Source organism: Triturus cristatus, chromosome 1_2 (assembly GCF_964204655.1).
Source record: "Triturus cristatus chromosome 1_2, aTriCri1.1, whole genome shotgun sequence".
NCBI lineage: Eukaryota > Metazoa > Chordata > Amphibia > Caudata > Salamandridae > Triturus > Triturus cristatus.
In genome coordinates this window covers 1,129,221,629-1,129,293,717 of record NC_140580.1, presented here as the reverse complement: position 1 = coordinate 1,129,293,717, position 72,089 = coordinate 1,129,221,629, and the positions used below count along the sequence as shown (strand labels likewise).

The 72,089-nt window shown below is 46.2% G+C and overlaps 1 protein-coding gene across 1 annotated transcript; it reads right to left on the bottom strand.

Moving 5' to 3' along the window:
* Positions 1 to 25,996: 25,996 nt before the first annotated feature.
* Positions 25,997 to 61,324, bottom strand: LOC146868812 (uncharacterized). Its single transcript, XM_085624266.1, has 3 exons — positions 61,215 to 61,324; positions 51,129 to 56,370; positions 25,997 to 26,107 (listed from the first exon to the last, which is right to left on the bottom strand). Exons 2-3 carry the CDS (start codon positions 56,325 to 56,327, stop codon positions 25,997 to 25,999), a joined length of 5,310 nt encoding a protein of 1,769 aa, XP_085480392.1. The 5' UTR covers positions 56,328 to 56,370; positions 61,215 to 61,324.
* Positions 61,325 to 72,089: the final 10,765 nt, after the last annotated feature.

Genomic DNA, 72,089 nt, shown 5'->3' with positions numbered 1-72,089 from the left:
TTTTTTTTTTTTTTTTTAGTCCTCATATGCCACTTCCCACCCTTTCTCTCTTTGTAGCGCCCTAGGGTGTTATTCGTCTCATATACGAAAGATTCTCACGTACTAGAAGGCGGAGGGGAGGGGGATGCCATATCGTAACCCAAGCCTTCCAAAGCAAGTATCCTCCAAGAGATTCGAAGCAACTTAATCATAGGACCATTATTTTTAAAGATGGAAAACAAACTTTATTGTGCTTTTGTCACAAAGCGGGACCAGTACGGTCATCATACATATGTAAGACATTTCCATAGAAAATTCCAGAACAATATAAATACAAGGACATGCACGTTGTCCACCCGACTGCCCGCCCACCCACCATGTATCATTAAGAGGCCCATATATAGAGTTAGCACGAATCTCCATTTCAGTATCATGAAACTCTTGACCGAATTGTCTTATTTCAGCATCCAGATGCAGTATTATAGTGAACAGGGTTTTAAACCAAACCCCTACAATCTGACCAACGTAGCCATATCTTCTGATATTTTTGTGGACAACCCAGAGCCTGGAAAACTGCCACCTCAGCTCCATACAGTGGTCCATCCCTCACTTCCATGTTCCTGTCAGAGGTGAAGTGGTCGCTTTCCATAGCCTAGCAATATCTCTCTTTGCCAATGTGAGACCTAGGAGCAGCAGATGACAATTATAGCGGTTTGCACCAATGCTATCTGGGCAGTGCAGTAGGAGTAGTTTGGGGTTCAGCTGAATATCCCAGGCAAAATCCTCCCCAAGAGTAAACTTCACTCCCTTCCAAAAACGTGTCAGTGATGTGCAGCTCCAGACCGTGTGGAGGAAGGTACCCTCCTCAGTCCCACAGCGAAGACACAGAGGAGAGTCAACGAGGCCCATACACCACAGCCGTCTCCTAGTATAGTACACTCTGTGCAAAGATGCCAACTGAATCAAACAGAGTAGAGAAGACACTGCTGCACCCCAAGGAGCCCCCCCAAGGCCTCAGTTCAATCATCCTCATCAATATTATCAATGTCTGTGCTCCGTGTCACCCCCAGGGCCGGTAGGGTAGTCAAACTATTCATGACCAGGGCTTGATAAATCTTGCTAATGTTATGGGTTTCAAGATCCACAGTCAATAGTTTACCTTCTAGGGGATTAAATGCCCGCAAACCATGGAGGTCCCTTAAGCAGGGGGATATATCATGATGCAACTGTAGGTATTTATAGAACTGGCTATGATGCACCTGATAATCAGTTTGCATTTCCTGAAATGATCTAAGCCAGAGGTCTTCAAACTTTTGTAGGTTGAGCCCCCCCCAACTGAATTTTTTGAAATGTCGGGCCCCCCCACCACCTGACAGAAATTTCTGGAATCTTGTACACTACATAATTGACTGCCACCCGCATATCCCGGGCCATATCCGGCAAATAATATTCAACCCAATGGGATTTTAGTGAACTGTAGATTTGTGAGTGGGTGAGGTTAATGACAGGCTTATTACACAGCTCAAAAACAAACAAAATGTTCCAAGATAAAATGTGTGCAAATTGTTTTTACTAGGATGCTTTGTTTTACACATGACAGATTGATAATAACACCACCAACATTAATGTGACGGGTGTGCCTGTTTTTCACCACAGAGACGGTCAATCTGTGGATGGATTTTTGCTACTGCCAACGATGAGTGTAAAAATTCAGGACAAAGGGTCAAAATTCAGGACACAAATTCAGGACAGAAGGTCAAAATTCAGGACAAAACTTCAGGACAATAGGTACGTTTTACAGACACATCAGAGGAGGTCACGCCATAGTATATAACTAAGCCCAGCCAAATCCAAACATATTCAACCATTTGCAAACCTTCACGTATCCTTCCAACTATCATTTCACTCAACCATTCCTTCATCCATCCTTTCACTCATCCATCATCCATCCATCCACCCTTTCACCCTATCCATCTGTACACTCATCCATTCACTCTTCTACCCATCCATTCACTCATCCATCCAGCCATTTACCCTTTCACCCATCCAGCCATCCTTTCACTTACTCATCCATCCACCCAGTCACTCATCCTTCCACCCATCCACGCTTTCAGTCATCCATCCATCCTCCCTTTCCCTCTCCATCGACCCTTTCACTTAGCCATCCTTCCTTCCATCCATCCACCCACCCATCCATCTACTCATCCACTCATTAATCCATCCATTGACCCTATCACTCATCCATCCTTTCTCTCATCCATCTATCCTTTCACTCCTTCACTCATCTATTCATCCTTTTGTCCATCTACCCTCCCTTTCACTTACTCATCCATCCTTACATCCACCCTTTCACTCATCCTTCCATCCATTCACCCTTGCACTTATCAATTCATCAATCCATCCAACATTTCACTCATCCATCCACCCACTCACTCATCATCCACCTTTTCACTCATCCATCCTTTCACTCATCCATCCTTTCACTCATCCATCCTTTCACTCATCCATCCTTTCACTCATCCATCCACCCTTTTACCCATCCATCCACCCTTTTACCCATTCAGCTACCCTTCCACCCATACATCCAGCTATTTACCTTTTCTCTCATCCATCCTTCCACTCACTCATCAATCCATCCATCCTCTCTCATTCTCCATCTATTCAATCTTTCATTCATCCATTCACCCTTTCACTAATTCATCCAGCCATCCACCCATCCCTTCACTTACTCACTCGCCCACCTTTTCATATTAATTTTGAGCTGAGCCTTTTTGAGAAGAGGCCCATCAAGAACTTCACCCTCGCTGCAGGAGCCATTCCAGGACTTGGACAGGATCCACCAGGGTGGGCACAGGGGTGGGCATGCAGTTTTCAAGTATTCCAGGGAGGGGTAGGGCTCTCTTTCCAAAATGTTAGTTTTGCCATCCCCCACTGTGATGTACAGTACTTAAAGGAGATACTCCAAGATAACTGATTTAACTGATTGTCCTCCATACTTTGTTTAATCAGTGTGGGTGCGATTGTGCCATTTCTTTATTTTATTCCAATTATAGACTGCATGTTTGCAGAACCGAGGTTTGCTTACAATTTAGTGACAGTAATTAAGCTCTGTGAAGAGAACCACGTGCTGCCTCGGGGTAATCAGGGCCGGTTCTAGGATGTTTGGGGCCCTGGGCAGAAAGGGAATGTGTGAGGCCCCTCTAAATTGCAGAGACGCATTCAGGGCTGTTTGCATCTGAATAGATGCCCCTGTGCCTGAAGCTCCAGCCCCTCCCTCTCAGTCACCTTCAAGCACCTCTTAACAGCTCATCAAGGGCTGAAGGTGTGAGGGTTGCCATCCCGCTGTTTTCAAAACCTCCGTTATGGCCGAATATCAGCCATCAGATTTTCGTGTGAAGTGCGCGCCCCCCCTGGAATGGAGGCGCGCCCCCCCTGGGGGGCGCGCCCCACAGATTGAAGAACACTGATCTAAGCACTGTGCCATGCATAGTATCGTCCAGCTTGGTAATACCAAGGGTGTCCCTTTTGTGAAACCCTCCGACTGCGCCACTGTCGAAGATAGATGCCGTGCCACAGTAACGTCTCCCGTGTAAGTCTTCCCACCATCCCAACCTGCGAACGGTCCATCGCCATATCATAATCACTACCTTGGCAGCCGGGGGAAGCGAGGTCTGCTTTCTTTCACTCGTGTATCCACAACTTGCCACTGTGGGCAGCTTTGATCCCTATCTCCTGAGTTGATTCAAACATCCATGACACAATCCCCTTCAATCCATACATGCATGAGAAGACAACAACAGGCCTTTGGGGTAACCAATGCAAAGAGAGCCCAGCTGTTGTTAAAACCTGTCTCTTAGGCCCATGCCAAATCCATGAGCAATCCTTTCCATGATGGTCCTCATGACTACCCTCCTCTTCCCACACACTCTACCTAACATCTGCATGCCTGAGGGCTGAATCAATGTACATCATTTACAAAAGAACTCGGAAACGTACACAAGACACTAAACGCTTCCTTGATGGGCCGAAAGCATCGAAACACACACACATCCCACCAGCCATGCAGTACCTTTGAGCTGTGTAACAAGAAACATCTGCTATTCAGCGCCAAGATACCCTTCAGGGTGAAGTGCATCTACAAATACACATGTTATACTATGCATGCTTTGGCCTGCAAACAATTCAAAACCTCGCACACTATGAAGTTATGTAAGTGGAAGGTGCTCAATGTACCAATGTCAGGTAACAATAACACATGTGTTCGTTTAATTGATTAAAATGAAGTAAACAAAGATTCTAACTCCGAATAATGCAGCGATTGGATGAATGAAAGGCCAGCACTAGAAACGTTAAGGTTGGACTCATGACATGCCTGGCTGTCAGAGGTGGACCCGGCTCTGGGTGATCCAACTTGATTCTACAGAAAGTCTCCAGTTGGCCTCCAGTAGGTGACAATCTCACTCTACTGACTTGCATTGCTACTTCAATAGAAAAATATATTCTGGCATTTTATTTGTGCAAAAAATAGAAATTAGTCGGGAAGCCAATGAAAGTGTGAGCACAGTTTAATAGCAGAACCTGCAGATAGCAAACGTGTTCGCTGTCCAGCTTTGACGGACGACAGCTCTGCCGGCAAAGGATAACTTGCACACTGCTTTTTACAAGTTTTCACTTCTTTAGAGTAAACTAAAACAAAACACGTGATGGAAACTAGTGCAGTTAGTTATACCTATGACACAGAGCAGCCTCTCTTGTGGAAAGCAGGTGCGTGTCCATGTAAGGCTTTAAAACAAGGGATGCTAGGCACTGGTTTCAGCGGGAGAGGGAGGTACTGCTCGGGCCAGCCACAGCGAGGCCTCCCCTGCAGCACAAAAACATGGAAGACGGACCAAAGTGCACACTTGAGATGTGTGTGATGTACAAGTTAGAGTGGGCTTTTACGGCACACTATTGGAAGTGAGAAAAACAAACGCATTACAAATTAGGGGGCATATTTACAAGGCGGCGATAAGAAATTATCGCCGCTTTAGCGTCAGAAAACTTCCGCTAAAACGGCAATAATGGGCTTGATAATATGCTCCATGGAATTCCAATTCAAGCCCATGTTAAACGTGAAGGACATCTTGTGAGACGGCCGGCCAAACCGACATGCGCACTGATAGCAGTGCCCATCCACTCCCTCTCCCGACTGCCCCTTCGAAGGCCCCACACCCAAACTAAAACTTGAAAAAAATTATAATAAACCTGCTTTATTATCATTTTATTTTTCACATTTTGAGGCTGGCGTATCGACACCCACGTTGAAGAGGCCACGTCTTGCCTGCATACATAACATGGAGTATTTACCAGTTCCTTAGCTGTGTCTGCAAAGAATATGCGATTAAAAAGGTCTCGCATTCTGAATATTATGATATTACACAGGTGGCTCTGTATGAATGCCATTAAATACTCAAAGATTAATGCAATGCTAAAGAAAGTTTACCTGGTTCATCACCATTCAGTCGATCTCATGTTCTGCCTCAAGTGCGTGGACCACATAACTTGAGCGCTGAGATCCTGGCAGTAGCTCTTAGTCAAATGAGGTACTGAATTCAAGACACTTTGTGCCAATCACAACATGTCAAATGAAGTGCTTCTGCTACAGCAGTGCATGCACATGACTATACATGCAGATGTCTGTACATCCAGATGACAATACGTGACGGTGACCATCCTTGCAGAAGTCTGTACATGCAGATGACTATACATGCAGATGAAAGGTCGGGTACTTACCTCCTCAGTTAAAAAGCAGAGGTAAATACTTTGTTAAATTGAAAGGTTTACTTCCCAGACATGCCTAACACTGTTCTGGGTATTTTCATGAGGAAGAGAAGGACTGAATCTAATGAAAATGGCATGTAAGTAATTCGATTATACCAGCACTACGCTTTTCACCACCAGCGTCCTAGGTGTGTGCCTTCATCCTTTGCATTCGGTTTTGCAAGTAATGTACGGCGCTCATTTCTAGAGGGAGCTACAGAAGGGCGGGATCAGTACAGAGCTCACATCTTTTGTTTCAACTCTGCGTACACCACAAAGCTGTGGACAATGCATGGGATCCCTGAGGTCTAGCAACCCCAGAGGTTTCTGCATTAGGTCACGCCGTCAGCACCTTATCACCGAAATGTCCATCTCTTACTGCACCTCCTAAGGTGAGTGACCTAAAGGGTCCATGGGACCTCCATGGCCCTCTGTCAGAAGACCCCTACAGGAGCACTTGTATATTGCTACTCGATGGTGGACTGAGTATTGCTTCTTGTGCATGTCCTGTGACAGGACAGCAGTGAGCCTTGCTTTCTCCTTTTAAGCCCTGATTATGAGAACTGCAGAATTCCACATATGATTTCGAGAGGCTGGAATTTTCTATACCTGCCAAAATGCCAACATGGAATTCCTGCAATTATGAGTTATGCCCAATGGAATTGGACAAACTGTGCAAACCCTGGGGCTTATTTACAAGCCCCTTGCGCAGCTGGTAAGTCACTTTTTCCCACTTTTTCCTGCCTAGACTCCACATGGACTTCTCAACTGTGAGGGCTTCACACGGACACTGACCACCTGCGTTGAGCAGATTGTAAATGTCTGTGACGTCTTCAGTGGGCAGTAAGGGGATGAAGGGAGGTGGAGGCATGGGGGATAGAAGGAGGGAAACTAGCAAAATTGATTGTGACGTCATATGAAAAAAGACAACTCATTAGAAATGGGGAAGAAAAAACTAGAGGAAATCTCTTTAGAACTTGATTCCTTCACTGATTATCTCGTAAAGAGAAAAACAGATAAGCTCAGGAAAGACATCCGCGCATTTACACAAGAACGCGCATTCCCCTACCTAACTTCGAACTTCTATAACTCTTCAGGAGGCCCTACCTCTGGTAATGATACTCCCAGATGGGGCAACAGAAGAGTTGTCACCTTCTCTGATACTACTGACTCAGAGGGTGAGAGCCCTAACAACTATGATCCTAATTACCAGCATAGACAAGACACATTTGATAGACCCACTATGCCCAATCGTTTTTTAGGCAGCCGCAGGGGAAATTTCCGCCCCCGGACGCGAAATTCACACCAAAGGAATTACCGTCAGGGTCAGACCCAGCCACAAATGTACATCCAGACACGTCAACAGCAGTACTGGAAAACATAAGAAGCATCCCGGTCTTTAATCTGTCCACAACTGATGTGGGCACTGAAGCGCTAACCTTACTATCAAGGGGTTTGTCCTTTGTCCCTACCAATAATTTTAGCAAATTTGAACTTTTGAAAGATCTTTATCTCTTCCTCCGTAAGATTAGGCTAAAGAAGTATTTTCTAAATAGAACTTCCTCAGAAATGGACGAAAATTTGTCTGGCCTTAGGCCTCCATCTAGCTTCACTCCCTCGTTGGAAACAGTTGGCCCGGAGGTCAATATCTTTGAGAAGGTTGTTACCAAAAAAATCTCGAAAATCATCAAATACGTACCCAAACCCCCTAGCAATCTCTCCATTGTGGAAAATAACACCTTGCTAGCCCTTAAATCCAATCAAAACCTGACCATCAAACCCTGTGACAAGGGTGGCGGCATTGTGATATTCGACACGCCTGCATACATCGACAAAATGAATACCTTGTTGGCTGCCGATAGACACTACAAACAAATCGGTAAAAACCCTGAACCCACCTTGAAAAGACGTATTCTCACCCTGGTGGAGGAAGCTGTTGATAAAGGGTTTATTTGTCCTAAGGAAGCGGAGTTTTTAACACCGAGCTTTACCCGCATGCCTATCATTTACGGGGTTCCTAAAACTCATAAGAACACTCTGGATCCCCCCCTGAGACCGATTGTTTCCACTATCGGATCAGCCACAGAACCTCTCTCCAAATATATTGACCGGTTCCTCCAACCCTTGGTCTATAAATTGGAGTCTTTCGTAAAAGATACCGGCCATTTTATCTCCAAAATCGAGGGGACCCCCTTTTTTGCCAATAGGGAATTGCTAGTCACCCTGGACCTCGAATCTCTATATACCAACATCCCCCAGGAGGGTGCCCTCCTGGTCATCCAAGAGATCCTGGCGTCCAAACCTGAGATCACCAACGCACCCTTCATCATTGAATGTCTCAAAATAGTTCTGTATGAAAACTATTTTGAATTCAACCACTGCTTCTTCCAACAGATACAAGGAGTCAGTATGGGGGCCTCGTGTGCCACCAGCATTGCTTGCCTTTATATGGGACAATTTGAGAACAGGAACATCCACAACGAGATGGCCCCCTTTTATGAGAATGTACGTTCATGAGTCAGATTAATTGACGATATCTTTCTCATTTGGGGGGGTGACCACTCATCTTTGGATGTTTTCCTATCATGGATTAATGCGGCCGATGTTAACCTCAAGTTCACGGCCCACTCCAGTAATTCCCAACTAGAGTTTCTTGATGTTTGGATTAGACATAACCAGAACCAACTCTACGTATCCCTCTTCACCAAACCTACTGCTAGAAACACCTTGCGACAGTATGGCAGCTTCCATCCTCGCTGTCAAAGGGATAGCATCCCATTCAGCCAGTTTCTCCGAATTTGAAGAAATTGTTCCAACATCAAGGATTTTCTTGAACAAGCCGATGTATTAAAAAGAAAACTTATACATCGCGGCTACCCCCAGAAACTCATCAAGGATTCCCTTAAAAGGGCGAGATATTTCAACCGAGACTCCATGTTTCTCCCCAAGGAAAAGCAAACCACTGACAAACTAGTCTGTGTGACCAAACACTCCAACATTGATCACAAAGTGAGACAGACCATAAATTCATGCTGGCACCTACTGAATACGGGAAATGAAGACCAAACCCTTTCGAAGCCCATCTTTGCATTTAAAAGGAACAAAAACCTTAAGAATCATTTGGTCAAAGGCAAACTACAGGAAACCCGTCCGCTCCATCAAAAAGCCATCATCGGTGCTGGACCTATTTTAGGCAACCACCGATGTGGCAATTGTCAGGCCTGTCCTAATGCCCTTATCGGAGACACCATTGACCTTCCGGAACGTCGTATCTCACTATCTACTATGACGAACTGTAGAACCTCCAACATTGTGTATGTGATCCTGTGCCCATGCCACCTAGTCTATGTTGGAGAGACTGGACGGGAGTGCAGGACCAGGATTGGGGAATACAAGTCCAACATTAGGACCAAAAAAACATCTGCCCCCCTGGTCACACATTGGCTTGATAACAACCACACTGAACAGGAACTAAAGTGGTCCATACTGGAAAGAATAACAACACCACCTGGAAAAGATCCCGAGCAGACTCGTAAGAAGAGAGAGGTTTTTTGGATTTACTTGCTCAATGCAGTAAACAAGGGCTTAAACGAACACTGTCCATGGGAGAATGCCATTAATTAACCCCTAGAGATGATGTCTGCCCCTGCTCACTTTCTTGAAAATCTCGTGTATTATTCCATCCCTTATTTTTCACTTTCCATTTTCTTAGCTTAGTTTAGTGTTTTCTTTGTGAGTTTTTATCGTTTTTTTGGCTTGACCATTCTTTATTTATCATTCTTTATTCTTTATCCAGCACCCCTGGTGTTTTCATCCCCTATTTCCTCAGACGACGGTCCGTTGGGCGATTTGTTGGTACCATTCTCCTTATCCCCCTGTCCAACATGGCCGCCATGTGTTTCTCTCTTCCTTCACCTTTTAATTAGTCCTTTTTTGTTATCTTATATGTATCCTGGCGCCGCTGAGCGTCGGTTTCCCATTGGCCATCTCTCACCCTGCTCCGACGTAAAATGCGTCCGCTCCCCTGCCGATTCTTTACCCTCGGAAGCACGCCGTCCGCCGCGAATTAGCGAGGTTATCGCCACGTGTAGACGCTGTTTCAGCTGGTAAGTGGCCTCTAATCTCCCTGTTGTTATCTGTCCCGGTACCCCTACCTCCGCCTAACATACGGACTTTGGTACCGATAACTATCCCTCTCCCTCTATCCCTCCCCCATCCTTTTTTGTCGTTCTAGATCCCGCGTTTATCCTATACCTGACCTGTATGCCTATACACTGAGTCTTTTGTCCATCCAATCGTGAGGATCCTGTTTTTCCTCCGTCTTCCCTGAGGACCACTACCTTTGTTTGTCTGGACCCCCCAGTGACGATATTCTGCACGCCAGCATCTGTACTTACATTCGGACCGCCATATTTGGACCGCTTCCTTGATTTATTACGGGTGGGTGGTTTGTATTATTCCTTAATTCGTCCCCGGTCTCTTTTTACATCTACTGGTGGGATTTAATTCTCTATTGTTGTCCTTGTTCCCCCCATTTCTTAGAAATATTTTCTCTCCAGGCAGTTTTTAAACATCTGAACCTTGTTCATCGCGAAAACCCCCCCCCACCCTGACATCTGCATTCACATCTGGATCGTCACCTTGATCGATCACGGGTGGGTGGCCCAACTACATCTTGATTAGTTTTTTGTCATTCATTTTGGAACTTAATCTTTGGTGGGACCTAACTTTCTATTGTTGTCTATGTTCCCCCTGTTTCCTTAGAAGCTCTTACATTCCAGGCGATTCCTTATTACCTGAACCCTGTCCTTTGTTCGGGGATCCTTCTTTGCTGCTGAGAGCCATTTTTATTAAGAGGTATCCTTTTGTCCCCTCATTTGACCTCATATTTATCTTTAGTTGTGTTGAGCACTCATTCATGTATTTTCACGTTTTATGACCTTCGATTATCTTTTTTTCAATTGCGGGCTGTAAGGTTGTTAGGCTAAGCTATTTTATTATTTTTTTGTCTCTTTCAGCCATTAATGTTTCATTTCTTGACGCACTTCTGACGTTTCATATCGTGCACTTTTCCTAACCACTTTGTCCTTGGTGAGGGTCTCTTTCTATATATATTTTTTTATATACATATATTTTCTTATCTCTTTTGTTCACATATATGTTCATTAATGTATATTTTGTATCTCTTTAGATACGCATTCATATATCCTTCATTGTCGCCTTATCTGTTCTCTCTTCACTCCCCTGTTTGTGCACAATATTCCCTATTTTAATCTTTACCATGTATTATGTTATATTATTTCCCTCTGACTGATGGCAAACCTATGTGACAACTGAGCCTTTTAGTACAGGCCCCATTGGCGGACAGATAACTGAACATTAAATGTAACCTATACCCTAGCAATTCTCCGCATAGAAAATGTTTATCCTATAACTATGTAATCGTCATCCTATTTGTAGATAATCTGTGGACAACTAAATGTGTATTTAAATTTGTATGTACTTATATAGTTTTTTACTTCTAGGTGTGTTCGTCCCACCTCACATGCCCTCCCTCGCCCTGATGAAGGTGTAGCCCCCATCTGGTTGTGACACCGAAACACGCGTTGGCGTTTGTAAGCCCATTGGGCTCCTGAGATCGCACTTACCGGTGTTTCCTAACCTACTGGGCTGTTGAAATCCCCCTTAGGGGACTTGAACTATAGAATTTCCCTTCTAACTATCCACTGTTGTCATTTCATGTGGATTAATATGACCCGAGGTTTGATGTTGTTGTCGAATGTGTAGCAGTATGATTCTGTTGTCTTGAGGGAGTGTGTGGGATGATTATTTGTTTTATATTTGAAATTTGTGAGGTTCCGCATTATCAACCCTTTTGGGTGTAATTTATTAATATGCCAAAAGTATAAAAACATTTGTGTGTATGTATTTCCATATATCATTTCTAGTAAATCAAACCAAAAAACAAAAAATAAATAAAAAATGATTTAATTAATTTTGTGATACATTGTTTCTGAATTACCCTTTGTCCTGGTTTGCTTTTCTGGTCTTGAACATTTATCCTCTTGGACCCAACCTTGGGCCTTGTTCTATCATAGATTTGCTGGCAGGTTACTTTTACTTTTTCTTGTTTAGAGTCATATGGAACACTTTCATAAGCAGCTTTTCCATTGGCCTGTGTTTCAGTGTCAGGAGAACCTCCATGATGCAGGACCTCTTCTTCCAGTCCGACCAATCCACAGGCTCGGTCATTGCCTCGCGATCCCTATGATGCATCTGTGGCGCACCAACAGGACAGTGTGCACTAATGGGGCACATGGAATGGCCTACCCGCATTTAGATAGTCAAATATAGCCATGATTGAAGTGCAGGGGACCCCAGTGCCACTGTCCCTGCTGCATTAGTGACAGCTACGCCTATAATATGTATACAATGCAGATTATATTCAGAGACTAAAGGTCACGCCCTACAGCTACATCACGCATTAACCTTCTTCCAAACAGAACCGTTCTCAGACGCAGGCACTGGCAGGTGTGAGAGCTCAGCCCCATTAAAGAAATGACAATCGGCCCTTTGTCTTCTCCGTTAATCTTTCATCTCGGTAATCCTCAAACCTGGCTGTAACGCGCAGACGGATCAAAAATAGAGCAGATTCGAGAGGCTACATCTGTATGGATCATAATCCAGTCTCGCCCAACAAACATCAGATCGCCTGATAGTTTCTGCTGATGTTTGTGAAAAGGAATGCGGTGTGGTTCACTATCTGTTGCGCATCTTCCTCGCGCCACACTGTCCCAGACATGGCCGACGAGTCTGACGCTTACGTCAGCAAACCCACGTGTACGTGAGCGTCAGCCGGAAGCTGAGAACAGAAAGGCGCAAGAAACGCACTACCCTAAAAAATCACCTTTGGCAACAGAAGAGGAGTCCTTGGAAACTTAATCACAGACAAGCTGGGGTGAGGTGTCAGGCACCATCCGCCACTTCAAAGCAATCTAAAGACATGTTTGCTTCATTCCGGTAATGAGAACGTCACGGGAAAATTAAGAAAGCATGTTTGGTGTTTCAGAATGCACCTGGGACCGAGGCCCTCTTTTAAGGGTCAAACCGCTCTTTGTCACCCATTCCTGTGTTTTTTTTTCTGCAGTCTAGTTGCAGACAGCATTGCACACAATACTACATAGCGTGGGGCTTGGGTCCACCTCTTGCTCGTGATTGAATGACTTTCTTGTCTCCCTCAATTCCCTACTCTTTATTCAATGGCTTACCTCTGTACCTCTGTATTTGCACTTCCCTTCGAGCATTTATTTCTTTACCATTGGTTTAGATTAGATACGTTGTTGCCTTCCACGGCGGATGTCATAGAACTACTTTTGTTTCACAGTTTTTCCTGCAGACAGCGCTTGAGGTGTCCCCAAAGTAAATCTGTAGTAGACCAAAAGCTTAAAGGAGGCCTAGAGCCTGCCAATTACTTCCCATTGGTTGGCTTACACAACACTCTCGTTTTCTTGCTTCTTATTAGTCAGCACTCCTTGCTTCCGGCCTGGGCTTCGAGTTTTTGTCCCTGCTGTGGAGCATGGACCAACTACAGTTTCCTATCCGTGGCCAGTGTCCTCACACTGGCTATGGGCTTCCAGAGGTACTTATTTTTTTATTACTTTTAGACGTGCACTCTCTAAGAGTGCATGCGTCTGCAGCCCATCCACCCTCCCATCTCTCTGTGCTTTTCCTGACTCTCTTCCACCTCGTGCTGTCTGTGGTCTTTCCCAAACCTCCCTCCGCCATGCCTCCGTGTGCTTCTTGTCTCTCATCCTACCTACCGCGGCCCGTTTTCTTGGGTTCTCCCTCCCTCCTACCCCATTATTGTTCATATGTACTCGTTCTTTCATTGCTTCCTAGATAAGCTCTCATAGCAGAATGGACAATGACTGTTGTGGCACTGGCAGTCTTGGCGGATTTCTATGTGTGTAACTACAATGTGATCAGTTTAGAAACTATTCCATCAAACACAATAAGTCCAATAAGCCCATAAGGTGCACATTTGCTGTCTGCGCTGGTGCACACCCTCGTGCTGCTTTGACACTCCCATGCAAAGGAGGGACGGCCCCTTTACATTGAGCTGTGCAATAGGTGTGTCTTTAATGTGTAAGTATGCAAACAGCATTTGTGCATGTCTAAGTTAACATATAAAGTCAGACAACATCACACTAGTAATACTAGTTTGCCAGGTGTACAGACATCCAGGATGCAATATGAGAGCCTGGACTAAAACATTAGCCTGGTGCAGTGAAACAAATAAACTAAAAAGGGTTGCTTTCTGTATAGAGTGGATGCATGGCAAACATAATTTTATGGGTATTAATTTAGTGATCTTTGGAAATATAAAATAGTCCGTCACGCACTGCAACGGAGGCACCCCATCCGAGGTGGAATGATACACCGAACAGCCAATTATCTGAGGTGAGACATCATTCCTCCTCTGATGGAGCTAAGGTCTACTCTCGGCATATTTTAAAGAATTGGTATCAATAGGTCTTGCGGGAAGCTGACCTGTTACGCCAGTCATGTAAAGCGTGATTGATGCACCATTTTTTTTACAAATATTTCGAATAATTCTCCTGCTAAAGTGTGTTTTTCCCAATAATTAAAAAAACCACATAGTTGCCTTTCACCAACTTCACAAAACGTACAATTTTATGATAAGAACTTCTCATATTTGTAAAAGCTTTGAAAGTGTGCACAGCCCTGTGCACTAGTAGCGTGTAAGACACCGCACATCTCAGCCTCTCACACTCTCTTACTGTGCACACCTACTCTGTATTTATGCACTTTGAAGCGGCCAGAATGTGAAAATCGCGTGAATAAATAAACAAGCGAATACATAAATACAGACATTATTGTTTTTGTTGTATTCTTACTCTTACTTTTATCATCTCTATTGCTATTATTATTGTAATCTTTATCACTAGTGTTATTAATAATAATAGTCATAGTAGCAGTAAAGGTAATAGTAGTGAGTGTAATTGTAGTGATGGTGCCCTTAGTTTTATTATTGTTCTAATCATATATTGACACCATTATTAATGTCATTCAGCTCAGATCAGTTCTCTCAAAGAGCAGGTACACTGTGCAGGATGATGAGTATTTTAGCTTCTGAAACTATCCATTTTCCATCATCTTTATCATTAAAATACTCTTGTGTAACGGTCACTCTCGACAGGTCAGAAGCGTCCTGAAAGGCAGAGTTGGCGCGGTCTTCTGAATTGAGCCGCCAGGCCTATCTTGGCATGCACGTTCTTCAAATGGCCATGAACACATTGGCTTGTGATGCATTTATGGTAATTTTCTTTATACATTATGATACATTAAAATGTTCCTTTGAAGTTACCCATTGATTGAACTTGTATATGTGCCTTGAATGGGGCAATAGCATTGAATGGCTACCAGCCTTCATTGTTACGATGCCCCTGAATGAGAGCGCTTTACTTGGTGTTGTCAGCGCACCCGCGGGCTACAGAGGCTTGCACAAGTGATGTTACGTTAAGGTTTGTTATAGAAGTTAAAGAGCGCGTGGCTGCCCCAGCAACGGGGCGTCCCAGCGCTAAACTCAGAGTGAAAACCAACTGTGAAAACAAATGTCCAAGTCCATATCTTTTATTTGAACAACCTGGCAACAACCTGGTTACCCAGGCAGCAATCCTGGGACCCAGCTGTTGATACATTAATTATTGCTATTTCGATGTGGAAGAGGTCACAACAGAATGTGCCTTAAGGGCGTGGCGTGATATGTATGAAAATGGTAGGTTATTACAATAGTGTTCATGAACACTGTGCAGGGCATTATGAAGAGAGAATTTGCCTATGACAGTACCTTTGGAAATATGTGGTTCAGCACCATCGCCTTTTCTGCATGAGACTGGTTTTACCACACTTGCTGTACGATCCACCATCCGCAGCATATTTTTTTTAACGAAAAAACGTTTTTACCTGAAATTGAACAAAAGTTGCTAAGTCCCACATGGCAATTATATCAACGTTAATGCCCTATAGAATGGTCATTACTGCTTTTGATGCAATGCAGCATGCTTGCTGGAAGCAACAGGTCCTGAATCTGAAGGCTACCAAAATTTACGAATTTAGTCTGTCAAGGAATATTGGTTGAGGCGCGACCTGTAATGGGCAATATTGCATGACAAGCTTTAGAACACGTGGCAGAAAGCCTTCATTGCTAGTGTCCTTTTTCTAGGCAAATCAGGTGCTCATTGCAGTCTGAGAATTGAGTTGGATGAATATTTTTGCAGTTTTGGAGGAATGATGCTCTTGGGTACCAGTGCACACCCTGAAGTAATGCAGTGGGCTTCACATTTCCCTAAAATCAATGTTGCTGTTCGGCTCCAATGACCCTGCAAATGTGTAATTGAGCAAGAGAAACCTACAACTTTGATATTTCTCTAAGTTGTGAATTTCGGGGACTTAAAACAAAGTATATGCTAGAGAATTTTCCTGCAAAAACAAAAAAACAAATATGGCGAAATTCGACGGCTTAAAATAGGTTTTGCCTCCTGGTGTTTAAGATGCAACAAAATTCTTTAGTGAGTTTTTTAATCAGTCTCTGTACAGACTTTGTAGAGTTCAAGAAGGTGATGAGAAAGGTTAAAAATAAATCCAGTTCAAGTAGACAAAGGTGCACAACTTCACCCATATCCCAAACACCCCAGCAGGGCATCCGTCTTGCTCACTACGCTTGTTTGGGGCACTATGGGACTCTTTTTGGTTCCCGGTCCAGCTTGAAATCACTTTCTGTAGGTGAATCACGCATTTGAATCCACCTCATGGTGTTCCTCACACTGCTGAATGTAGGACATGTACACATGGCACAAAAATGCATCGTGCGCCTGCTCGCGTCATGTCACAACCTGTCTTCAAAGGATTTCTCAAGTGTCTGCAGGGGATACACTTGGAGCCAGTTTCATTCTTTCTTGGCTCTTGCAGTGTTGTGGTGTTTTCTGCCTTCAACATTCACAAGCAACTGAGATGTATTGTTCTGTTCCCTTTTATTTTACAAAAACTGGAACTCCTGGCCCTCTGGACTGATGATGTCACTGACTTTGGCTCAGGATCAAACTTCGCATGAAGGCTCAGCGCTTTGTCACAGAGACGCTATTCTCTCACTGACTACCTTCCTGATTATGCATTTTCATCACTTTTATACTTCAAAAGAATAGTGTTTTCTTCGTCGCAAGGAATGAAAACAGTTTGTATGGAGAACATAAGGTATTTCTTTTAGCATATATTAATTAGCTCATTATGTACACAGTCCAGACCTGCAAGCTCTGTTTGCAAACAAGCACAACGGACTGGCTAACACTCTGCGCAAGCAGAACCTTTTCAAATGGAGAAAATCGACAAATGGACCAAAGGGAACATGGAAAACTGTAATAAGAGTGCCTGTCAAACTCAAAATAAGCTTTATTCGATTTGTATTAAAAAATCATAAAAGTCAGCACACACAGTATAAAACAGTAAGAAAAAGGTTTTGTGTTAAAAACCTATTTAAAACAAAAATACATCATAAGTCTGAGAAGATGCAGACAAGACCTGAATATATTTATTCGTCATAAGATGTGCCTCTCTATGTGCAAAGCCTCTGGAAAGAAAGAGGGTGCTAGCTAAAGGCAGAACCTTAACATAATAAATATGTGTTTTTTGAGGGGGCATGGGGGGGTGGAGGTTGCCAGAGAGCACCGAATAAGATGGCTGCCATGTGATCTCACTCACCTGGACTAAAGAGATCACACATCTGCCTGAAAACTTCTCAGACCATATCTTTTTTTATCATTGACCTGACCATACTGAGCAATTCAGGGGCTCTGGAGTCTACTGGCCTTTTAGACTCGGCCGCCCATGAAGAAACCAGGCAATGTCTCCTCATATTTTAAGACAAACCAGGGCCCGGTTTGACATGCAGCAGTATCGTCGGATGCATTCAAATCAGTGATCCGATTTTGGGGTTTGTCAAAAATAGCCCAAAAATTCATGAAAATGTATGTGCTTTAGCTTTCTTACTGAGTAGACATCGAGTTGCCATTACATGGCCTGGGGCAAACAACCTAGACTTGTCTGCTGTAAACTTGCAGAAGATCATGCTGTCATGTTTCCTAGTACACCTCATCCCAGAGGTAGCTGGGGCCCTGTTAGAGCCTGCCTCACTGTGAGATAATAGAAGATGTGATAGGTTAAACAGGTTGTTATTGAATACTTCTTGTTTTGTGTAACGTATGACTCGGAAACTAATATCTACCTTCTGATTTCGCAAGGTTCACCTTCATGTTTATATCATGACAAAGTAAGAATTGACTTCGATTCAAGCTTAACTCCAATCACTGTCCCGTTCTTGACGTATTGCCTATCTCAACATCATAAACATAAGTTTAACAAGCATTTGTAAATGCAATCGGTCTCCTCTTTGGGACCTCATAAGTATTTAGCGATGCAGCACATTATTGCACATTACTGCAACAAGGCTCGTTTTGTTCGTGCTGGTCAACTGCTAATAAGGGCTATTAATTACGGCATCACCAGCTGTGACAACGCATTGTGTTGGCCTGGTGATGACATATTAATAATTTTATGCCCACTTTGTGACACTGTCAAAGTTGGCTTACGTTGACAAACTTATCTAGAACAGGAAGGGAGTGGCCCCACTTACCAAGAGACAGGGTCCCAGTAACAGAATATGTAAAAATAGATATTTCTCTTGCTTAATACCTCACAATCATTCACACTTCATTCTATTAAACTGTATAGGACATCATTCAAAGGAACCCATAAACCAGTTATAAATGCAACAAAAGACAGATATAAATATTGAATACATTTGTTTAATAAAAATTCATTTAAAATTAATAAAAACAGTTCAACAAATATATGCGTGTATACCATCAAATTTCTCGCATGATGAAAAATAAAATATGTCAATTCGATTGAATCAATTCCATAGAGATCTATCCGTCCTCGCGTAATTAGGCTCAAATGTTCCTCGAATTTGACAATAAAAAGGACAGGGCGTCAATGCGTTTCGGTGGATTAGGCAGTTTTGAACCACCTTCTTCAGGACTTTCTATTTGTATTGTCTCTCTTGAAATAGGCACATTGTCACAAATGCCTTAATTCAGATGGGTCAATAAATTCCCTGTGTTTTTCAGTTAGAAGAATGTTATATCTTCTGCAAAGTACAAAGTAGAGAGTTCTTCTTAGGCATCAATCATGAATAAGTAATAGATGATGATAGTATACGATGGCAATCTAGTAGGCATCGAACAAACAGTTAAGCAATTCTCCATGAAGCAGAACCGAAGGTATCACTACATGGTGTCTCTTTAAATTTTAAGAAACGTTGTACCTCAGTGGGACATTATCCTGTTGTATAAAGAGGACTGCGCATTATGTTCTAAGAAAATAATTTTCGTATTCTTATGAAACTGTGGATCGCTTAACTGTTTGTTCGACGCCTACTAGATTGGGAGCATTCCCAAGTTCTATTTGTTGGTGGCCAGGAGAAATCTGTTGTTGCCGTCGTATACTATCATCATCTATTACTTATTTATGATTGACGCCGAAGAAGAACTCTCTACTTTGTACTTTGCAGAAGATATAACATTCTTCTAACAGAAAAACACTAGGAATTTATTGACCCAGCTGAAAAAACAGTATAATAAGGCATTTTTGAAAATGTGCCTATTCCAAGAGAGACAATACAAAGAGAAAGTCCTGAAGAAGGTGGTTCAAAACTGCTTAATCCACAGAAACGTGTCGATGCCCTGTCCGTTTTATTGTTAAATTCGAGGAACATTTGAGTCTAATTATGCAAGGACAGATGGATCTCTATGGAATTGATCGAATTGAAATATTTTATGATGATTTTTATGTTGGCACTCATTTTTGTTTCTTGCACATATTAAATGAACTTTTTTCTTTTTTTCGTCATACGAGAAATTTGATGATATCCACGCATATATTTGTTGAACAGTTTTTATTAATTTTAACTGAATTTTTATTAAACAAATGTATTCAATATTTATATCAGTCTTTTGTTGAATTTATTACTGGTTTATGGGTTCCTTTGAATACTGTCCTATACAGTTTAATAGAGTGAAGTGTGAATGATTGTGAGGCATTAACCAAGAGAAATCTCTATTTTTACATATTACGTTGAGAAACCCCTGCTGGCACAGTAATTTCCGTAGGGGTTTCCAGCCGGGGACAAGGGCATACACGTGTTCACAGTCCTGTGAAGCATTCACCCACAGCCAGCAAGGCACAGACAGACTTAATTTAACTCTGAGGAAAACAAAAGTACTTCCATGTTGGAGCTGGCATATTAAATGGTGCGTAAAAGAGTCCACTAATTCCAGAATATAGAATAATGTTGTCGCGTCAAGCATCTAAAAGTGAATAAGGCACAAGGAGTGCCCCCTGCATCCTTGTGCATGGAGTCCTGTTTGCAGGTGGACACAGGAGGTACAGATAAACCTGACTTGGGCTACTGGTCCTGGCAATGTGTTGACAAATGTCATATATGGTGGCTCAATGAAGCAAAAAAACGCGAAGGGCCCTACAAACAAATCACAAGTTGATATAGTCAAACTAGAAAATCAGTGTTTGTACAAAAATACTACTGCCATCGTTTTTAAGATAAATAGAAAATTCCTCTGTACCACAATTTCTTGAATATACAAGAAGAAGCAGTTGTTCAGGTTGCGTTGTGCCCTGGTGGCAACTTTCCACGAGGGTCCAGCTAAAGGGTAGGCTGAGAGGGGTCTGTCCTGTTCCCATGGCTAGTGAGACACCTTGTAGTAGTCCTTATCACCCTCAATGCCCAGTTCCTGGTTCGAGTGATAGTAAATTTCGGAGTCCAGGTCCTGCGGGGAACCCCAGCGAGGGCAGCGGTGGACGCTCATTTTCATGTCGGGGGCAGGCACCGCTCCTGCCTCTGCCCGCAGGGATTGTCCACAATGTAAGCCTCATCTTTTTTAGCTCTCTGAGGGTTTCCCTAAAGGCAAAAAGTAAAATTTGATTTAATGGCAAGAACACTAGTAAAGCCAATTGTGTGCACACTCTGTAAATAATGAAAGACTAAGCACGTGGACAGTAAGTGGACACTGTGTCTGGCATTTGCTTAGAAATTGCAAGGCATTTGAGACGGTGTGTTGTGGTACAGCGCAGAGTACATCAGAGCATGAATGGAGTGCTGCAATATCAATAGATGTCACGCGCAAAAAGGAATTCGATTTCTCAATAATTGACACTGACGCACACATTAACACTTGACTCCTGACTCAACTGAATTATAAGGGTGTCTTTCTGTATGGGAAATCTGCAAGGGCCGTAGAAATGCGGTTTCGATGATCCCCGGTGACTTAGAGAGCAGAGTGGTCAAGTCTGATGACACATTTGCACTGGGTGTTGTGTTCACAAGGGAGATGTCGGTCCCCTACTCCCCCCTCCCCCGCCAACCCCTGGAGCAACCAGTGTGCTCCTGTTCAGTATCTTCTCAAATACTGTGGTTTGCAATCAGACCCTTTGGTGTTGAGAGTGCCTTGACTGTTTTCGACTGTGCTACAGTAAAAGGGATGAGGGGTGTGGTCTCAGACTACCTCACACATTAGGCAATGCAAACAATAGTAGGAACATACAAATAGCCGGCATACTCCCAGCATTTATGCACACTACAACCCAAGGGAACTGCACTACAATTAGATTAAGTCTAATTGGTCGCACACTGCTCCACCTACCAAGCGTGTTACCCCAATGAAAAATGGTCCCTGAGGTCAGCGTCGGCGAGTACGCCTATGCCCGTGTAATGCATGCAAGTATGAGTAGCGTTAGCCATCCCTGGACACGTGTTTCGAGGTAGTTGCCTCTCGTCAGCAGGGAGTAGGAAAGTGTGTAGGGTTGCTGTGTAAGCTGCTAAAATCGTTATCAGGTCAAGTACCTCTCGTAGCGCACAGGTGCGTAACCATGAGCCCGTCGGCTCCACCGGCTCAAGGGAGCCTGAAAATAAAGTTAAGTCTAATTGGTCGCACACTGCTCCACCTACCAAGCGTGTTACCCCAATGAAAAATGGTCCCTGAGGTCAGCGTCGGCGAGTACGCCTATGCCTGTGTAATGCATGCAAGTATGAGTAGCGTTAGCCATCCCTGGAAACGTGTTTCGAGGTAGTTGCCTCTCGTCAGCAGGGAGTAGGAAAGTGTGTAGGGTTGCTGTGTAAGCTGCTAAAATCGTTATCAGGTCAAGTACCTCTCGTAGCGCACAGGTGCGTAACCATGAGCCCGTCGGCTCCACCGGCTCAAGGGAGCCTGAAAATAAAGTTAAGTCTAATTGGTCGCACACTGCTCCACCTACCAAGCGTGTTACCCCAATGAAAAATGGTCCCTGAGGTCAGCGTCGGCGAGTACGCCTATGCCCGTGTAATGCATGCAAGTATGAGTAGCGTTAGCCATCCCTGGACACGTGTTTCGAGGTAGTTGCCTCTCGTCAGCAGGGAGTAGGAAAGTGTGTAGGGTTGCTGTGTAAGCTGCTAAAATCGTTATCAGGTCAAGTACCTCTCGTAGCGCACAGGTGCGTAACCATGAGCCCGTCGGCTCCACCGGCTCAAGGGAGCCTGAAAATAAAGTTAAGTCTAATTGGTCGCACACTGCTCCACCTACCAAGCGTGTTACCCCAATGAAAAATGGTCCCTGAGGTCAGCGTCGGCGAGTACGCCTATGCCCGTGTAATGCATGCAAGTATGAGTAGCGTTAGCCATCCCTGGACACGTGTTTCGAGGTAGTTGCCTCTCGTCAGCAGGGAGTAGGAAAGTGTGTAGGGTTGCTGTGTAAGCTGCTAAAATCGTTATCAGGTCAAGTACCTCTCGTAGCGCACAGGTGCGTAACCATGAGCCCGTCGGCTCCACCGGCTCAAGGGAGCCTGAAAATAAAGTTAAGTCTAATTGGTCGCACACTGCTCCACCTACCAAGCGTGTTACCCCAATGAAAAATGGTCCCTGAGGTCAGCGTCGGCGAGTACGCCTATGCCCGTGTAATGCATGCAAGTATGAGTAGCGTTAGCCATCCCTGGACACGTGTTTCGAGGTAGTTGCCTCTCGTCAGCAGGGAGTAGGAAAGTGTGTAGGGTTGCTGTGTAAGCTGCTAAAATCGTTATCAGGTCAAGTACCTCTCGTAGCGCACAGGTGCGTAACCATGAGCCCGTCGGCTCCACCGGCTCAAGGGAGCCTGAAAATAAAGTTAAGTCTAATTGGTCGCACACTGCTCCACCTACCAAGCGTGTTACCCCAATGAAAAATGGTCCCTGAGGTCAGCGTCGGCGAGTACGCCTATGCCCGTGTAATGCATGCAAGTATGAGTAGCGTTAGCACCTGCGCGCTACGAGAGGTACTAGACCTGATAACGATTTTAGCAGCTTACACAGCAACCCCACACATTTTCCTACTCCCTGCTGACGAGAGGCAACTACCTCGAAACACGTGTCCAGGGATGGCACACGCCACGCATACTTGCATTCACACTCGAGCATAGGTGTATCCGCCGACGCTGACCTTCAGGGACCATTTTCATTGGGGGAACACGCCTGGTAGGTGTAGCAGTGTGCGACCAATCTGGTTTAACTTTATATTCAGGCTCCCTTGAGCCGGTGGAGTCGACGGACTCATGGTTACGCACCTGCGCGCTACGAGAGGTACTAGACCTGATAACGATTTTAGCAGCTTACACAGCAACCCCACACATTTTCCTACTCCCTGCTGACGAGAGGCAACTACCTCGAAACACGTGTCCAGGGATGGCACACGCCACGCATACTTGCATTCACACTCGAGCATAGGTGTATCCGCTGACGCTGACCTTCAGGGACCATTTTCATTGGGGGAACACGCCTGGTAGGTGTAGCAGTGTGCGACCAATCTGGTTTAACTTTATATTCAGGCTCCCTTGAGCCGGTGGAGTGGACGGACTCATGGTTACGCACCTGCGCGCTACGAGAGGTACTAGACCTGATAACGATTTTAGCAGCTTACACAGCAACCCCACACATTTTCCTACTCCCTGCTGACGAGAGGCAACTACCTCGAAACACGTGTCCAGGGATGGCACACGCCACGCATACTTGCATTCACACTCGAGCATAGGTGTATCCGCCGACGCTGACCTTCAGGGACCATTTTCATTGGGGGAACACGCCTGGTAGGTGTAGCAGTGTGCGACCAATCTGGTTTAACTTTATATTCAGGCTCCCTTGAGCCGGTGGAGTCGACGGACTCATGGTTACGCACCTGCGCGCTACGAGAGGTACTAGACCTGATAACGATTTTAGCAGCTTACACAGCAACCCCACACATTTTCCTACTCCCTGCTGACGAGAGGCAACTACCTCGAAACACGTGTCCAGGGATGGCACACGCCACGCATACTTGCATTCACACTCGAGCATAGGTGTATCCGCCGACGCTGACCTTCAGGGACCATTTTCATTGGGGGAACACGCCTGGTAGGTGTAGCAGTGTGCGACCAATCTGGTTTAACTTTATATTCAGGCTCCCTTGAGCCGGTGGAGTCGACGGACTCATGGTTACGCACCTGCGCGCTACGAGAGGTACTAGACCTGATAACGATTTTAGCAGCTTACACAGCAACCCCACACATTTTCCTACTCCCTGCTGACGAGAGGCAACTACCTCGAAACACGTGTCCAGGGATGGCACACGCCACGCATACTTGCATTCACACTCGAGCATAGGTGTATCCGCCGACGCTGACCTTCAGGGACCATTTTCATTGGGGGAACACGCCTGGTAGGTGTAGCAGTGTGCGACCAATCTGGTTTAACTTTATATTCAGGCTCTCTTGAGCCGGTGGAGTGGACGGACTCATGGTTACGCACCTGCGCGCTACGAGAGGTACTAGACCTGATAACGATTTTAGCAGCTTACACAGCAACCCCACACATTTTCCTACTCCCTGCTGACGAGAGGCAACTACCTCGAAACACGTGTCCAGGGATGGCACACGCCACGCATACTTGCATTCACACTCGAGCATAGGTGTATCCGCCGACGCTGACCTTCAGGGACCATTTTCATTGGGGGAACACGCCTGGTAGGTGTAGCAGTGTGCGACCAATCTGGTTTTGCACTACAATTAGATGTATGATTATATATATCAGCACAATTGAGTATGCAAAGTGCCCAGTGATTTTCTAATGGATAACAGGCGCCTCATATTGTCACCGTTTCTAATGAGTAGTTTTCTACGTCGCTTTATGCCACAGTATAGCCGCCTCTACACACGGGTAAGTCATCAAGGGTTGCTAATAAATAACGTCCATCCCCTGGTTGGAAATCGTGTCAGCACCACCTCTGGGTGGGGCAGGGCTGGCATGCCTGCCAATGGGGTCACCCGCTCACGTTTCTGCTTGTGGCGGCGCCGCGGCCCCAGTACTTCCTAAGCAGAAGGGCTCACCTCCTTACCGGTTCCTCCCTAGGCTGCCTGCGTGTGAATGCATGGGGCAGCCAGCTTGGTTTTCAGTTTGTGGCTGCGGCATTGAGGTCGGTGCCATATTCCTGAGCACCAAGCCCTACCTCTGGGTGTCGGAGGAGGTGCAGGGTCGGCATGGCTGGCATGCGCGTGCATGGGGGAACCACTCGTGTTTCCTCTTGTGGTGGCGAACCACTAGGAAAAAAATAGTGCTTACAGACTAATAAAAACATGTGCCGTGTAACAACAGAAGTAAAGGGGCCAGTAGCCATGAGAGGTTACATATGAAGAACAGGTGGTTCTAAGGAGAGACTAACAAACTGATTAGTGAATCAGAAGCCTGCATTTGCGAAGGAGAAAGACAGAAGCCAATGACAAATATGGACGTAGAGTAGGTGAGGCTTCTCTTCCGTACTTCACTACAGCAGATCGCCAGAGCAGGCATGCACGCCGACTCAGGCTCGACCTAAAAAGCAGAACAAATATGCTTTGCAAGATTTTTTATAGTGAGAAAAGTCTGAGATCAGACACAGCTGTACTGGCAAATCATTCCACATTGTTTTTTGTCCAACGAGCCGAAAAGATTGCCAACCGCAAAGAGCTCTATGGACCTAGGAAACGTTTGAAAGGGGCACAAGTCACAGATTGCAGGTTTTTAGCCAGATGTAGAATGAATCTCATCTGCCACTTCACTGTGGAATGGAGCCATTGACCCCCAGGTTTTGAGAGCTCAGGACCACCTCCATCATCCTCTTCAGCTTCCCGGGGTTTATTGCAGCTGACGTCACAGATGCATAATCCTAGAGAGAGAGAGAGCAGAGGAAAAAGATTTATGTGAGAGACAGATCAGAAAGAAAGTAGAGAGCCTGTGATGTGAGGGATCAGAGATGGAGGAAGAGCAGAGAAACGGAGAATGAATAGCAGAGTTGGAGGAGGAAGGCAGGGCTGGATTGAAGATTTTTGCTACGGCTGCTTTCGGCTTCCAGTCTGGTGTTGTTTCTGGCTGGCACACAGGATATCACCAGAACCCCACAGAAGAAGAGGACAAGAAGGATATGATCGAGTGCTCACAGAATAAACAGGAGCACCTGGAAGCGAATGCACAGTTTCAGAAGAAGCTAATGTAGAGACCCGCGAGTTGAGAAACATGCTCAGATGTCCTGACCCCGGGGACTATGCGCATCACCAAGTTTTGAAGCCTATGTAGCTTTCCATTAAGGGTCTTGGGTGGGCTGCGCAGACAGCACTCCCATAGTCGAAGCGAGACACGTTAAGAGGCCACACTGTCTCCATGGCCCTGGAAGAGGCAATCTTTGTGAGAACATGTATCATCAGGATGAAGAACAGACTTTGTGACCTTGAGAGCTCAAATTAAGCTCATGCTAAAAGACCATGCCAACATTTTATTGCTCATGAGACAGCTCATGAGAGGACCCTAAATGTCAGGCCAGAGACCAGACTTCCAGTCTGAAGAGTCGCCTCTAATGATGAAGACTTCTTTTTTCCTCATTCAATTTAAAGTATTTGGGAGACATACAGCTGGGACGCGTGTTGCGACAATCCGGCAGGCGCCTGTTGCTGTTCTCTGACTGATGATCAAACCTCAGTCGCAGCCGGGAATCATCAACTTGGAGACTGAACATAGGTAGTGGGGTTTGCAAAAACTGCAACCTAGACATTGCAAGAAACAATAGGCAATACTGTTTTATCAACCTCAGAAGGATAGAAGACCGAGTCGACTCTGCCTGCTTCTGAGCTTGTGATCTTTGGTTTACACACAAATCTACGGTGCAGGTGCTTTGCCCAGCGAGCTATTTCAACTGTGTGAACCGTTGTTGGGCAGGGGGGAAGCCTGCATCATTTCTGCCTTAAAATATGTTTGTTTGGAAATTCATTTAATCTAAAAGGATCCCTTCAATTTCCAGCATAAGATTTAGAATCTATAATGAGACAGATCACAGCACTTTAAAGAAACTCCCACGTTATGCAGACCCAGCTGCCAGATCTTTCCTATCACCCAATGACTGAACAGCCAGAACTTCTATTCTCCGAAAACGATGTGCAAAAGTTGTTTCTCACACGAAACATTTCTGCATGAACCACTTCCTGATTTCTCGTCTGGCAAGAAGTGAAATATAACAGCTAATTCACTCGACGCAGGTGGGCCAAGCACTGGATGTAAGAACTGCATATAGCTGATTTTGCACGCATGTTTATTCAAGGAATTTACTTCTGTATAATTCATTTTATTTTTCCTAAGATGTGCTTTCTGTGGCTTAGTTTCAGCACGAAGGGCTATTAGAGAATTTAATTTACCTGAAACCCCTCTGTGTGAAATGTAACTGGGCATTAGACATGGGAACAGAAAACATAGCGCCTATATAGAACAAGCACTGGCAAAGCCACTGGCTTTGGCGGCCAACTTTTTTTTGCCTTTGTCAATGCTCGTTTAGTTTTGTCACGGTATTGTAACCTTTACTGTTGGGAAGCTGCTGAACCCTCGACATTTTAAAAATAAATAAAAAATAGGCTAAAAGCCAATATGTGTCTCTAGTCTAAAAAATCAGGCACTCCATTAAATGACCCTAGTGCTGGTGTAAGAATGTGCTCTTTGTGAAACACCTGAATGCCGACACTCGGTGAAGTTACCAATGGCTAAAGTGAGATGAGCTATTTCCCCATGCTTTAAGTTGTAGTGGGCGGAAGACAAATGTGATTGATGCAATAATAGACCAATGGATTAATAGGGCTGGCAGACACCCTATATATATATATATATTCACTGAAAAAACCATAGGTTTCACACACGTTATAGTTAGGAATTAGCATTTAAAAAACCTTAGAAATTTAGTGAAAAAACCATAGGTTTCACACATGTTATAGTTAGCTGGACATTTTACTCGTAAAAAACCAATGAAATTGCCCCGTTATAGTTAGTTCAGCTAACTATAACTCGCGCGCCCGCAATGCACTGCTGATGACGTCACATATTACATCACTCATGACATGGTCAGTGACATCACTCATGACATCACTGATGACATCTCAAATGACATCACTGATGACCTCACTGATGACATCATCCTTGTGATAGAGTGGCAGACCTCCTCTCACCTTAATATAAGCTTTGATACACACATTCAAAAATAGAGACTAAAAATTTCAAAACAATGGACATACCAATACCAGTTACAACAACCTCTTCAGTAATTCTAAGATCCACATACACATCCACTCATTCACCAACAGTCCTATACAGTCACTCATACATGTACTCACTCATCATATGTACTCATACATCTATACATCCTGTTACACAATGCCACTCATCCATAGAGTTACTCACACACATAGTCACTCATGCTAATAAAGAATCAAACATACATTTACTTGCATATACAGTTATACACACACCACCACACTTACTTCTACGGAAACTTACACATACTTAGGTGCCGATCACGATCCGGCAAAAACCGGGTACGAACCGTCGGACGGAGCATATTCTCCGTCCGACGCGTACCCGGTCGTCAAAATATACAAACATGGAATTACGATTCGCACGGGTACACCATTACCGTACGAATCGTAAAAAAGACCGACCGAACAAAAAACACCTACCAATGCGATCCGGGAAAGCGCCGACCTGACGTCGGGACGCACGCAGCCAGCCATTCACGACCCAGGAATCACGATTCGCACCGACGTCACCCCGCACGGTGAATATTTTGCGGCACCCAAAAACTGCCGGGAAATCAGGACGACGCGAACAAGGACCACCAGTACGCGACGGACAGACGGCGACGCGAACAAGGAGGACCAGTACGTGACGGACACACAGGACGACGCCACCAAGGAGGACCCGTACGCGACAGGACGACGCGATCAAGGAGGACCCGTACGCGACAGGACGACGCGAGCAAGGAGTACCAGTACGCGACGGACAGACATGGACCCGAACCTACGAGTCATCCCTGCCCTCATAGCAGTACACCTCCTCTACAGGTTACGACGCAGACGCCGCAGAAGGTCAGAATAACTAAGGGAGGGGGGAAAGTGGGGTGGGGTGGGGGTGGCACGACCAGGGCAGGCCACAAAACAACCACATGAGTGACACACTACACATGGCCTGGACATACCTGACTCCCATGCCCTGGTCACCACGAGGGGGTGGGGGCGTGTCCTGAATAGCCAGCGACCGCCACAACGGAAGTCCGTCACCACGCGAACCGGCAACACAACCAGACAGGTACGTCCCGTACCCACGCCTGAAGAGCGTGGGTACGAGTCGGACCACGCCCACACACGTCACCCCAACAATGGCGGGACGGATCGCACCCACGTGGCAAAGGCCTGGGTACGGGCCGCACAAACATCACATAGCGTGGGGACGGATATGTACGGACCCTACCCCCACCCCGTATGCAAGGAGCGTACCCCCCACCCCAACAGTGCAAGTACGACCCGTACCCCCACCCGCGTATGCAAGGAGCGTACCCCCCATGCCAACAGTGTAAGAACGACCCGTACCCCCACCCGCGGACGTACGGAGCGTACCCCCCATGCCAACAGTGTAAGTACGACTCGAACACCCACCCACGAATGCAAGGAGCGTACCCCCCAGCCCAACAGTGTAAGTACGACCCGTACCCCCACCCGCGTATGCATGGAGCGTACCCCCCATGCCAACAGTGTAAGTACGACTCGAACCCCCACCCACGAATGCAAGGAGCGTACCCCCCAGCCCAACAGTGTAAGTACGACCCGTACCCCCACCCGCGGACGTACGGAGCGTACCCCCAGCCCAACAGTGTAAGTACGACCCGTACCCCCACCCGCGGACGTACGGAGCGTACCCCCAGCCCAACAGTGTAAGTACGACCCGTACCCCCACCCGCGGACGCACGGAGCGTACCCCCAGCCCAACAGTGTAAGTACGACCCGTACCCCCACCCGCGGACGTACGGAGCGTACCCCCAGCCCAACAGTGTAAGTACGACCCGTACCCCCACCCGCGGACGTACGGAGCGTACCCCCACCACACCAGTGTCAGTAGACTCGTACCCTCACCTCTAATGCAGTGTGCGTAACCCCACCGTGTATGTGCCAAGCGCACATATCCAGAAATCGGAGGTGTGTGTGCAGACTCCACCCAGCAGTGCCCAGAGACAGGAGGGGTGTGTGCAGAGTCCTCCCAGCAGTGCCCTGAGACAGGAGGGGTGGGTGTGGAGTCCTCCCAGCAGTGCCCAGAGACAGGAGGGGTGTGTGCAGAGTCCTCCCAGCAGTGCCCTGAGACAGGAGGGGTGTGTGCAGAGTCCTCCCAGCAGTGCCCTGAGACAGGAGGGGTGGGTGTGGAGTCCTCCCAGCAGTGCCCTGAGACAGGAGGGGTGGGTGCAGAGTCCTCCCAGCAGTGCCCTGAGACAGGAGGGGTGGGTGCAGAGTCCTCCCAGCAGTGCCCTGACACAGGAGGGGTGGGTGCAGAGTCCTCCCAGCAGTGTCCAGACCCAGGAGGGGTGGGTGCAGAGTCCTCCCAGCAGTGCCCTGAGACAGGAGGGGTGGGTGCCCATCACTCCCAGCAGTGCCCAGAGACAGGAGGGGTGTGTGCAGAGTCCTCCCAGCAGTGCCCTGAGACAGGAGGGGTGGGTGTGGAGTCCTCCCAGCAGTGCCCTGACACAGGAGGGGTGGGTGCAGAGTCCTCCCAGCAGTGCCCTGACACAGGAGGGGTGGGTGCAGAGTCCTCCCAGCAGTGCCCTGACACAGGAGGGGTGGGTGCAGAGTCCTCCCAGCAGTGTCCACACCCAGGAGGGGTGTAACACATGTGTGTGATGCCACAATTACCCACATCCATACTGCCTACAAGGGAACATGTCCCCATGAACTCATGTCAACTGACTCCACACACAAGTACAGTGAGCAGCAAGGATGCCACGATTGTTGCAGGTGGAGACATGGCCATGCATGCATGGCCAAAGTAGAAGGGCTCCGTCACACACACAGCTCATGTAGACACAGCTCTGCGCTAAACATTGGGAACACCCTGCAGGGAAGAAACTGGGTACACAGAGGAAGGAATACACCCTGGGACAATTGAACCATGCAGTAACTGCTGACATGACCTAAGGAAGTTAGCCAACACCTTGTGATGGCACACAGATCCTAGGGTGGCCCCAAAGAGCAGAACACTACTACAAATCCCACACACCCAAAGCCCTAAACACCACCCAAAACAATGTAGCAGCCCCACCAACACCAATACCACCATAGCAGGAGTGTGATAATGAAAAAAAAAATAAAGCTTTAATCAGCATTAGCACAATGTCCGTGGATCAACGGCAGTTCAAAGTCAACAAAGGCCATAGGGCAGTCAATTATTCCCAGCTGCATGGGGGACACAGTGGGATGTGTGTCCCCTACCTTGCCTGCACAGTCAAATGCCATCGTCTTCCATACTGGTGAGGGCATCAGGGGGGGGGGGAAGCAACAGGCACCGCAGGGACATCAGGGCAAAGGGGCGGCGTTGTGGGTGCAGGGATGGAGGACTCAACCACAGGGGGTGTGTCATGGCCAAAGGCGGAGGCCAGGATGGCACTACACACCTTAGCAAGGTCCTCCAGGGAGTCCCCTGCACCCGAAGTGACCTCAGGCCCCAAGGAGGGGGGGGGTTCAGAGGGATGGGTTGCAGCGCCACCGGGGGAGGGTGGAGACAGGGGGGGAGACTCAACCACCCTGACCGAGGACTTCCTTGACCGCTTGCGTGGTGGCGTAACTGTGGGGCTCAAGGACAGAGCGGCCATGAAGGAGTCCTTGGGGGAGATGTGGCCAGGAGAGCTGAGGGGAGGGGATTTGGAGGGAGTGGATTGTGTGGAATGCGGACTCCCACTCTGGCTGCGTGTCACACGTTTGCCCCCCGACCCAGTGGGTGTGCCTATCTCACCCTGTGTGTGCGTGTCAGGAGGAGTGCGGTGGACCTTCCCTGCTGGTGTGGTGCCTGTGTCTGTTGTGGTGGGTGCATGCCGACGTCTGGGTGTACGTGGGACAGGCATGGAAGTGGGAAGTGTGGATGGGGCAGGGGTAGGTGGGGGGAGGTCGCGCTGCAGGAGACCCACTGCTGCAGTCAGTGTGGAGTCTAGGGACCTCAGCAAGTTGCGTTGGTCAGCCTGCAAAGAATGAATGCCCTCCAAGAATGCCTCGATGTTGCTGAGGGTTTTCCCGTGGGAATGGAGGACATTCAGGATCGCAGCCTGACCAACCTGCATTTGCCGCTGGATGTCCATAGACTCAGCATTGGCGGCAGCAGTGGAGACAGGGGCAGGGGGTGCGGTGCCTGGCAGGAAGGAGACATGCGGTGACCGGGCACGCTGGGAAGGGACACGAGCAAGTGGGAGGCGGTTGGTGGGAACTGAGGGGGCGGTGGCAGGTGTTGTTCCACTGTCAGCTGCTGGTGCAGCCTCCGCCAACTCTGAGACATCCTCCTCGGACCTGTCAGCTTCGTAGTCTGATGTGCCAGTCGACAGGTCCTCGGCCACACTCTCCTCCGCCTCTGTCCCACTCGATGTGCCAGCCCCGATGTCACGGCTGCCACTGGTGCTCGGTCCCTCCGCCTGGTCCGTGTCCATGTCTCCCTCTGTGTCCCCCGACGATGCTGTGGGCAGGGTGGAGAGACAGAAATTAATCAGACACCTGTACACATCTGTCACATGAGTCCAATTTACATAGTCAACATTGCATAGCCTGAAGAGGCAGATCCCTAACATCTGCTAAACAAGGTACCGATGTAGGGCATGAAACACAGTTGGTTGAGCCACCATGCCACTGAAATACCATGGAGAGCATGAGACAATAGCTGATGACAGGAAACGGAGTCTGACATAGCACCCAGGCCCTGGGGACAATCCTGCACTGCCTCTGCACCACACAGCGTTTGTGAAAATACCTATGACCAGGGACAATATCCATGAACTTGAGACACATGCTGCATAGGTAATGCTGCAAACATGCCCAACATAACTCGGTCACTGCACCTTGCGTGTGTGTCCAGTAACATCACACACTGTCCAGACCCAGCAATTAGGAATCAGGATTTGACACATAGGCATTGCCCGCCCCAAGCAACCCCCACACGATGCTAATTGCTGAGACACAGGTGGCACCAACATCTCATAGTCTGGGTGATAAACACAGTGGCAGGCAAAAGGCAAGATTGGACGCAAATCAGCAAAGGTGCGCCTGTACAAATAATGAGGTACCAGTGCCCATCCTCAGATGAGTATAACAAGACACACAGGCACTGGCAACTGTGAGTATGAAGAGGGACAATCAGGTCAGGCTGCACAGTGGACACCTGTACATAATAGCACGTCTATATACATGGTGACAGGGGACAATGGCACAGAGCACAACCTACGCTGTAGACAGTGAGAGTGTCCACGTTGATGATGACACAAACAACACTGAGGATAAGGTGCCCCAGGGGACAGTATTGGGCACGCAACTACATGCTACTGAATGGCTGAATGGGAATGACTGCTACACACGTCACCATCCCTGCACTATGCGTAGCGCACACTCATGCACATCATGTCACAGGCCACTACATAGGACATGCGCGCTGTAAGGCATGACACATGAGAGACCAACTCCCATGTCTGGAGCCAGCATCAGTGCCAACTGACATGGAACCCACATGCAGTGAACTTGACAGTTCACAGGCAAGGTCCCACAACCTGTTACCCACCACTACCACCCATGATGCTACAGTCATTGTTCTCGTGGACAAAGCGCCAGCCTACATTACCTTGTGAAGGAGTGACTACACACAGACCAGGGAACACATTGCAAGGAGGGGAAGGGTGGCAGGGGCGCAGCGCTACACTTGGGCAAACTGGATGGGCACAGCACCTTTAAACCCTGCCAGTGAATGAATGCCACTGTGCCCTTACAAATGCCGGTGACACACAACAAACGCACATGTACCTACCCCCTTCCGCCTGCTGCATCGCCTGTAAGCGCCTCTCCAGGTCTGGAAAGACCACCGGCAGCACACGCCTGTGGAGGTGGGTCAGACGGCGGCGGCCGCGGTTCTTGTGGCTCTCAGGTGAGTCCCCCAGCAGGAGCCGTGCAATCCTCCGCGTCCAGCACCGGATATCCTGCCAGCGTTTCCTCACCTGGGACAGGCTCCGCCTCCGACCATCCACACGCCTCACGGCACTGACGGCGGTCAGCCAGATCTGCTCCTTGGCAGAGGCGCCTACCTGTGAGGAAGTACAAGTGACACCACATCAATACACCAGCCACATGTCACAGAGAGACATATGTGAACATAATAGCTGGTTACTACATGGCATGTAATGCAGCCAACGCATTGCACCTCTGTCATAGGGACATCATCCTCTGGGGAGGGAAAAGGCAGTACGTGCCATAGTGGGTACTCAGGTGGAATGATGGCAATGTCACAATCAATGATCAAGGCTCACACTGTGCATCACACCCACCCCTCCTGTCTCAGGGCACTGCTGGGAGGACTCCACACCCACCCCTCCTGTCTCAGGGCACTGCTGGAAGGACTCCACACCCACCCCTCCTGTCTCAGGGCACTGCTGTGAGGTATAGGCCCCCACCCCTCCTGTCTCAGGGCACTGCTGGAAGGACTCCACACCCACCCCTCCTGTCTCAGGGCACTGCTGGGTGGACTCTGCACACACACCTCCTGTCTCAGGGCACTGCTGGGAGGACTCTGCACACACCCCTCCTGTCTCAGGGCACTGCTGGGTGGACTCTGCACACACCCCTCCTGTCTCAGGGCACTGCTGGGAGGACTCTGCACACACACCTCCTGTCTCAGGGCACTGCTGGGAGGACTCTGCACACACCCCTCCTGTCTCAGGGCACTGCTGTGAGTTATAGGCCCCCACCACTCCTGTCTCAGGGCACTGCTGGGTGGACTCTGCACACACACCTCCTTTCTCAGGGCACTGCTGGGAGGACTCTGCACACACCCCTCCTGTCTCAGGGCACTGCTGTGAGTTATAGGCCCCCACCACTCCTGTCTCAGGGCACTGCTGGGTGGACTCTGCACACACACCTCCTTTCTCAGGGCACTGCTGGGAGGACTCTGCACACACCCCTCCTGTCTCAGGGCACTGCTGGGAGACATCAGGCACCCCCCCCCTGGTACCCCCCCGACAGTACATGGCATGTGTGTCACACCGGGTCACAATGCCTGAAGACACAGTCACAACATAGGGACAGTCTGTGGCAGTGGCCTATGCACTCACCTGATACCCTGGTCGCCCATACAGCATGGGGTACTGTGGGAGGATCACATCCAGCAGAGCCATGTTCTCCTCCAGGGTGAATGGCTGTGTCCTCTCCACAGCCCTTGACATGTTTCCAGGGAATCAGTAGCAGCAGCTTGGTCGACAAATGCAAAGATGTGCAGGCAAGTAATCCCTCATGGGACCTGGCTGCCTTATATGTGGCCTTCTGCCCAGTCTCATGCACAGGAGTACAGAGTGATTGGTCACTCACATTTGCATCCTATGTTTCCACCAATCCCTTCAAACCTAGCAGTCTGTGGGTTCTCTATCGGTTTCATTCTCCTGCATGATGTCAGCCCCACAAACACATTGCAACAAAGTAGAAGAATTCCAACTGACTTCTGCTGTGCACCTTCCAGAACAAAATCGAAATTTGAACCTGGTCGCCATGACAACCAGCATGCATGTAGGCCTTAATACTTGTCCCCTATGTAATTAGGAGAATCACACACAGGTACGGTGCGTTTCCGGGCCCTAGGGCACCCCAAAAGCATGGCAACGGCCCGTACATGCATGCCTACGTTCAAAATCACTATGGGTCTGCACGCGTATGCGTACACGTAGTGGTACGGACCGTACACACGCATGTACGCTCACTATCACTATGGGTCTGCACGCGTATGCGTACACGTAGTGGTACGGACCGTACACACGCATGTACGCTCACTATCACTATGGGTCTGCACGCGTATGCGTACACGTAGTGGTACGGACCGTACACACGCATGTACGCTCACTATCACTATGGGTCTGCACGCGTATGCGTACACGTAGTGGTACGGACCGTACACACGCATGTACGCTCACTATCACTATGGGTCTGCACGCGTATGCGTACACGTAGTGGTACGGACCGTACACTCGCATGTACGCTCACTATCACTACGGGTACACAGACCCGTAGTGATAGTGAGCGTACATGCGAGTGTACGGTCCGTACCACTACGTGTACGCATACGCGTGCAGACCCATAGTGATAGTGAGCGTAGATGCGAGTGTACGGTCCGTACCACTACGTGTACGCATACGCGTGCAGAACCATAGTGATAGTGAGCGTACAGGCATTTGTACGGTCCGTACCACAACGAGTACGCATACGCGTGCAGAACCATAGTGATAGTGAGCGTACAGGCATTTGTACGGTCCGTACCACAACGAGTACGCATACGCGTGCAGAACCATAGTGATAGTGAGCGTACATGCGAGTGTACGGCCCTCTCACTATGGGTCTGCACGCGTATGCGTACTCGTTGTGGTACGGACCGTACAAATGCCTGTACACTCGCCATCACGATGGGTACACATACGGCAGCACTCCCACAGTGATTGGGGAACATACACAGGCCCTCTTAGCAGCAGTACGCCGGTTTGTACACATCACTGTGGTGATAGTCGACACACAGGTAGGAATAGGGCGGACATACTTGTCCATGGATGGACATACTTGTCCAGGAATGGACATCTAGGCATCGTCTGTGCATTACTACATGTGTGGGGCACAGGTGTGACAGGCTGTGATGTGGAACATGCCTCCTGAGTGGAGAAGGCACCAGATGTATGATGAGATGTGTACAGGTGTACTGTGTGAGGGTGCAATGTGTGCCAGGCATGCCCTTGACTCCTTTGACATGTGTGCATGTCGTACTGCGCACTTGGGGTGAGCGTCACTGGCATGGCACGGACACCAACACACGGAAGTGTCCCATGATGGCCGGTACAGGGGTCATGAAACCTGACTTGTCACAACCCACAGTGCACAATGTGACTATGTCATTTATGTGTCCGGGATTTACATCAGGTTGATGTTGTAGCACCCTCAAAAGCTGCAGCCGTTGCAGCAACCAACATGTGTCTGTGTGTAGATTATCATTGCACACTGTTCCGCACACCATGCCACATGTGGTGTCTGATGTGAGGTGCACATGTATGCATGGGACACGGAGTAGCGTGACAAGGCCATGTCAGCATCCTCACAAGGAATGTGTGGTGAGTCATGACATGTGCACCTTCATGGCAAGGTGTGTGGGCAGGCCTAGTGTAATGTCATGTGACCTGTGGCTCCAGTGTTCCGCTGCCAGTCTCTGCAATCAGCATCACACTTCTGCTGATGTGTGGGTGTATGTCACTTCTGTCTTGCGTCGGGCTGTTCACTTGCACTGGGACACAGCTATTCCCATGGCGTGGCATGGGGAGGTTCTCAATCACCGTGTGTGGCTGGGTCTTGGAAGGAGTGTCACCTTGCATCCATACGTGTCCTGGGCATGTAGCACATGCCTGACTCCCTATGTGGCATGTGTGTATTGGCTGATTTACATGTGCTCAGTAGACATGAGTTGTTCTCGTAGTGCACTCACTCTTCCTTGTCACTTCCAAATTACTGCAGAGCGCCTCCTGTTGCCCGAAGAATTCCAGACTTGGCCACCATGCAGGAGAATGACAGGATCCGGCTCTACCGCTTCACCCAACCGTTGATTCTGGAGCTGACGGCGAGACTGGCACCACACCTGCAACCGCAGCACAGGTATCCTACGGCACTGACACCCCAGCTGAAGGTAATGGCTGCCCTACATTTCCTTGCCACGGGTACCTTCCAAAATACCATAGCTCATGTTGGTGGCATGTCCCAGAGCATGTTCAGCGGTGTGCTGCATGATTTCTTGGAGGCCATGTTGATTCACCTGGATGACTTCATCAAGTTCCCAACCCCTGAACAGATGACTGAGGTCAAGCGTGGATTCTATGCCCTGGGAGGGATGCCCCATGTCATTGGGTCCATAGATGGGACACATGTAGGTTTGGTACCACCACACGCACGGGAGGTGGCGTACCGCAATCGGAAGCACTACCACTCCATCAATGCCCTTGTGGTGTGTCTGTCCAACATGGTGATTTCACATGTCTGTGCTCGTTTTCCAGGATCAGCACACGATGCCTACATCATGAGGCGTAGCGGGATGCCTGATATGATGATGCAGCTGCGCAACGAACGTGCATGTGTTGTTGGTGGGTACAGTCTGTCTGTCCTGTATTCTGTTTGGCCGAGCAGCACTACCGCTTCGCCTGTTCTAACGATATCCATGTGCTTTCCATTTAGGGGACGCTGGCTATCCCAACATGCCTTGGCTGCTGACACCTCTCCGCAACCCCATCACGCCGGCCCAGCTCCGCTACAACACCGCCCATGGCCGGACAAGGCGAGTGATAGAGAGGACGTTTGGCATGCTGAAGAGCCGATTCCGGTGCCTCCACAAGACCGGCGGCGCACTCCCATATGCCCCGGCGAAGGTCTGCAAGATCTTCATGGTCTGCTGCATGCTGCACAACATGGCAGTTGAAAGAGCTGTGCCCCTCATCCTGGATCAAGATGACGAGGACCATCCACCCGTGGAGGACGAAGGGCTTGGCAATGGGGCTAGTGATGTGGAGGATGTGGAGCCGCAAGAGGACATCCGGACTCGGCTCATACGCGACTTCTTTGCTTAGTGGTGAGTACCAGGGTCTGAGTGTGCACGCATTGGTCCCCGTGTGGCATGCGTTGTGATGTGTGTCTCCACCTGCATGTATGGCACGTGGGTCAGAGGTGTGTGTGGGTGTGTCACTGGAGTGATGGTGGCAGTGATGGTAGTATTTCCCCAGACATAATTGTGACATAGCATGTTGTCATACATACATGTGTCGAGTACATGCACATGCAAGTGGCTGTGCTTCTTGTGGCTGACTTCTTGTGTGTCTCTCTTCCCCAGGTACCTGCGCATGCCGTTTGCTGGTTGCATTGTTGTGGCACTGCTATTCCTCATGGACATGGCATCGTGGGCTGACTCAGCGTTACAGGCACGGACACGTTTGGAAGTCTCCATGGGGTAAGGGATGCATCTGGGGTGTATTGGGTGTGGCAGTTGTTCACGATGTGTGCACACTGCCCCGGTCGGGGTTTGGGTCCTCTGCAGACATGTGGCATCCCCATGGGACACGACATGCAGCTGGGTACACCTGAATAGATGGGCTGCCTGGTTGTCAGTCATCAGTGATGGGATGGTGGATTGTGATGAAGGCATCAATGTGTGTGACACTGCCCTCGGACACATCCGGTTAACATTGTCTTGACATGGCGTGGGACTTCCACATCAGCGGATGTATGGTGTATGGCAGGCTCTCCGTGAGCAGCTGTGGGTATTTAGCTATTATCCGACACTTGTGTGCCAGTTCCATGGCTATCACGCATTTGTGCTGCAGAAGGGGGGTGCCAGTGTTGGAGCCACATGTTACTCCACATGATGTGTTCATGTGTACTTCAAGTTGCCTCTGCAATCCCAAACACATGACTATTAAAGGTGTCCCTATGCCTCCAAGGTGCCTCTTCTCAGTCAATGCTGGTGTGTTGGCACGGTGCATCCTGCATGTCTGGCATGGTATTCCCTGATTGTGGCTATGTGTCAATGTGTCGAGTGGCAAGATGCAAGCTGTGTGTGTGTGCTGAGACTGTGTAATGGGCATGATGTCCATGACTGTGTGGGTATTGTGACATGTGCCATCCCCATGCATCCAACGTTATCCATGACCCCATTCTCTGCATCCACCGGACTCAAGCTTGCAGGACATGGTTCTGCCACCTGTCTACACGTACCTGGGTGCCCCCCAGGACACGGGCCAGGATCCCTGACCTCTGCGCATGACTGTTGCTGTACTCAATGTGTCTGTCAGCACGGTTGTTCGGCCACCCCCTCAGCTGGTTCTGACCATCACGGGTGTGTATGGTGCTCCATGTCTGTCTTGCCTATAAAACTGTGACCCATGTGTCCTGTGCCAGACTCAGGCCCCAGGGTGTTGATGGTTGAAGTGAACAGATGACTCAGGCATGTTTAGACTGTACAAGACACATGTTAGGTAATAATGCTACCAGCAGGCATCTACTCTTAATAGTGTGATTTATTATTGGGGGGGGGGGGCCAAGTGAGGGCCTTTCCGGGATTAGGGAATCCAAAGTTCAGTAGGGGAGTTGGTGTCCTTGCCATTGGAAATCCTCAGAGTCCATGCCACAGTCTTTGTCAACATTGGTCAGCCAGTGACCAGCAGGGCCATGTGGCAGAGAATGTCTCTTGATGCTGTGATGCTGTTGCTCCAGTGGGCCAGGTGCCAGGCCAGGTGTCCTGGGAGATGGTGATGTAGCAGCCACCCTCACGGTCCTTTCCGTGGACGACCCGGCTTCCTGCGGGGAACCTCAGCAGCAGGCCGTGACGACGTCTGGGATGCTCCGTCGGATGTTTCCTCCTCCTCCTCATGATCCCTCCCTGTGGGTGGTGATGTTCTCCGCCTTCTGGCACAGGGAGGGTCGGCCATGGTGTCGGCCATCCGACGGAGTTCAGCGTGAATCCCCTGGGACGCCGTCACTTGCTCAGCCTGTCTGTCCTCCATCCTCCGTTGGTGTAGCTGTAGACAGGCTATTAGCTCCGCATGTTGCTGGGCCTGCTGGACCTTGATCCCCTCGAGGACGGACACAACCTGGGCCATGCCCGTGGTGTCCTGCCGGTATGAGTCCAGGATGTTACGGACATGGGAAAATACCGGATCCCCAGCCAACTGGTCAGGCTCGCGCCTCCGCCGCTCTCCACTCCCACCACCCCTGCCCACTTGCGTCTGGCCTGCACTTGTGGGCACATGGGGTCTCCGGGACCCCTGAGGGGTGGCATTGGCGTTGTCGCCTGCCTCCTCCTGGGTGCCCGGGACACCGTGTCCCTCCTGGCGAGCCTGGCTGCATTGTGGTGTTGGGGCAGGGATCCTGGGTGTCTCCTGGGATGTGGCAGGAGTGGGGGTGGTGGTTGGCACGGTTGTACCTGACGCAGGTGCTGCAGGTGGTTGGACACCAGAGGGGCCAGGTCGGTCGGGGTCGTCCGCAGAGTGCTGAGAGTGGTCGCTGCCGGTGGGATCGGTCTCCTGCAGATCCGGGTCCTGTGAGTGTTCCCCCCCAGTGTTGGGGGGTGCAGCACGACGTCGACCTGTGTGTGAGAGAGACAATGTTACTTTTGATCCATGCAACATCCATGTTGCATCCGTTACAAAGTTGGCACATTTCCTCTTGGAATTAGGATCTGTCTTGCATTCCACTCACAGTGCACTTGTGCATGTGTGTGTCCCTTGGGCACCAATTTGTCCCCTTTAACTATGTGTGGCACAGTCTTACTTGCTGCGTCAAGTGTGACTGCAGTCAGCAGTGGAGTGTGCATGTGTGCCGAGCTATGCGTTTGCGCCTTCCTTGTAGCACTGTACATGTGCACATGGAGTGGATCCACACACTTATATGATGCAGGTGGCTGTCCTTGTGCTCGTGTACAGGTTGTAACATGGCCCTGCGTTTTGCCATGATGAAGAGGGGGGGTTCTGGCACTGGCCACCCTTGTCTACATGCACGCAGTCCACCTGCTGACGAGCAGACATTCCCACACACCAAAGGACTGATTTGTTCTCCCTGTGTCTCCCTCCTTCTCTGATCCCCTCTCCCTCCCTCTCTGTCCCCCTCTCCCTCCCTCCGTGTGTCAGCCTCCTCCCTCTGTCCGTCTCCCTCCCTCTCAGTCCCCCTCTCCCTCCCTCTCTGTCCCCCTCTCCCTCCCTCTCTGTCCCCCTCTCCCTCCCTCTGTGTCCCCCTCTCCCTCCCTCTCTGTCCCCCTCTCCCTCCCTCTCTGTCCCCCTCTCCCTCCCTCTCTGTCCCCCTCTCCCTCCCTCTCTGTCCCCCTCTCCCTCCCTCTGTGTCCCCCTCTCCCTCCCTCTGTGTCCCCCTCTCCCTCCCTCTGTGTGTCAGCCTCCTCCCTCTGTCCATCTTCCTGTGTCTCCCTCCCTCTGTGTCCCCCTCTCCCTCCCTCTGTGTGTCAGCCTCCTCCCTCTGTCCATCTTCCTGTGTCTCCCTCCCTCTCAGTCCCCCTCTCCCTCCCTCTGTGTGTCAGCCTCCTCCCTCTGTCCATCTTCCTGTGTCTCCCTCCCTCTCAGTCCCCCTCTCCCTCCCTCTGTGTCCCCCTCTCCCTCCCTCCGTGTGTCACCCTCTGTCACCTTGGCCCAGCTTCCTGGGCACACACTGTTAGCAGATCTTTGAGTGGCCCTTGGCCTGTTGATGTGAGTTTGTTTCTGATCTCCAGGCACCCATTTTGTCTGCTGTGTGTCTGTGCGCTGCTGCTGTGGTGGTGTGTGCTGCCACTCTTTCACACTGTTGGCTGTTCATTAGCTGCTGGCATGTGCAAAACAGTGCCTTCACCCCCATGTGTTGATGCAAGGCATCCGCCATTTGCTGGCAAGTCATTCCTGTGTTGGGACACAGTGTTTGTCTGGCTGTGACCTAGGCCATATGGGCAGAGGGCATTGTTGTCTGCTTTGGAGTCGCACTATGTGATTCTTGGTGCCCAGCCTCCCGCCATCCGGGTTACCGTGTCATGTGTTGTTGTCTTCTGTGGCCTGTGACTTGACATTGTCCAGCTGGGTGCATGGGGCATGGTGGCAGCAGTGGCATGTGCCTGCTCATGGAGTGTGGTTGAGTAATGCGATGGCTTGTGGTGGTTGCGTGCCTGTTAGTAATTTTGTTTGTGGTTGCAGTTCCCCCCATGTGACGTGCGTTGTTTGTGTACTCACCCGGGTCTCGGAGTCCTTCTACTCCTTCAACTGCCTCCACCGGCAGTATGGCCATCACCCTCTCCTCCCAGGGATGGTACTGTACGGGTCTGCGGGAGGGCCCTCCTCCGGTGGCGTTGGCCTGGTCGTGTTCCTCCTGTCTCTTGGCTCTGACCCTCCTCCGCAGATCGTACCACCTGTTCTGGCAATCCTGCTTGGTCCTCCTGGTGTCCGCAACAGCATTCACAGCATCGACGATGGTCTGCCACATGGCTGTTTTGGCTGCCTGGCTGGTGCTTCTGACCAATGTTCCAAAGATCTGTGGCTCGACTCTGAGGATTTGATCAACAAGGACCTCCAACTCTCGGTGACTGAACTTTGGATTCTTGGTAGTGGGCATGGTGAGGGGTGTGGGTGGGGATGGTGTGGGTGTGGGGGGTGTGTGGATGTTGGGGGGGGGTGTGGATGGTTGTGTGTGTGTGTGAATGTGATGAGAGGGTGTTTGTGAGGGTGGTCGTGTGAAGGTGTGCAAGTGTAAGATGTGGTGTGGCTTGTAGTCTGGTTCTGTGGTGTCTGGCAGCAGTGGGTCTGTTGCAAAGGCTCATGGTTTGTGTGTGTGGGCCCTTTTTATTGGTCCATGGGTGGGTGTGGCAGTGTTTGAATTTTGGGTGGGTGTGTTATAAGGAGTGGTGGTGTATTGGGCCTCTGTTTGTTTTTGACAGTTGCAGGTCAGTGATTGTGTTATTTTAGTGGTTGTTGGCCATGTTTAGTGGCTGTGTGCCTTTCGAATGGTGTATTGTTGAGTTGTTTTGTTTTGTCCTTGTTGTGTACGTGCGTTTTGAGCGTGTGTACGGTGTGTACATGGGCCATTTGGTTGTACGATTTGGTCCTTGTGTGTGGCTTTGCACGACTCGTACATGCGGTTGTGATGTTGGGGCATGGGGTGCGCTCCGTACTTAGGAGGTTGTGTTGGGGGTGCGCCAGGAACGTACTGGGGTGGGGGTACGACTGGAACGTACTGGGGTGTACATGGACGGTGGTACGACACGTACAGGGGTGGGGGGGTTTACATTGACGGTGGTACGACACGTACAGGGGTGGGGGGGTGTACATTGACGGTGGTACGACACGTACTGGGGTGGGGGTACGACTGGAACGTACTGGGGTGTACATGGACGGTGGTACGACACGTACAGGGGTGGGGGGGTGTACATTGACGGTGGTACGACACGTACTGGGGTGGGGGTGTGGCTCGAACGTACTGGGGTGTAGGTACACGGGGGGTACGACACGTACTGGGGTGGGGGTGCAACTGGAACGTAATGGGGTGTACATAGACGGTGGTACGACACGTACAGGGGTGGGGGGGTGTACATTGACGGTGGTACGACACGTACTGGGGTGGGGGTACGACTGGAACGTACTGGGGTGTACATGGACGGTGGTACGACACGTACAGGGGTGGGGGGGTGTACATTGACGGTGGTACGACACGTACTGGGGTGGGGGTACGACTGGAACGTACTGGGGTGTACATGGACGGTGGTACGACACGTACAGGGGTGGGGGGGTGTACATTGACGGTGGTACGACACGTACTGGGGTGGGGGTACGAGTGGAACGTAATGGGGTGTAGGTAGACGGGGCTGTGACACGTACTGGGGTGGGGGTGTGGCTCGAACGTACTGGGGTGTAGGTACACGGGGGGTACGACACGTACTGGGGTGGGGGTGCAACTGGAACGTACTGGGGTGTACATAGACGGTGGTACGACACGTACAGGGGTGGGGGGGTTTACATTGACGGTGGTACGACACGTACTGGGGTGGGGGTACGACTGGAACGTACTGGGGTGTACATGGACGGTGGTACGACACGTACAGGGGTGGGGGGGTGTACATTGACGGTGGTACGACACGTACTGGGGTGGGGGTACGACTGGAACGTACTGGGGTGTACATGGACGGTGGTACGACACGTACAGGGGTGGGGGGGTGTACATTGACGGTGGTACGACACGTACTGGGGTGGGGGTACGAGTGGAACGTAATGGGGTGTAGGTAGACGGGGCTGTGACACGTACTGGGGTGGGGGTGTGGCTCGAACGTACTGGGGTGTAGGTACACGGGGGGTACGACACGTACTGGGGTGGGGGTGCAACTGGAACGTACTGGGGTGTACATAGACGGTGGTACGACACGTACAGGGGTGGGGGGGTTTACATTGACGGTGGTACGACACGTACTGGGGTGGGGGTACGACTGGAACGTACTGGGGTGTACATGGACGGTGGTACGACACGTACAGGGGTGGGGGGGTGTACATTGACGGTGGTACGACACGTACTGGGGTGGGGGTACGACTGGAACGTACTGGGGTGTACATGGACGGTGGTACGACACGTACAGGGGTGGGGGGGTGTACATTGACGGTGGTACGACACGTACTGGGGTGGGGGTACGAGTGGAACGTAATGGGGTGTAGGTAGACGGGGCTGTGACACGTACTGGGGTGGGGGTGTGGCTCGAACGTACTGGGGTGTAGGTACACGGGGGGTACGACACGTACTGGGGTGGGGGTGCAACTGGAACGTACTGGGGTGTACATAGACGGTGGTACGACACGTACAGGGGTGGGGGGGTTTACATTGACGGTGGTACGACACGTACTGGGGTGGGGGTACGACTGGAACGTACTGGGGTGTACATGGACGGTGGTACGACACGTACAGGGGTGGGGGGGTGTACATTGACGGTGGTACGACACGTACAGGGGTGGGGGGGTGTACATTGACGGTGGTACGACACGTACTGAGGTGGGGGTACGACTGGAACGTACTGGGGTGTACATGGACGGTGGTACGACACGTACAGGGGTGGGGGGGTTTACATTGACGGTGGTACGACACGTACAGGGGTGGGGGGGGTACATAGACGGGTGGGGGTATACATATACGGGGGGTACGTCTCGGACGTACGGGGGCTGGGGGGAGTGTTGGGCGCGTATGCGGGCACATGTCTCCATGGTTGCTATTGGTGTTCGGTGCGGACGGTGTTTTTTCCATACGGTTGTAGGCTCGGACGCACGGGATGGATCGTGATTCCTCGGTCGGACTTGGATTTTTACGTTTGTACGGTAAATCGTCCGAGGACGTGTCGGACACATTTTCCGACCCGAGGACGTGTGGGGAATGATTCCCGGTGCGGGTCGTATGGACTTTTTACCATGCGAATCGTGATTGCCAGTTCGTACGGCATTTGTACGATTCGTACGGTAAAAAGACCCGATACGAGTCGCACGGGGAAATTTTTTGCCGGATCGTGATCGGCACCCAAGTCTTTTAAACAATCACTTATAGAAACACATACTTATTTATACAGGAACTCTTTCAATCTCTCACTTTCACATATACTCACATATATACACCAATAGTCACATATACTAGTTTAAAACGTATGTAGTTACTCCTGAAGACACTATTGAGACAGTCATTCACTCACTAACACACCCATACACACACTCATCCACCCATACAGTCCTGCACACATGCTGTGTTCAACACATACAAACAGTGAGTCACTCATTCATGCACCGATGCACTACGTAATACCCCCCACCGAACCATGCAGACACTCAGACTGATACTCAAAAAAACAACTAATAACCTAAATAGGCACCCATGTAGCTACTCACCAACCCATGCAGCCACTTATACACAAAGTGAGAGACTGATACAGATATTTACATATTTAAACATTACTCACTAAGCCATGTATTCACTATGATACACTTAATCAGTCAGTTACACAATCAATTTTTCAAAAACAAATCATCCATTTAGACACTTATATACCCATTTATTCTTCCATCGACCATGAGATATACATATATAAAACATATTTAATTTTCAGAATAACACACATTCACTGGATGATGTCATCAGTGATGTCATCAGTGATGTCATTTGAGATGTCATCAGTGATGTCATGAGTGATGTCACTGACCATGTCATGAGTGATGTAATATGTGACGTCATCAGCAGTGCATTGCGGGCGCGCGAGTTATAGTTAGCTGAACTAACTATAACGGGGCAATTTCATTGGTTTTTTACGAGTAAAATGTCCAGCTAACTATAACATGTGTGAAACCTATGGTTTTTTCACTAAATTTCTAAGGTTTTTTAAATGCTAATTCCTAACTATAACGTGTGTGAAACCTATGGTTTTTTCAGTGAATTTCTAAGGTTTTTTAAATGCTAATTCCTAACTATAACGTGTGTGAAACCCATGGTTTTTTCAGTGAATTTGCAAGGTTTTTTAAATGCTAATTCCTAACTATAACGTGTGTGAAACCCATGGTTTTTTCAGTGAATTTGCAAGGTTTTTTAAATGCTATTTTTTTTTTATATTCTTCATTTTTTTCAAACATATTTTTATTTTAATTTTCTTATCTTTTATAAAGACTATGCTTTAATTTTTAAAATCCTTAAATATTTTTTTTATATATATTTTTTAAAATAAACATGTAAAATTTATTTCCAGATTTTTTTTTTTTTTTTTTTTTTTTTTATAGTACGCGTACCGTAAGCTCACGGTAAGCGTACGGTTTACGCAACGTCCGTAATCTATCTACGCTGCTTGCGTATAGTTACGCACTTTGCGTAGCCGCGCGTACTGCGCGTGGGACGCGTGCGCGCTTACGCAACACGCGCACGTTACGCGGAAGTGCCGGGAAATGACTGTTATGCGCATGTGCGCAAGCGCGTGTCTTTTTTACGCGCACGCGTACTTTTTGCCGTAAGCGCACCGTAAGCGTACCGTAAGCGTACGGTAGGTCATGTGATCTTGAAACACAACTTTTGATTGGTTGAAACTACTTTCAGTTCTAGAACTCTCCTACACCACACCCATTCCCCTCATTTCTGCTTGTGATCCCTTGGGAGAAGGAGCTGGTTTGTCTTTGGGATACGATGGCAGAACAGCAGAGCTCTTCTGAGAGTGAGGCTAGCACCAGCAGCACTGTCTTGAGGCAGAGAACGAGGAAAGTAAAACCTTCTTATGTTTGGGATTATTTTACTTTTCCAGAAGGCCAGCAAAAGGTGAATGCACCCTTAGTTACTTGCAAGCTGTGTAAGCGTGTACTTTCTAGAGGTAATCCTGACAGGAAGTATTCCTTTGGGAATCACACCATGATGAGGCACCTCAAGGATGTACACAAAAGGACACATGCTCAACTTTTTGGAGGTAACTCTTCAGAAAGACGAGCCAGTACATCCACAGCAGCTCAGCCTGGACCATCACCTGCAGAGCTTACTCCTTCTTCTGCAGCTCAGGTGAGCCCTTCATCTGTGGGGGGAGAATCTCCTTTTGCTGGCCCTCTGGAAATGAACCCTCGATTTCGGAAGGTTGATATTCATTGCACATTTTGTAAAGCTCTAATTTGTTATAGGGAGACCAGTGTTTCCCTAGTGAATAACAAAATAGATCAGCACATTTGTAGCTTTGAATGATTTTCCCATGGTTCCTTTCCTCTGTCCCTGCATGAACACAACGGTTCTTTTAAGAGCCAACCTTATCTTTCATCTTTTTTTTACATTTTTTTTAAAAAACTTTTTTTTTTTTTACCGTACGCGTACGGTAAGCGTACCTTTTTTTTTATTTTTTAAAAAAAACACTAAAAATCATTTTTCACATTACAAGGTCCTTGAAAGACTACAATTATTACTATTGACTTACCATACTCACTGAAAAAAATATTTATTCATTTGTTTTTTTTAAAAATAGTTTTTAAAATGGTTGTAGTTTACGAAAATTTTCTATATCGATCTGAAAAAAAAGAAAAAAGTATTAATATTTTTAAAACATTTTATAATACAGTACACATATTTACATTTTTTCCCAAAAAATATTTTTGCCTTATTTTTGCTGTTTTCAGAATATATTGCATTTCACTATAAATTGTGAAAGCAATTGCATTCATCATTTTACAGCGGGCAAAAAAAAATAACAATCTCAAAGATTGTATTAAAAAAGCCCAGAATCTCTTCTCACTTAAACTTATCATTACAGAAATGCATATTATTTTTTAAAAATGTCATCTAAAAACAATACTTTTTTCTTTAAAATACCGTCTGATATTTTTGTTTCAGAAGTACATTCACAATAATATATCTCAAATAACTCCAAAATACATCTGATTTTATTTCCTTTAGGCCAAATAGTATTTTTTATTCTTTCCCTGGAATAAATTTCCAAGGGAAAACCATTAAAATTCTAAAGTTTAATCTGTCCAGATCTCACCGATTCTCTGTAACATTTTGGTTCACGAAAATTTTTCGAATAATTTATTTAGTCCACAATAGAATTGCTTACTTTTCCACATGGCCAAATAGTAATTTTTGAAATTATTTTTGAAAAAATTTCCAGTGGCAGTCCAATAACATTCCAAAATTTAAAATGTGCAGAAGTTACCGATAATCTCTAAATTATTGGTTTTTCAAAATTGCATTAAAAATTTAAAAAGTCCACATTACAATTGGTTATCTTTCCTTTAGGCCAAATGATAATTTTAAAAATCTTTTTTCTACAAAATTGCAATGGTAATCCTGTAAAATGGTAAAATTATTTTGTCCAGATCTTGCCAAGTCTCTCTAAAATTTAGGTTTCAGGAAGATTAGATAGGAATTTGCTAAATCAAAAGGCAAACGTTGTTTGAAAATCAATTGGGAATCATTACACAGTGTCCATCCTTTTTCACATTTTAGATAAACTGTGTAATGTCCAGAAGTAACAGTAGGTCCATCATGGAAAATTATTGCAACAGTTACAAAAGTTTTTCCTGAAATTGATAATTGCTGTCCTGTAAACTTCTTTATTAAAGTATCCAATTTTGATCCATCAGCTCTACATCGTTGCATCATTAAAATTACATACTGTCCGTATTCCCTTAAAATTAATGTTGATAACATGTCAGAATTACACTCACCACATTTCATGCTATGATTAGCATCTTTAACTAAGTTTGCAAAAGTGACTGTTTTACTCTCTGGCAATGTCAAATAAATAAACCTTTCATTATCAACAATAGAACCACTTATATTATAACAATTATCACAACTATGTTCCCATTTATAAGAGAGACCAAAAAAAATGTCAATGGGAACTCCTTCTTCTTCCACTACCTGAAGAAAATACATCAAAAATTCGTGAGCATCTTGCTGTTCATTTTGAGAAAACTGTGTTCGTCCTGAACATACATCTAAAAGTTTTCTAATATCAGTAGCACTTTCTATTTGAGTTTTATCTTTACTCAGCTTTTGAAAAAGGAGACTGAGCTCTGAACAGAATCTTTTTCCCTGATTTATTATTATCTGCTCTTGCAAACTTTCCAGATAAAAAGCAACATTCAGCACTACATTTGCATAGCAGTTGACACCAGAGCTATTTTCAAAATGACATCCTACAACCTGTTCTTCATTTTCCTTATTCTTTTTGCTTGCAATTACATCACTCCTCTTTTTTTTCCTCTTCTCTACATCTTCATTACAGATATTCTCATTTCTCCTTTTACGAGAAACTACACGTTTCTCCAACACAGGATACTGACCTAAATGAGGAGCATAGCTTCTTCTTAATCTATTATACTCCTTTACACAGTTTGTATCAGCACTAACTTTTGAGTCATCGAAGTCTATCATGAATAAACCTGATAATGTTTTGACTCGTGACAAAGCAACATATGCCATACCTTCTTTGAACACACTAGATCCAATGTTCACAAATGCACAATCTACAGTCAATCCTTGAGACTTGTGAATAGTTACAGCATATGCTAGAGAAAACGGAAACTGCTTCCTACGTACATATAAGTCTTTCACAAGCATGAAACGAACTGAACAACGACAAATGTCTTTAACTTCCTCTATCTGATCAAATTTTATTTTTAACCATTCAATTCCATCTTTTTTCTGATAATTAATAAAACCCACAACTCTTCCCATCGCTCCATTTACTAAGCCTTTTTCAACATCCAAATTTCTCCTTAAAAACACTCTACAGTTCATGCAAACATATAGATTTTTTTCTAATCCTGCTGTTTTGGAGATGTTCTTCTCTAGTGAGTCCAATTTATTTTTCAGTTTGCCTGTTACTGTGACAGTAATTCTTCCATCCTCAATTTTGTCCACTGCTTCCAATTTCCTGATCTCTTCCTTTTCCAATTTCAAAAGCTCCTCATTGAATATTGAGCATTCACGTAGAGTTGGCATTAAGCAGATGACACTTTTGTTTTCTGCAATGTTCTTGTATATCTTCTCTGCAACTATTTCTTCCTTTGGAAATAAATTATGTAGCAGCCGAGTCTGTAATGCTTTTTTGCCAGCTTCTGTGAGTAGTCCAATCCTGATATCTTTCAGAATACTTCCATATTCTTCATCGTTTGCTTGCCTCATATTAGTTGTAAGTTCCTTGTACTCAAAGAAGGACCAAATATTTGTATTACCGATGCTTCCCAATGACTTCTTCGTGTCTTCATGTGTCACAGTATTAAACACTGGTTGTCCTTTAACCGGAGTAAGTTGCAAAAGATCCCCAAAAACTATGACGTGTTTTCCACCAAATAACACGTCATAGTCTGTCTTCAAAATTTGCTGCATTCTTAAATGCACAAAGGCAAGCATTAAGTTTGATACCATGCTCACCTCATCAATAATGAGAACTTGCATCTTCTTCAATACTCTTGAAACTTCCAAGCATGCTTCTCCAGTTAGCTTGTTGAATTGTATTTTGTTCTCATGCTCCACTGGTAACATTAGCAAACGATGTAAGGTGATTCCTTTTATGTTATATGCTGCTAACCCAGTTGGAGCAGTAACCACACAAGACAAAGTAGAATCTGTTTTTTGCTTTAGGTAGCTTCTGATGACTTTAATTAGGAAACTTTTTCCAGTGCCAGCTTGTCCGCTTACATACATCCTGATTGGATGAAATGATGTGCATGAGCACTCTTTTTTTTCATGTAGAAATCCGTGATCAATTTTGTTTTTGATCTCTTCATAAATTTGTTGCTGCTCTTGATTCAGTTGTCTTTCCAAATTTTCTAAGTCTATAAATTCTTCTTGAGCTTGATTCATAGCCGTTTCCACTTCATTCATGGCTATTGATGCTTCATTTTCAACGATTGGTTGTCCTAGGGGATCTTGACTGTATGTTCCTGAACTTTGGCTGTCCTGAGAACTGTCTCTAGCAATTTCTGCTGCAATTGTAGTTTCCTGTTCAATTTCTTCATTTAACATTTGCAGATAAGTTGAGAATGTACTGCATTGTATGCTGTCTTTGCAAGCATTAAAAGAATCTTCATAGCTCTGGAATTCTCCCAGTAGTTCATCCTCTGAACGCCATGGTTTAAACAACTGTAAAAGAGCCAAGTAGTAAAATTCTTTCTTGTCGGTAGTGTCGCAACTCAGCTTCCGGTGATTTATCAAACTTCCTTTGGTTTGCTTCACCAAACATCCTTCTTCACCAACGACTTTATATTTTCCATTATTGATGTCTTCTGCAGCTTTCCGTGAATAAATGTAGTTCTGCAGCACTTCATAGAGACACATGTTCTCCAGATGATGACTTCTCTTGGGATAATATGTGTCCAACATGTTTGTTTTCAATATATCTGTACTTTCAGGTTCGAACTGTGCCAAATATTCAATTTCTCCAACAGATTTCAGTACCCGATTTCTCATTGCTGCAAGGCCTAAACTTGCCCAAATTATTCTTCTTGACTTCGAGTAGAGACTTGCAGAAGATAATCTATCTGAACATTCGTAGGATCCAATTTCTCGATGCGATAACATCTTCAAACTGAAACTGTACAGCTTCTTACTGACAGTCTTCTCGTGAGAAATCTCTTCCCACATTTCCTTCAATTCTGTTTTTTCTGATTTCGTAATGTAAGACGTTACATATCGAGCAACAGCAATGGAATTGTCAGCAACATACTGTATATCCATGTTAGCGTTCCACATGGATAAAATGACTGGGTTGTAGTCATTTATATTTTTTGATTCTTCTTTTCTTTTAAGGTTGTAGGTATTCTTAGGTGATTTTCTTGTGATAGTATGTCTCACAGCTGACATAAAACTGTTGACTCTTCCATTTGTAAGAACAGGTCTAGGAAATCCAAATCGACATTTAGTGTAGTATTTTTCTTTGCTCTTGTATTTCCGTCGACAGTATTTTCCACACCGATGACTTTGGAAACGTAGAACTTGCTCCTTTAACTTGTACTCTTCTGTGCTTTTAGGTATAGCACATGTTGCATATTCTTCAATGTAAGATAACACTGCTTCATCAGTATCTGTTCCAAACTTTGGGGCATCCTTGATCCACAGCAGCATATGAATATGAGGAGCACCTCTTGCCTGGTACTCTTTTCTCCAAAAGAAATCCACTACTTCTCCAAGGGGTGGATTTTTTTTATTGCAGATGAAGGACATCATAGCCTCAAATCTATGATTGAAATATCTGCAAACATTAACCGGATCCAATGAGCACAGTTCTCCTGCTGTCTTGTATTCGATGTTTTCAATGTTTGAATTGGCCTCTCGTAGAAAATCCAGTAAATCATCCCAAGCGTACTCGGCGCAGCTTAGGGTAAGGAACCATGTTGGTGTTCCTAAATTGCGTAACATGCATTTTAGTTCACCATGGCGTCGGTACCAATATTCATTTGTCCCACGCTGACAAGCCATCAGATTGATCAGTTGTGTTTCCAAATGATCATCTCGGTGCTGCACTTTCTCCATAAAATCCTTAGCAGACACATTTTGTAAATGTACTCCACTTTTTAAAATGTGATTTACTGCATAAGACAGTGCAGACAAGTCGCTTTCAAATAAAAGATGGAACAAATAAGGGATACTTTGTCGAAATCTGGGATCTTCAGCATATAGTCTTGTAGTCCGATACTCAGAAGCTGGAATCTGTTCCGGACGTTCATCGTATCGTCCTCCTTTTCCTTTAGGAAACAGCTGGGGAAAACATCGAGCTTCCAAGCTCTCCTCCCATACACTCACGGGATTTCCTTTTGCTTTCTTCATCTGAAAGAGATCAATATTGTCTCCCATAACTTCTTTCGAATGGAGAGGATGTATGCTAAAATGTTCATAAATTTCTTCTTCCTTTGACTTGTCCACTTTTTCAATTTGTCCACTTGGTGTTTCTGTATCTCCTTGTAAATCTTCTTCTTCTTCTTCTTCTACTATATAAATTGATTCATACCATTTGTTATTTTTTTTCAAATACAAATTTGCTCTTTGTACTTTCCGCACATCTACCAGCTCCTGCCAAATCTTCTTATTCTTTGTAGGTACACCATTAACCAGAATAATTAATGGTTCAGTTTCCAAAGTATCCGCATCAATAGTTTCCATATTTTTTTTCAAATCCAAGGGCAAATACACCACTCTACCTTTTAAACCTCTCAGTAAATCTGAAGGAGGTAATTTACCAGTTTTGGGCTCCATACGTACTATGGTCTGGAACGGATGAACACATTGAATGAGTATAGACTCATATGTATTTAATTCAGAAAGTTCAGCAGGAATAGCATCCAATTCTAAATTATTATGTACAGCTCTGGTCGGCATTCTATTTTCCTCTAACTTGTTGTAGCAGTATTTACAAATACGCTGATCTTCACCCAATTCAAAACAATTTTCAAGAAATATATATGTTGCAAAATCCATCCACTTATAATTATCTTCATTTTCACTCTTTCTGTAGAGATCAACATTCCTAGTTTGTTTTCTATAATGAGTTCTGCGGCAACAAATACAAGTAACATTTGGTCTTTCATTAGAGACTATTGCAAATTTTGTTATGTGATCATTAAATGTCTTACTTACACAAGGTTCTACATTCTCTTCCACTTCTGCCTCATTTACTGTGTCCTTCTCTGCACTGTTTTGTTCAGGACCAAAGTAACAAAACTGAATTTCATCAACAACCTTCTCTACATCTGATACCGTTCCTCGGAACAGAGCCCTATTCAATTCATTTAACTTTATTGCTGGACTTTTGGCAAAATACAACCGTCTCACAAACTTTCTCATTTCAGTATGATGAACAGCCAGCATCCTAAAATGATGGAAAACACTATTGCACACTTTTCTAGATAGACAAGCAAGAGAATGACCCTGCAAACCAGTATTCTCTCTCACTCTGCATGGATCCAGACTTTGAAGCACCTTAATCTTTTGTTTTACACTTTTTTTACTATATTCTCTTAGAAACTCTCGAAATCTGTCAATAGATTCCTGACGCACAGTGCAAATACTACTACAATTCCAAGTGTACACTGGGGCTTTAGGACGTCTCCCCATTGCCTCATCTGCCATCACTTGTACCTCATCTCTTGGAACCATTATCTCCTTCTCCATTATGCAACCATTTTTTACTTCGTATGAACGACCTCTGGTGTCAACTGCATGCAGCAAACTATTACTTTGAAAATAGCTCTCTTCATTAAAAAAAGGTTCACTACTTGAGCTATGCATCCACTTTCCTAAAAACACTTTACAAAAATTTGTTCTGTTCACTACTCTTTTGCTTTTGCTTTGTGATTTCAGTACATTAACCATTTTATCTAATGTACGCATCCTATTCAAAATTAATATGAATAGTTTCCTTTTTAATTCTAATGCCTTTGCTGCAATGGCTTCAATTTCTTTTTTTCTCTTATAATATTTAGCCTTTTGCTTATATTTCTTTATATCCTTTATCAAATTGGACATAACTCTTCTCTGAAACATTTTTCTACGTATCTCTTTAAATGCTGTTTTTCTGTTTATGTTAAACTTTTCAATTGCAGAAGGTATATTTGCATTAACTAAATCCTCAATTTTTTGCTGTTCTGTAGGTTTTGTTACATTTTTCCGAGAACAGACATTTTGTACATTTTTGTTTGTTTTCAATATTTTGTTTAGGAATTGTCTTTTTTGCTTACCAGAAGATTTTTTCTTTTTCCCAACATCAGCATCTTCTACTAACTTTGGTCCTCCAGTTGTCCTCAAATATAGTTTTTTTTTTAGCGTTTTTTGAACTCGAGATTTTGTAGGCATCTTAAATTTTGTTCACTGTTCTTCAGCAATACCTGCAAAAAAACTAAAAAAAAAATTCTTTATTGTATTTAAATATATTACTACATTTCTTTTCACAATAGTCACAAAACGAAATTTCTTTGCCAATTTGAATGCACACAAACTCCTCTTTTTTTTTGGGCAAGTGAAAATCTGTATAACAAACTGTCACATTATGAAACCAAGCTGTTTTTTTTTCAGACCACCACCGTGTGTATTCTCTGTGACTGCCTACACTCCAGCAGGGGCAACCAGCCTTAGTGATGCTGAATGTATTTGCATTACAGACTTAAACCTGAAAACCCCACTCGCTTCTAATTACTGTGCATGACTATACATGGCAAGCACATGGGTGTGTGCTAAACCTCTGCTTCTTCCCCCAAAAATTCGCTCCTCTTTTCCATCTACTGCAACTGTGAAATCACCAGAGCAAGACGCAATACATTTCTGCCTATAATTCTTCTATGCACACAGAGTCATGTTTTCACATTAGTGCCAAAACGAAATTTCTTTGCCAATTTGAAAGCACACTTACTGCTCTTTTTTTTTCGGGCCAAGTGAAAATCTCTTTTTACACTTTGAAATCACTTTTACAGACTGACACATTCTGAAACCTTTTTTTTAAAATTTATTTAAATGCACATGTCCAAGCTGTTTTTTTTTCAGACCACCACCGTGTGTATTCTCTGTGACTGCCTACACTCCAGCAGGGGCAACCAGCCTTAGTGATGCTGAATGTATTTGCATTACAGACTTAAACCTGAAAACCCCACTCGCTTCTAATTACTGTGCATGACTATACATGGCAAGCACATGGGTGTGTGCTAAACCTCTGCTTCTTCCCCCAAAAATTCGCTCCTCTTTTCCATCTACTGCAACTGTGAAATCACCAGAGCAAGACGCAATACATTTCTGCCTATAATTCTTCTATGCACACAGAGTCATGTTTTCACATTAGTGCCAAAACGAAATTTCTTTGCCAATTTGAAAGCACACTTACTGCTCTTTTTTTTTCGGGGGCAAGTGTATATCTCTTTTTTCAATTTGAAATCACTTTTACAGACTGACACATTCTGAAACCTTTTTTTTTAATTTATTTAAATGCACATGTCCAAGCAGTTTTTTTTTCAGACCACCACCGTGTGCATTCTCTGTGACTGCCTACACTCCAGCAGGGGCAACCAGCCTTAGTGATGCTGAATGTATTTGCATTACAGACTTAAACCTGAAAACCCCACTCGCTTCTAATTACTGTGCATGACTATACATGGCAAGCACATGGGTGTGTGCTAAACCTCTGCTTCTTCCCCCAAAAATTCGCTCCTCTTTTCCATCTACTGCAACTGTGAAATCACCAGAGCAAGACGCAATACATTTCTGCCTATAATTCTTCTATGCACACAGAGTCATGTTTTCACATTAGTGCCAAAACGAAATTTCTTTGCCAATTTGAAAGCACACTTACTGCTCTTTTTTTTTCGGGGGCAAGTGTATATCTCTTTTTTCAATTTGAAATCACTTTTACAGACTGACACATTCTGAAACCTTTTTTTTAAATTTATTTAAATGCACATGTCCAAGCAGTTTTTTTTTCAGACCACCACCGTGTGTATTCTCTGTGACTGCCTACACTCCAGCAGGGGCAAACAGCCTTAGTGATGCTGAATGTATTTGCATTACAGACTTAAACCTGAAAACCCCACTCGCTTCTAATTACTGTGCATGACTATACATGGCAAGCACATGGGTGTGTGCTAAACCTCTGCTTCTTCCCCCAAAAATTCGCTCCTCTTTTCCATCTACTGCAACTGTGAAATCACCAGAGCAAGACGCAATACATTTCTGCCTATAATTCTTCTATGCACACAGAGTCATGTTTTCACATTAGTGCCAAAACGAAATTTCTTTGCCAATTTGAAAGCACACTTACTGCTCTTTTTTTTTTCGGGCCAAGTGAAAATCTCTTTTTACACTTTGAAATCACTTTTACAGACTGACACATTCTGAAACCTTTTTTTTTAAATTTATTTAAATGCACATGTCCAAGCTGTTTTTTTTTCAGACCACCACCGTGTGTATTCTCTGTGACTGCCTACACTCCAGCAGGGGCAACCAGCCTTAGTGATGCTGAATGTATTTGCATTACAGACTTAAACCTGAAAACCCCACTCGCTTCTAATTACTGTGCATGACTATACATGGCAAGCACATGGGTGTGTGCTAAACCTCTGCTTCTTCCCCCAAAAATTCGCTCCTCTTTTCCATCTACTGCAACTGTGAAATCACCAGAGCAAGACGCAATACATTTCTGCCTATAATTCTTCTATGCACACAGAGTCATGTTTTCACATTAGTGCCAAAACGAAATTTCTTTGCCAATTTGAAAGCACACTTACTGCTCTTTTTTTTTCGGGCCAAGTGAAAATCTCTTTTTACACTTTGAAATCACTTTTACAGACTGACACATTCTGAAACCTTTTTTTTAAATTTATTTAAATGCACATGTCCAAGCTGTTTTTTTTTCAGACCACCACCGTGTGTATTCTCTGTGACTGCCTACACTCCAGCAGGGGCAACCAGCCTTAGTGATGCTGAATGTATTTGCATTACAGACTTAAACCTGAAAACCCCACTCGCTTCTAATTACTGTGCATGACTATACATGGCAAGCACATGGGTGTGTGCTAAACCTCTGCTTCTTCCCCCAAAAATTCGCTCCTCTTTTCCATCTACTGCAACTGTGAAATCACCAGAGCAAGACGCAATACATTTCTGCCTATAATTCTTCTATGCACACAGAGTCATGTTTTCACATTAGTGCCAAAACGAAATTTCTTTGCCAATTTGAAAGCACACTTACTGCTCTTTTTTTTTCGGGCCAAGTGAAAATCTCTTTTTACACTTTGAAATCACTTTTACAGACTGACACATTCTGAAACCTTTTTTTTTAAATTTATTTAAATGCACATGTCCAAGCTGTTTTTTTTTCAGACCACCACCGTGTGTATTCTCTGTGACTGCCTACACTCCAGCAGGGGCAACCAGCCTTAGTGATGCTGAATGTTTTTGCATTACAGACTTAAACCTGAAAACCCCACTCGCTTCTAATTACTGTGCATGACTATACATGGCAAGCACATGGGTGTGTGCTAAACCTCTGCTTCTTCCCCCAAAAATTCGCTCCTCTTTTCCATCTACTGCAACTGTGAAATCACCAGAGCAAGACGCAATACATTTCTGCCTATAATTCTTCTATGCACACAGAGTCATGTTTTCACATTAGTGCCAAAACGAAATTTCTTTGCCAATTTGAAAGCACACTTACTGCTCTTTTTTTTTCGGGCCAAGTGAAAATCTCTTTTTACACTTTGAAATCACTTTTACAGACTGACACATTCTGAAACCTTTTTTTTAAATTTATTTAAATGCACATGTCCAAGCTGTTTTTTTTTCAGACCACCACCGTGTGTATTCTCTGTGACTGCCTACACTCCAGCAGGGGCAACCAGCCTTAGTGATGCTGAATGTATTTGCATTACAGACTTAAACCTGAAAACCCCACTCGCTTCTAATTACTGTGCATGACTATACATGGCAAGCACATGGGTGTGTGCTAAACCTCTGCTTCTTCCCCCAAAAATTCGCTCCTCTTTTCCATCTACTGCAACTGTGAAATCACCAGAGCAAGACGCAATACATTTCTGCCTATAATTCTTCTATGCACACAGAGTCATGTTTTCACATTAGTGCCAAAACGAAATTTCTTTGCCAATTTGAAAGCACACTTACTGCTCTTTTTTTTTCGGGCCAAGTGAAAATCTCTTTTTACACTTTGAAATCACTTTTACAGACTGACACATTCTGAAACCTTTTTTTTTAAATTTATTTAAATGCACATGTCCAAGCTGTTTTTTTTTCAGACCACCACCGTGTGTATTCTCTGTGACTGCCTACACTCCAGCAGGGGCAACCAGCCTTAGTGATGCTGAATGTTTTTGCATTACAGACTTAAACCTGAAAACCCCACTCGCTTCTAATTACTGTGCATGACTATACATGGCAAGCACATGGGTGTGTGCTAAACCTCTGCTTCATCCCCCAAAAATTCGCTCCTCTTTTCCATCTACTGCAACTGTGAAATCACCAGAGCAAGACGCAATACATTTCTGCCTATAATTCTTCTATGCACACAGAGTCATGTTTTCACATTAGTGCCAAAACGAAATTTCTTTGCCAATTTGAAAGCACACTTACTGCTCTTTTTTTTTCGGGGGCAAGTGTATATCTCTTTTTTCAATTTGAAATCACTTTTACAGACTGACACATTCTGAAACCTTTTTTTTTAATTTATTTAAATGCACATGTCCAAGCAGTTTTTTTTTCAGACCACCACCGTGTGTATTCTCTGTGACTGCCTACACTCCAGCAGGGGCAACCAGCCTTAGTGATGCTGAATGTATTTGCATTACAGACTTAAACCTGAAAACCCCACTCGCTTCTAATTACTGTGCATGACTATACATGGCAAGCACATGGGTGTGTGCTAAACCTCTGCTTCTTCCCCCAAAAATTCGCTCCTCTTTTCCATCTACTGCAACTGTGAAATCACCAGAGCAAGACGCAATACATTTCTGCCTATAATTCTTCTATGCACACACAGTCATGTTTTCACATTAGTGCCAAAACGAAATTTCTTTGCCAATTTGAAAGCACACTTACTGCTCTTTTTTTTTCGGGCCAAGTGAAAATCTCTTTTTCAGACTGACACATTATGAATCCACCATGTGTAACTACAACAAAAACAATTCCCATTTCTATTATTCATTTCTTAAGTTACCACATACATCCCCTCTCAAACTGTAAACTCACCTTTAAAATTAGTTAGTTGTGAAAGAAATGTGTCACTCAAACAGCAGATTATCAGAGCCAGGATCTCTGTTCTGTACACCTCTCTCCTCTCAGCAGAACCAGATAATGGCAAACTTTCCCTCTATTTTTCCACACATATACATGTAAGTTTCAAATCTCAGTGCTTCCCCCTTTTTTTCAAATGTAATGACACATTTCTATTGGTTGAAAACCAACCCTTTTCCAAAAGTACCCTGCCCCCAACTTGACTTCTGCCTAGTACCCTTCCCCCAACTTGACTTCTGCCTGCTACCATAGCAACAGCTCATGGAACACTGCTGTGTGCAGTTAGGTCAGAAGTTCGACACACAATGTTTCAATTCCACAGAGCAAGAGTGCTTGACTTTTCAAACCTAACTGCAAATCCATAGTACTGTTCTTTGGTTACACATTTTTTTGTACCAATACAAAACATGCTTCTATTAATTTTCACATACAGCCTAGTTTTTTTTCTAGAATGGTATGAAACAGCCAATCAGTTCTTTTTGTTTTGTAAAAAATATGTATGCCTCCATTTCCAAACTGTCTTTCTTTTCATATTGCCATTCTACTGAAAGACACCTCCTGAGTGCATCCAGTTCTCCTTTGAAGATGTTCACAGTGTGGATTGTAGGGCACAGCTATGTCTTCTGGAGTGAAAAGTTTGCAGAGAAAACAGATATGGTGAGAGACCTTGCTTTGCCAAATGTAGACATTAAATGGATTGGTCAGAGAGGGTTAAAGTGGCACCAATTGATGCCATTGGTGAAATCCTTCATGCAAATCCAACACCCTGACCTCATAATAGTGCACTGTGGTGGCAATGACCTAGGCACTTTGACTGGGGTAGGTCTGGAAATGCTTATGAAGGACACCTTTGCACAACTGTTTACACTTTTCCCTAAAACTGCCTTTGTGTTTTCCAACATATGCCAAAGGCAAAAATGGAACTGGTCCAATCATTTCTGTCCACAGATTGACAAAGCAAGAAAGCACGTCAACAAATCTGTTTCTGCTTTCCTCCGTGACTATGGTATGGGTGCCATTTACCACAACAACTTGCGTTACGACATGCAAGACATTTATAGAGGAGATGGTGTGCACTTCAATGATGAAGGGAACAGAGTCTTCCTCTTGAACCTTAGACTCTGCATCGGTACTTACTTGTAGGTACCACTAAAAAAATGACTCCATAAACACAACAGCTCTTTTTAGAGCTCCCTAATTTCTAAACTCTTAAATCTGATTTTCATTTATTTATTTTTATTTTTTTTACCGTACGCTTACCGTGAGCTTACCGTACGCGTACCCCGTGATTTTTTTTAAAATCAATAAATGTTTTTTTTGTACTTTTCTGTCCTTCTTTGACCCCCTTACAATTGTTAGGGGGTCTGTAACTCTCCTCATTGCCCCCTTTCCTTGTTTTCACTCTTTTTTTTCAGAGTGAAATACACAAAATGGCGGCCGCCGCTTCCTGGTTTCGGCCGATTCGAATGTTTACTAAGATCTAAGAGCCAATCAGAATCGCGCTCGCGCACGCCACCGTACGCTTACCGTAAGCGTACGGTAAGCGTACCGTAAGCTGGCTCAGATATATATATTGATTTAAAGGCTATTTTCTCAAAATCAACTGAACTGATTTACACCAAACCTACAAAAGGCACTTCCTTGACCTACGGACTACCTCTCTGCCAAATTTCTAGTAATTCTGTTCAGCCGTTCGGGCTGTAGCTCGTTCTAAAGGTCCTATGGAAAAATGCATGGGAAAAACGCGTTTTGGGACCCCCCTTTTATCTCAGCCCCCGCTTGACGGATCCCCCCGAGACTTTCAGGGTAGGAGCGGAGCGTAGCGCCCCACCTATTTTGAGAAATTCGCGAGGATTCGTCGACCGGCGCCAAAGTTATTCAAAATAGAATGTTGAGGTTTTCCTATGGAAACGTGGTCCTAACTATAACTACCTACTGGCGACCGCCAGTAGGTAATATATATATATATATATATATATATATATATATATATATATATATATATAGAATATATCTTATATAATTTTAGCTCTCCTCGCTGCCAGTTCCTCCCATTTGGTCCCACCATGCTTGACTGCTGCCAGGCTGTGCCTGCCTGTGTGAGCAAGCCTGGTCAGACAGCCTAACAGCTTACATTTACCCTTAGGTTCCTGTCCCGCCCCGGCCGGCCAGCAAGTATCCAGTTCCCAGGCCAGCTCCCCTTGCTTGCTGTTTTTCCCGCTTCCTGCCACCAGCCTCTCCAGCGACCCTCACAGGACCTACTTAATGGAGACCGCAGTGCCGCCCCATTGAGCAGGTCCAGACCATCTCTCCTCGCTGCCAGGTCCTCCCATTTGGCCCCACCATGCTTGACTGCTGCCAGGCTGCTCTTGCCCTTGAGCAACCCTGGTCAGACAGCCTGCTTTTGCCTTTAGGTTCCTGTTCCCGAGGCCTGCAAGGTTTCAGTTTCCAGGCCAGCTCCCCTTGCTTGTTGTTTTTCCCGCACGCCATTTTTCCCACTTCCCGCCACCCGCCACCCTCCTCCCCCGCACCCTTCCCAGGACCTACTTAATGGATGCTGCAGTGGGGCCGGCCAGTGGATGCTCACAGTGGGCGCACTGCAGGCATGGCAAACGCAAGCACATCTGTGCCCATCTGGGCCTGTCTGTGCCTAGACCGCGCCCAGTGCCAGGAATCCTGGCCCTATGGACACCCACTGGTACTCCGCCAAAGTTCTTCGCACCTTGGACCACGGACGCAACCACAACTGCTGCCCACATCCCCCCGCTTCACAGCAGTGCCACTGATGCCAATTAACGCACAACCTAGGACCACCACCTGCGCAGAAACCCATCTGCGCCACCCAACACCGCCCAGGAGCCACTCCAATGCTTCCTGATCAAATACTAGATTACTCTGCAAACATGCCACTGAAGTCTGGGACATCATCGCCAACCTTGCACCCAAAGTAACCTTCATCACAGAAACCTGGCTCACCCCATCACCAGCCCCCGACATCACCACCACAACACTCAATGGCTACAAGATGTAACACCAGGACCGCACCAGCAAACACTGAGGTGGCATCGCCATCATACACAAGGAATCAATCCTTTTAACTAACACCAAAAATGAAACCACGTCGATCATGGAACACCTGAACTTCCAACTCCACACCAATGACAAAAAAACCATTGAAGGCACCCTCGTCTACAGACCCCCAGGACCACGAACCGGCAACAGCAACACCATCACAGACATCATCGCCCCACTCACCATCGATTCCATGCACTACATCCTCCGAGGAGACCTCAGCTTCCACCTTGATGATCCCACAGAGACGAACTGCACCAACCTCCTGGAATGAATGAACAACATCCGCCTCACCCAGCTGGTCACAGACCCCACACACAGAGCAGGAGACACTCCAGACCCGATCTTCACGTCCAGCAACAGAGTCCAATACAGCCAAACCACAGAACTCACCTGGACCGATCACTCGATCGTCCAATTCACCAACCCAGGACCACCCCCAACCCTCCCAGCACTTCCTCCCCGGGCTGGGGCAAAGTAACGCAGAACCAACGGAGGAATGCCCTCAACACCACCCTGCCCGACCCTACTGCCAACTTGAATCAGGCAATCGACACCTTTAACACCTGGATCAGCAATGCCACCAATCAAGTCACCCCCATGAAACCAGACACAACTCGCAGCCCCACCAAGCAAGCCAGTGGTACACTCTGGAACTCCACACAGTGAAATGCAGCTGCAAACAACTAGAAAGAACATGGCACACCAGCAGAGATGACACAGACTGAGCCACCTTTAAAAAAGCCCTCAACAATTACAACCCTCAACTCAAAGACGTGAGAAGGAAGGCCCTTGATGCATCGAGGCCAGCACCAACCAGACCAAGATCTTGTCACCATTGTCAGCAAGAGTTCTCCTGCGCAGCAGCTACCGAAAACTTGATCCCAGCTTCACAGAAACTGTATTTTGACCACCGACCTCCTCAGCCGCCCCACTCCCACAGAGACCGCCCCCAACCACCAACTCACCACATGGGAACAACTCAGTACACCAGACACCTCGTCCATAATGAACTTCATCCACTCAGGAGCACCCTCTGACCCATACTCCCACCTCCTCTTCAACCTCGGAAGCGACGAGATCAGCTACTAACTCACCACCCTCAATGGATCTATCGCCACAGCCACCTTTCCTGATGCTTGGAAACACACTAACGCCCCATCTTGCTGATCCTGTTTCCCGCCGAAGTCCTGGAGGAGGCCATCAACCTTCAGCTCATCGAATATATGGAGAAAAATAACCCCTCCCAATATGGTTTTAGAGCCAACCACAGCACCAAGTCCGCCCTGATTGCCAGCACAGATGACACCCGCACCCTACTCGACAGAGGAGAATCAGCCGCCTTCATCCTTCTCCTCAGCCTTTGACTGGGGGTGGGCGGAGCTTGACGACTTGCAGTACGTGGAATTCCATGGAGTTGCATAAAAACTCCATGGAATTCAGCAGCTCTACTCGCCCACCCTTACGCTTTAGAGTTCTTAAAAACATGCTCTTCTGATAACACCGAAGGGTGGAGAGGCTGCCATATGAATAATGTTCCTTTCATGTGCGGAGGGGACTCTGTATTAGAAACAGCTGTTGATAAGTCATTCTATATTTAAGTTAACTTATAAATGAGAAAACAACTGATTTGACCAAGGGTCTTTTTGTAGCAAAAGATGTTCAGCGGTTGCGGTTCTCATGCTGCGTTTGTAAAGAGCACAACTTGGAAATGGGTTAAGGAAATACAATAAAGAGCCGAACTGTTATTTATTTGAGATTTTATTGTGCGTGCCTAATGGTAACAGAAAATCAGACTTGCTTGCATAAAACATATGTTGTGTGCCGCAATGTGGAGGCCTACAATATGTGCGTGCTGTAGCCTGTAATATGTTTACCTCACGTGTACCACACAAGAAATACTGCACAATGAAGGATCTGACTCTCCAAGACAGATTCATGTCCACCAAAGTGCCTACCTCATGTTGCCGACAAACTGCAAGATGTTGATACCTAAAATAGGCCTGGTTTCCTGCTTTAAAATTCAAAATGTTTGACCTTAAGGTAAGAATTTTAGGTGTCTGTCCACACAAAAAAAGCTCTGATCTGAAGCACAATATTTACATAAGGATCAAGACACGGCGAGTGAGCGAAAAATCAGACCCGCGCCCAGAATGACAGCGCAGGATCTCGGAACAAGGGTCGATGCGTATTAGACCGAGGTCCACTGAAAAATAAATGCATCGTACACCGAGAATTGTATATGAATGAGCACACCTCCTCTCCAGACCGTGTGCCGTATTGTGGCTTATTGCATACGTATACAAGTAGAAGAGTCGCGCTCACTAGACAGCGATAAGGCAGTACAGACCGCCCGGTAGCCTCCATGAGCCACACCACCCGCTTCACCACACATGCGTATTTCCTCTTCTCCCCATATTTCCTCCTCTCCCCATGCTAAAAGTCCATTGCCGCAGGGCCGCAAACACGTATCCTTGCGTTTACACCCCCACTAACGAACACACCTGGCGGGCCTGCTGCAGCGCATCCTTGAAGGCCTCATTGACTCCACCAGTGGAGCTGGCGTTGGTGGTGATCAGAACTGTGGAATAGTCAGCCATGGCAGCTACGCTCCTTCCTCTCTTACTGCGTTGCGAAGAAAGGAATAAAATGCCGGATGCTAGCAGCCTTACACATTCCGACAAGACGACGTGAACCAAACTTGAGAGTATATATACTACACAGCATTGTACATTGAGATCTTGCACCGGAAGCCATGCCAGAGGGGTACTATTAATATATACTACACACCATTGCACATTAAGATCATGCACCGGAATGCGTGCCAGAGGGGTACTATTAATATATACTACACACCATTGCACATTGAGATCATGCTCCGGAAGCCATGCCAGAGGTGTACTATTAATATATACTACACACCATTGCACATTGAGATCATGCACCAAACGCCATGCCAGAGGGGTACTATTAATATATACTACACACCATTGCACATTGAGATCATGCACCAAACGCCATGCCAGAGGGGTACTATTAATATATACTACACACCATTGCACATTGAGATCATGCACCAAACGCCATGCCAGAGGGGTACTATTAATATATACTACACACCATTGCACATTGAGATCATGCTCCGGAAGCCATGCCAGAGGTGTACTATTAATATAAACTACACATCATTGCACATTGAGATCATGCACCGGAAGCCATGCCAGAGGGGTACTATTAATATATACTACACACCATTGCACATTGAGATCATGCACCGGAAGCCATGCCAGAGGGGTACTATTAATATATACTACACACCATTGCACATTGAGGTCATGTGCCAGAATCCTAGCCGGAAGAGTACTAATGATATATACTACACACAGTTGCACATTACAGGAAAGCTCCAGAAGCCATGCAGGAGAAGTACTAATGATAAATACTACACACCGTTGCACCTTGCAGTCACTCGCCAGCAGCGATGCGAGGAAAGTACTAATAAGATATACTACATACCCTAGCACCTTGCACCTGACGGTCACCTGCTGGCAGCCATGCCATAGATGCACTGTTGATATATACAACACATCCTAGCACCTTGCAATCATGAGCCGACAGCCATGTTGGAGAAGTACTAATGATAAATACTACACACCGTTGCACCTTGCAGTCACTCGCCAGCAGCCATGCAGGAGAAGTACTAATGATAAATACTACACACCGTTGCACCTTGCAGTCACTCGCCAGCAGCGATGCGAGGAAAGTACTAATGAGATATACTACAATCCCTGGCACCTTGCACCTGACAGTCACCTGCTGGCAGCCATGCCATAGATGCACTGTTGATATATACTACACATCCTAGCACCTTGCAATCATGAGCCGACAGCCATGTTGGAGAAGTACTAATGATATATAATACACCCCCTGGCACGGTACAGTCACCTGCTGGCAGCCATGCCAGAGATGAACTTATGATATATGCAACACACCCTAGCCCCTTGAGGTCATGCGCCGGCAGCTATACCAGAGAAGTCCTAATGATACTTAATACATACTCTGGCACTCTCCAGACATGCTCTGACAATCATACCTGAAAATTCCTACTAATGAACAGTATCTCACGCATGCTTCACACTGTAATGACAGGCTGGCAGCCTGCTTGAGAAATGCTACGGGTGTACACCACACGTGCTGGCACCAATTGGCAGCAATGATTGAGAGGTACTGCTGACGGACACCGCACATGCTAGCACCCTGAAACCATAAGCAGTAAGACATGCCCACAGAAGTATTGCAGATGTAAGTCAGATATGCCAGCACATTGTCACCGCAAGCTAGCACCTTGTCACCACAATCTGGCAACAGTGCCAGAGAAGTACCACCGAGGTGCACCACACATGCATTAAGCTTGTAATCACAGCTGGCAGTCATGCCTGAGATGTACTACTGAAGTATGAGACATGTCCTATCACCTTAAAATCACAAGATTGCAGTTGTGCCTGAGATGTACATGTTTCAGCCTCTCACAATGGCCTCTTAGGGTCCTAGGCTTTCATCAGGATGTTTAAATGAGAGCCATATTTTCCTCTATCTTAGGGAGGCGGGACCAGCATGTCCCTGTAGTCACACTTCCATCAAGGGTGTCATGTGACCTTATAACCTACTTATGTCCTTTATTGCTAACAAAGAGGCAAATAGCCAGTAACACTTAGGACACTAATAGGTGCTCGACTTATGAGGGACAGTAAGACCGCATGATTACATGTATTTGTCTGTTCTTGTACTCACAGATATGTCACGGACAGGACTATACATTAAACATTAAAACTGGTGTTTTTCAAATGTCCTGATGAAAGCCTAGGACCTTAATAGGCCATTGCATGAGGCTGAAACGTGTCGATGAGTGGATATTAATTCCCTAAACACACTCACAATTCATATTTTCAACCTTGCCTGTGTTACCCAGTAATGAAGGGATACCGGAGTATCTCAAGGCATGTTTACCTTTCTCACTCCACATTCCACAATATCTAAATGTGCTCCCTGAAATATGTTTGACCCTATCCTGGTTTTTATGGACCAATGAGAGACCTGAAGATGAAGCATGACACTTAATGGAGTGTGTGAGGGTCTGACAAAGAACTAAGCAATTGATCCTGGAACTTGACTGATCCTGTGCCTGAATCAGTAACAGAGTCAAACTGGGGGCACAGGATGAACTATTGTGTGGCATAAAAAAATAATATGCAACCTCCACAAAAAGAAAACGATGTCTCAGATTTGAGGAATTCTCAATGATTAAAGGAGACCCAGGATGCAGACTGCAGGGCATTACAGCCAGGCTCATGTTTGAAAGTTAAAGATCATGTGAACTGCAAAGCTTTCACAATTCCGGAGTTGAGGGAGTAGAGGTACAAGCAGAAAATATTGGGTTTCCTAAGATGAATGCAAGCCACGCGGGGGACTTGACAGTGTTCCCGGAGACAGTGTGTAAAGAGAACACTCCTAGCTCAAACGTATGACATGTATAGACAAAAAAAACATTCTTCACCCCAGTCAGCATCACTCCCACTGCTGCCAATGTGGGCATATGAACAGTGGGCAGTGCCAAAGTGCCTCTCTCAGCTGAATGTCCTCACCCGCGCCCTGCAGAGAACATTCTGGAAAGGACCTGGGGCCAAGGGAAGATTTGCTGAAATTATTTTGGATCTCTAGAGCATTTACAAAGAATTTTCAGGGTAAGAGAGTATTAAAACTGTATAATATTATTGTATCCATGTATTCATACTGTAAAGTCAGATAATGACATCTAAGAATGATAGGCTGGAGGGAAATCCTTTAGAGTAGTTGATTTACTGAACTGACAAAAAAGGAAACAATAGGTGTCCATGATGAATCTGTTAAATATACACTGACTGCATGATAACAAGAAAGAAGGCCACACGCTACCTTTACTTGGCCAAGGCTAAGGGAGAAGAATTTCAGGAAAACATATATGCCCATTTTTACAAACTTTTCAAGCAATGCAGTGCAGAGCAGCACCCACCTTTGTTGTGATGTGTTGATCAAGGGGACAAACTCAGTGCAGGGCCATATATATGAAGAATGGCCTGCTGCTGGCATCATCCACTGCGCTGGCACACAAACAGGTTGCCTTGTGTGAGGCATGGTCGCACACCCCAGTTCGACGGTGAGTGTAAGCTGTCTAGCATAGGAGTTGTACTAGAAGCTCACCCTGGCAGTACACATTCTATGCATTAACAAAGCCCAGTCTGGCCATTTTAGTAAACCAGACTTTGGGGCCAATTACAATGTCGGTCGGAAAGCCTCCAACTGCTAGTCAGAAGCTTTCCGAGTGCGGTTCGGAGGCCTTCAGACCAACAAGGTCAGTTTGCGGTCCGACCGCCCGATTATGATGTCAGCAATCGGAATGTAAACTGGCCAGTCATCCCGATTTGGTTACAACGAGCTCTCAGAGTCTTCCAGCTGATCAGAACCACACCATAACCCCCTAAGGATGGTGTTTCCGCTGTGAGATTACGATGACGGATTCCCACAACCTTTCCATGCTGTCGTTTCTGACATGGAAAGGCTGTCAGAAAGCGGCTTTGGGGGCCCCTAGCAGGGCCCCCTTCCCTCCGTGGTCTGCGGCTGATGGTCAAGGGGGTACCTGGGGCACCCCCCTGTAAAACCCTGTACTGTGTGGCACCCCCCCATTTCTTTATAGGACCCTGTATTACAGCCGGTTTACGGCCATGACACAATCTCCCATGGAGAAAAGTGAATATGTGACCGAACAGTGTTAAGTCGCATTGTAATCAGGCGGTTAGAACTGTCAACCTGAGGTCCGTCAGTCCTGAGACGGTGTCCATCGTAATAAGCCCCATAGTGTGAAAACCTGTGGGTGTTTACATTGATCTGCCCTGTTAATGTGCCCTTGAAGCAAAGCGACACAAAGCAGTTTTGTGCTGCGGAAAGTTCACATTCCCAGCACATTCTAGCTTTTGCACTAGATAATAAACAGTCTGTACCAGTTTGTGTTGCTTTGCATCATGTAAGCACTTGACCAAACTTATTTTTTGCAACCTTCGCCAAAATCTATGAAAATCTTTGCAACTTTGCACAGGTTACAAATTTTATTTGCTTTGCCACATCTGTAGAAAAAAACTCTTCAAAAAGGAAACTTACAGAAAAAAGTTCTTCAAATATTAGCCATTGTGCATAGAAAAGCACTACACACTGTAAACCTGTGAAAAATATTCTGTATGCGTTTATAGGTTGCCTTTATCCTTGTTTTTGTACCGGAGAGTCAAGGGATAAGCAGAAACCAGGGGTATTCTACACTACTGAAAGATTTATATAGCGCTTCATACCCCTGGTGAGTCCCCAAAGCGCTCTGGTATGCAAATAATACAGAGAAACACCCACATTTTAGCTCCCAAGATGCCAAGGGAAAGCTCCATATGTCACAATGAACATCTAGTGGCTTTGTTGTGTGATGAAAGTTGATTCTCAAAGGCGTTCTCTGTCTGGGGTTCATCAGTGAGGTGCACATGTCGTCCTTTCACCAGCTGTGATGCCAATGGCTACTTTTGCATAATTGTGATATTCTGGCATTGAGAGAAAAGTTGGCATGAACAAACACCTATTATAGCCACCATTCCATTAATTTTATGAGGTGAAATTGGTCAGAAAGAGGACTGAGAACTGTTTTACAGTGGTCCCATGTTTGGACAGTATTTAGGGGTCACCAGG

What these genes read in the sequence shown, in the direction of transcription:
- LOC146868812 (XM_085624266.1), bottom strand. Translation starts at nt 56,327, where the DNA reads ATGCCTACAAAATCTCGAGTTCAAAAAACGCTAAAAAAAAAACTATAT. An exon ending in AATTTGATCAGATAGAGGAA is followed by an intron (nt 26,108 to 51,128) that starts GTTAAAGACATT and finishes CTCTCTCTCTAG; the next exon opens with GATTATGCATCTGTGACGTC.